We start from the raw sequence: 72089 nt of genomic DNA on the forward strand, positions 1-72089 counted from the left end.
CTCCACCCCACTGCCAGGCAGATATAGTACCCCTCTACCAGCCCTAGCACCCCTCCACCCCACTGCCAGGCAGATATAGTACCCCTCTACCAGCCCTAGCACCCCCTCCACCCCACTGCCAGGCAGATATAGTACCCCTCTACCAGCCCTAGCACCCCTCCACCCCCACTGCCAGGCAGATATAGTACCCCTCTACCAGCCCTAGCACCCCTCCACCCCACTGCCAGGCAGATATAGTACCCCTCTACCAGCCCTAGCACCCCTCCACCCCACTGCCAGGCAGATATAGTACCCCTCTACCAGCCCTAGCACCCCTCCACCCCACTGCCAGGCAGATATAGTACCCCTCTACCAGCCCTAGCACCCCTCCACCCCACTGCCAGGCAGATATAGTACCCCTCTACCAGCCCTAGCACCCCTCCACCCCACTGCCAGGCAGATATAGTACCCCTCTACCAGCCCTAGCACCCCTCCACCCCACTGCCAGGCAGATATAGTACCCCTCTACCAGCCCTAGCACCCCTCCACCCCACTGCCAGGCAGATATAGTACCCCTCTACCAGCCCTAGCACCCCTCCACCCCACTGCCAGGCAGATATAGTACCCCTCTACCAGCCCTAGCACCCCTCCACCCCACTGCCAGGCAGATATAGTACCCCTCTACCAGCCCTAGCACCCCTCCACCCCACTGCCAGGCAGATATAGTACCCCTCTACCAGCCCTAGCACCCCTCCACCCCACTGCCAGGCAGATATAGTACCCCTCTACCAGCCCTAGCACCCCTCCACCCCACTGCCAGGCAGATATAGTACCCCTCTACCAGCCCTAGCACCCCTCCACCCCACTGCCAGGCAGATATAGTACCCCTCTACCAGCCCTAGCACCCCTCCACCCCACTGCCAGGCAGATATAGTACCCCTCTACCAGCCCTAGCACCCCTCCACCCCACTGCCAGGCAGATATAGTACCCCTCTACCAGCCCTAGCACCCCTCCACCCCACTGCCAGGCAGATATAGTACCCCTCTACCAGCCCTAGCACCCCTCCACCCCACTGCCAGGCAGATATAGTACCCCTCTACCAGCCCTAGCACCCCTCCACCCCACTGCCAGGCAGATATAGTACCCCTCTACCAGCCCTAGCACCCCTCCACCCCACTGCCAGGCAGATATAGTACCCCTCTACCAGCCCTAGCACCCCTCCACCCCACTGCCAGGCAGATATAGTACCCCTCTACCAGCCCTAGCACCCCTCCACCCCACTGCCAGGCAGATATAGTACCCCTCTACCAGCCCTAGCACCCCTCCACCCCACTGCCAGGCAGATATAGTACCCCTCTACCAGCCCTAGCACCCCTCCACCCCACTGCCAGGCAGATATAGTACCCCTCTACCAGCCCTAGCACCCCTCCACCCCACTGCCAGGCAGATATAGTACCCCTCTACCAGCCCTAGCACCCCTCCACCCCACTGCCAGGCAGATATAGTACCCCTCTACCAGCCCTAGCACCCCTCCACCCCACTGCCAGGCAGATATAGTACCCCTCTACCAGCCCTAGCACCCCTCCACCCCACTGCCAGGCAGATATAGTACCCCTCTACCAGCCCTAGCACCCCTCCACCCCACTGCCAGGCAGATATAGTACCCCTCTACCAGCCCTAGCACCCCTCCACCCCACTGCCAGGCAGATATAGTACCCCTCTACCAGCCCTAGCACCCCTCCACCCCACTGCCAGGCAGATATAGTACCCCTCTACCAGCCCTAGCACCCCTCCACCCCACTGCCAGGCAGATATAGTACCCCTCTACCAGCCCTAGCACCCCTCCACCCCACTGCCAGGCAGATATAGTACCCCTCTACCAGCCCTAGCACCCCTCCACCCCACTGCCAGGCAGATATAGTACCCCTCTACCAGCCCTAGCACCCCTCCACCCCACTGCCAGGCAGATATAGTACCCCTCTACCAGCCCTAGCACCCCTCCACCCCACTGCCAGGCAGATATAGTACCCCTCTACCAGCCCTAGCACCCCTCCACCCCACTGCCAGGCAGATATAGTACCCCTCTACCAGCCCTAGCACCCCTCCACCCCACTGCCAGGCAGATATAGTACCCCTCTACCAGCCCTAGCACCCCTCCACCCCACTGCCAGGCAGATATAGTACCCCTCTACCAGCCCTAGCACCCCTCCACCCCACTGCCAGGCAGATATAGTACCCCTCTACCAGCCCTAGCACCCCTCCACCCCACTGCCAGGCAGATATAGTACCCCTCTACCAGCCCTAGCACCCCTCCACCCCACTGCCAGGCAGATATAGTACCCCTCTACCAGCCCTAGCACCCCTCCACCCCACTGCCAGGCAGATATAGTACCCCTCTACCAGCCCTAGCACCCCTCCACCCCACTGCCAGGCAGATATAGTACCCCTCTACCAGCCCTAGCACCCCTCCACCCCACTGCCAGGCAGATATAGTACCCCTCTACCAGCCCTAGCACCCCTCCACCCCACTGCCAGGCAGATATAGTACCCCTCTACCAGCCCTAGCACCCCTCCACCCCACTGCCAGGCAGATATAGTACCCCTCTACCAGCCCTAGCACCCCTCCACCCCACTGCCAGGCAGATATAGTACCCCTCTACCAGCCCTAGCACCCCTCCACCCCACTGCCAGGCAGATATAGTACCCCTCTACCAGCCCTAGCACCCCTCCACCCCACTGCCAGGCAGATATAGTACCCCTCTACCAGCCCTAGCACCCCTCCACCCCACTGCCAGGCAGATATAGTACCCCTCTACCAGCCCTAGCACCCCTCCACCCCACTGCCAGGCAGATATAGTACCCCTCTACCAGCCCTAGCACCCCTCCACCCCACTGCCAGGCAGATATAGTACCCCTCTACCAGCCCTAGCACCCCTCCACCCCACTGCCAGGCAGATATAGTACCCCTCTACCAGCCCTAGCACCCCTCCACCCCACTGCCAGGCAGATATAGTACCCCTCTACCAGCCCTAGCACCCCTCCACCCCACTGCCAGGCAGATATAGTACCCCTCTACCAGCCCTAGCACCCCTCCACCCCACTGCCAGGCAGATATAGTACCCCTCTACCAGCCCTAGCACCCCTCCACCCCACTGCCAGGCAGATATAGTACCCCTCTACCAGCCCTAGCACCCCTCCACCCCACTGCCAGGCAGATATAGTACCCCTCTACCAGCCCTAGCACCCCTCCACCCCACTGCCAGGCAGATATAGTACCCCTCTACCAGCCCTAGCACCCCTCCACCCCACTGCCAGGCAGATATAGTACCCCTCTACCAGCCCTAGCACCCCTCCACCCCACTGCCAGGCAGATATAGTACCCCTCTACCAGCCCTAGCACCCCTCCACCCCACTGCCAGGCAGATATAGTACCCCTCTACCAGCCCTAGCACCCCTCCACCCCACTGCCAGGCAGATATAGTACCCCTCTACCAGCCCTAGCACCCCTCCACCCCACTGCCAGGCAGATATAGTACCCCTCTACCAGCCCTAGCACCCCTCCACCCCACTGCCAGGCAGATATAGTACCCCTCTACCAGCCCTAGCACCCCTCCACCCCACTGCCAGGCAGATATAGTACCCCTCTACCAGCCCTAGCACCCCTCCACCCCACTGCCAGGCAGATATAGTACCCCTCTACCAGCCCTAGCACCCCTCCACCCCACTGCCAGGCAGATATAGTACCCCTCTACCAGCCCTAGCACCCCTCCACCCCACTGCCAGGCAGATATAGTACCCCTCTACCAGCCCTAGCACCCCTCCACCCCACTGCCAGGCAGATATAGTACCCCTCTACCAGCCCTAGCACCCCTCCACCCCACTGCCAGGCAGATATAGTACCCCTCTACCAGCCCTAGCACCCCTCCACCCCACTGCCAGGCAGATATAGTACCCCTCTACCAGCCCTAGCACCCCTCCACCCCACTGCCAGGCAGATATAGTACCCCTCTACCAGCCCTAGCACCCCTCCACCCCACTGCCAGGCAGATATAGTACCCCTCTACCAGCCCTAGCACCCCTCCACCCCACTGCCAGGCAGATATAGTACCCCTCTACCAGCCCTAGCACCCCTCCACCCCACTGCCAGGCAGATATAGTACCCCTCTACCAGCCCTAGCACCCCTCCACCCCACTGCCAGGCAGATATAGTACCCCTCTACCAGCCCTAGCACCCCTCCACCCCACTGCCAGGCAGATATAGTACCCCTCTACCAGCCCTAGCACCCCTCCACCCCACTGCCAGGCAGATATAGTACCCCTCTACCAGCCCTAGCACCCCTCCACCCCACTGCCAGGCAGATATAGTACCCCTCTACCAGCCCTAGCACCCCTCCACCCCACTGCCAGGCAGATATAGTACCCCTCTACCAGCCCTAGCACCCCTCCACCCCACTGCCAGGCAGATATAGTACCCCTCTACCAGCCCTAGCACCCCTCCACCCCACTGCCAGGCAGATATAGTACCCCTCTACCAGCCCTAGCACCCCTCCACCCCACTGCCAGGCAGATATAGTACCCCTCTACCAGCCCTAGCACCCCTCCACCCCACTGCCAGGCAGATATAGTACCCCTCTACCAGCCCTAGCACCCCTCCACCCCACTGCCAGGCAGATATAGTACCCCTCTACCAGCCCTAGCACCCCTCCACCCCACTGCCAGGCAGATATAGTACCCCTCTACCAGCCCTAGCACCCCTCCACCCCACTGCCAGGCAGATATAGTACCCCTCTACCAGCCCTAGCACCCCTCCACCCCACTGCCAGGCAGATATAGTACCCCTCTACCAGCCCTAGCACCCCTCCACCCCACTGCCAGGCAGATATAGTACCCCTCTACCAGCCCTAGCACCCCTCCACCCCACTGCCAGGCAGATATAGTACCCCTCTACCAGCCCTAGCACCCCTCCACCCCACTGCCAGGCAGATATAGTACCCCTCTACCAGCCCTAGCACCCCTCCACCCCACTGCCAGGCAGATATAGTACCCCTCTACCAGCCCTAGCACCCCTCCACCCCACTGCCAGGCAGATATAGTACCCCTCTACCAGCCCTAGCACCCCTCCACCCCACTGCCAGGCAGATATAGTACCCCTCTACCAGCCCTAGCACCCCTCCACCCCACTGCCAGGCAGATATAGTACCCCTCTACCAGCCCTAGCACCCCTCCACCCCACTGCCAGGCAGATATAGTACCCCTCTACCAGCCCTAGCACCCCTCCACCCCACTGCCAGGCAGATATAGTACCCCTCTACCAGCCCTAGCACCCCTCCACCCCACTGCCAGGCAGATATAGTACCCCTCTACCAGCCCTAGCACCCCTCCACCCCACTGCCAGGCAGATATAGTACCCCTCTACCAGCCCTAGCACCCCTCCACCCCACTGCCAGGCAGATATAGTACCCCTCTACCAGCCCTAGCACCCCTCCACCCCACTGCCAGGCAGATATAGTACCCCTCTACCAGCCCTAGCACCCCTCCACCCCACTGCCAGGCAGATATAGTACCCCTCTACCAGCCCTAGCACCCCTCCACCCCACTGCCAGGCAGATATAGTACCCCTCTACCAGCCCTAGCACCCCTCCACCCCACTGCCAGGCAGATATAGTACCCCTCTACCAGCCCTAGCACCCCTCCACCCCACTGCCAGGCAGATATAGTACCCCTCTACCAGCCCTAGCACCCCTCCACCCCACTGCCAGGCAGATATAGTACCCCTCTACCAGCCCTAGCACCCCTCCACCCCACTGCCAGGCAGATATAGTACCCCTCTACCAGCCCTAGCACCCCTCCACCCCACTGCCAGGCAGATATAGTACCCCTCTACCAGCCCTAGCACCCCTCCACCCCACTGCCAGGCAGATATAGTACCCCTCTACCAGCCCTAGCACCCCTCCACCCCACTGCCAGGCAGATATAGTACCCCTCTACCAGCCCTAGCACCCCTCCACCCCACTGCCAGGCAGATATAGTACCCCTCTACCAGCCCTAGCACCCCTCCACCCCACTGCCAGGCAGATATAGTACCCCTCTACCAGCCCTAGCACCCCTCCACCCCACTGCCAGGCAGATATAGTACCCCTCTACCAGCCCTAGCACCCCTCCACCCCACTGCCAGGCAGATATAGTACCCCTCTACCAGCCCTAGCACCCCTCCACCCCACTGCCAGGCAGATATAGTACCCCTCTACCAGCCCTAGCACCCCTCCACCCCACTGCCAGGCAGATATAGTACCCCTCTACCAGCCCTAGCACCCCTCCACCCCACTGCCAGGCAGATATAGTACCCCTCTACCAGCCCTAGCACCCCTCCACCCCACTGCCAGGCAGATATAGTACCCCTCTACCAGCCCTAGCACCCCTCCACCCCACTGCCAGGCAGATATAGTACCCCTCTACCAGCCCTAGCACCCCTCCACCCCACTGCCAGGCAGATATAGTACCCCTCTACCAGCCCTAGCACCCCTCCACCCCACTGCCAGGCAGATATAGTACCCCTCTACCAGCCCTAGCACCCCTCCACCCCACTGCCAGGCAGATATAGTACCCCTCTACCAGCCCTAGCACCCCTCCACCCCACTGCCAGGCAGATATAGTACCCCTCTACCAGCCCTAGCACCCCTCCACCCCACTGCCAGGCAGATATAGTACCCCTCTACCAGCCCTAGCACCCCTCCACCCCACTGCCAGGCAGATATAGTACCCCTCTACCAGCCCTAGCACCCCTCCACCCCACTGCCAGGCAGATATAGTACCCCTCTACCAGCCCTAGCACCCCTCCACCCCACTGCCAGGCAGATATAGTACCCCTCTACCAGCCCTAGCACCCCTCCACCCCACTGCCAGGCAGATATAGTACCCCTCTACCAGCCCTAGCACCCCTCCACCCCACTGCCAGGCAGATATAGTACCCCTCTACCAGCCCTAGCACCCCTCCACCCCACTGCCAGGCAGATATAGTACCCCTCTACCAGCCCTAGCACCCCTCCACCCCACTGCCAGGCAGATATAGTACCCCTCTACCAGCCCTAGCACCCCTCCACCCCACTGCCAGGCAGATATAGTACCCCTCTACCAGCCCTAGCACCCCTCCACCCCACTGCCAGGCAGATATAGCACCCCTCCACCCCACAGCCCGGACCCGGCCGCCAGATCTGTCACTAATGTGACTCCCGCCTCGGGCCCCGCCCACCGCCTGACGTCAGGAAGGTCCTTCCGCTGAAGGGGATCCATGTCGGAGCAGCGGGGAGGGTGCAGTGACGCAGTAGCGGGGAGGGTGCAGTGACGCAGTGCGGAGCATGCCCGGCTGTGCTGCCCGGGGTGAGTGGAGGGGGGGGGAGAGGAAGTGGAAGAGGTGGAGCAGGAGCAGAAGAAGCTACAAAAACGGTGAGAAATTCAGTATATAGCGTTCTGCGTCCTGCGCTGCACATACACATAGCGTCACCCTACTGTGCTCTGCAGCCCGGAGATCCCCTCCCTGTACTGTATGTGCTGCATACCTGGGGCCCCCTGTACTGTGTGTGTGCTGCATTCCTGGGGGCCCCTGTACTGTGTGTGTGCTGCATCCCTGGGGCCCCCTGTACCGTGTGTGTGCTGCATTCCTGGGGCCCCCTGTACCGTGTGTGTGCTGCATCCCTGGGGCCCCCTGTACCGTGTGTGTGCTGCATTCCTGGGGCCCCCTGTACCGTGTGTGTGCTGCATCCCTGGGGCCCCCTGTACCGTGTGTGTGCTGCATCCCTGGGGCCCCCTGTACTGTGTGTGTGTGCTGCATTCCTGGGGCCCCCTGTACCGTGTGTGTGCTGCATCCCTGGGGCCCCCTGTACCGTGTGTGTGTGCTGCACCCCTGGGGCCCCCTGTACTGTGTGTGCGCTGCATCCCTGGGGCCCCCTGTATTGAGTGTGCGCTGCATCCCTGGGGCCCCCTGTACTGTGTGTGCTGCACCCCTGGGGCCCCCTGTACCGTGTGTGTGCTGCATACCTGGGGCCCCCTGTACTGTGTGTGTGCTGCATACCTGGGGCCCCCTGTACCGTGTGTGTGCTGCATACCTGGGGCCCCCTGTACCGTGTGTGTGCTGCATACCTGGGGCCCCCTGTACCGTGTGTGTGCTGCATACCTGGGGCCCCCTGTACCGTGTGTGTGCTGCATACCTGGGGCCCCCTGTACCGTGTGTGTGCTGCATCCCTGGGGCCCCCTGTACCGTGTGTGTGCTGCATACCTGGGGCCCCTGTACTGTGTGTGTGTGCTGCATTCCTGGGGCCCCGTGTACTGTGTGTGTGTGCTGCATTCCTGGGGCCCCCTGTACCGTGTGTGTGCTGCATCCCTGGGGCCGCCTGTACTGTGTGTGTGTGCTGCATCCCTGGGGCCCCCGGTACCGTGTGTGTGCTGCATCCCTGGGGCCTCCTGTGCTGTGTGTGCTGCATCCCTGGGGCCCCCTGTACCGTGTGTGTGCTGCATCCCTGGGGCCCCCTGTATTGTGTGTGTGTGTGTGCTGCATCCCTGGGGCCCCCTGTACCGTGTGTGTGTCCTGCATCCCTGGGGCCCCCTGTGCTGGGTATGTTGCACACTTGGGGCCCCCTGTGCTGTGTGTGCTGCATCCCTGGGGCCCCCTGTACCGTGTATGTGCTGCATCCCTGGGGCCCCCTGTGCTGTGTGTGTGCTGCATCCCTGGGGCCCCCTGTACTGTATGTGCTGCATCCCTGGGGCCCCCTGTGCTGTGTGTGTGCTGCATCCCTGGGGCCCCCTGTGCTGTGTGTGTGCTGCATCCCTGGGGCCCCCTGTACATGCAGCTTTCTTGTAGCCCCCTGTACAGCGCAGACTGTAATTTCCCTCCATTTACTGCGTACAGTGCGCTTTTCTGAACCTTATACACAGTGTAAACCGTAAAAACAATATAATAAATGAGACTCAATAAATGAATTCACTTTCAATTATTCTATTAATGTACACACGCCGGACGATGTGCCTGAGCCGCGCGCACGCCGGACGATGTGCCTGAGCCGCGCGCACGCCGGACGATGTGCCTGAGCCGCGCGCACGCCGGACGATGTGCCTGAGCCGCGCGCACGCCGGACGATGTGCCTGAGCCGCGCGCACGCCGGACGATGTGCCTGAGCCGCGCGCACACACTGGATGATCTATTTAGCAATCGATATCGCTGAACGATCTCCCGTGAATTTCCCGCTGTGTTGGATGAATGATATCGTTCCTCCATACACCAACAATCTCACCCACGACCAACGACCATTGCCTCCTGCGGGCACGGATAGATATCGTTATCGTCCATGCGGGAATGCGCATCGTTTGTCCATCGCTGGCCGCAGCGTTAGAATAGGTGACAGTGAGCAGATATGGGGATTGTCTCTACTCCCCATAGTTACCCCGTATTTCCCATTCACCCATCCACACTGAGCGCAAAGCGTTCTCCATTATATTGTGCTCATTCAGCGCACACAGCGCCCTACAGCCGGCACTTCTGGCGCTAAGATGGTACAGATCGCCCCGATGCTGTGTAACCCATAGCAACGAGTCAGCCAGTAACTCCCACTGAACTGGTTGGTTGCAGATAGCACCACAGAGGCAGCTCAGGTGTCGGCATTCATCCATGTAGTGCCGACCTACTCTGCATTACACCCAGCGTCCTGCAGCTGCCTCTTCCCTAAGTACATTGTTATAATAACCCCAATGAGAAGCCGGATGGCAGCTGTGATTTTATATATATATTATACGGTAACAAATGCCCTCACTGTGCGCAAAATCCAAATCTAGACTATACCAGAAAACACAATATATAGCTGCAGCTTTCCCTACATATCTCTGTCAGACAGATATACAATATATAGTAACACAAGAAAAGGACGCTCACAGATACAGACTTAGGGGTATATGTGACATAAGCTTGATGTCAGATATATATCACCAACCAATCCGCTTGTAACGTGCATTTTGCATTAAGAAATGATGGTTTGGAGCTGATTGGTTGGTGATATCTATGTCACAATTTTATCTCACATCAAGCTTTGATACATAGGCCCCGTAATGTGAATACTGTACAAATAGTAACAGTATAATAAGTACAGATATCAGTCTAAGGGCTCAGATGGAGAGATCGATGGTAGATACTTCTCAGGGGAATTCTACTGTTAAGTTCTTGGTGATCTTTGTAGTTTGGAGAAGACTTTAGGGGTGGTGGCCGCACCGTTCTCATATGAAGTATGTATTTGTGAGCGCGCGTTTTCTCCTTCTGTTGTGTTAATAAAATATATATATATAAAATTAGTGCTAATATAATACATATAATATATGTATATAATTAGTGCTCAGACACATTATTTATAAAGCTTTGAGTCCCCTTATGTTTCCCAGTATATTCTGTGTACAATAGTCGCCATCTTACTGCGTACAGGACACACATGTAACATGTAATCTAGGATTCAGAAATGCACAAACAATGTTCCTTTTATATACACGCGCCATATACACACAGGACATATATACACGCTCCATATACACACAGGACATTTATACACAGGACATATATACACGCGCCATATATACACAGGACATATATACACGCTCCATATACACACAGGACATATATACACAGGCCATATATACACAGGACATATATACACGCTCCATATACACAGGACATATATACACAGGACATATATACATGCTCCATATACACAGGACATATATACATGCTCCATACACACAGGACATATATACATGCTCCATACACACAGGACATATATACATGCTCCATACACACAGGACATATATACACGCTCCATATACACATAGGACATATATACACAGGACATATATACACGCGCCATATATACACAGGACATATATACACGCTCCATATACACAGGACATATATACACAGGACATATATACATGCTCCATATACACAGGACATATATACACGCTCCATATACAAATGCCATATATACACAGGACATATATACACGCGCCATATACATGCTCACACACATTTTCTTTGTATGTACACAAACACCTTTTCCTTGTATGTAGACACGCACAAGCTTTTTCCTTGCATATGTACAAGCATACACCTGTTCTTTGTATATACACGCACACTCCTTTTATATGCACACACTTTTCTTTGTATGAACACACGCCTTTTTCCTTGTATGTGCACACACTTTTCCTTGTATGTGCACTCCACTTTCCTTGTATGTGCACAAGCCTTTTCCTTGTATGTGCACACGCCTTTTCCTTGTATGTGCACCACTTTCCTTGTATGTGCACACGCCTTTTCCTTGTATATGTACTCCACTTTCCTTGTATGTGCACACGCCTTTACCTTGTATGTGCACCACTTTCCTTGTATGTGCACACGCCTTTTCCTTGTATGTGCACACGCCTATTCCTTGTATGTGCACACGCACAAGCTTTTTCCTTGCATATGTACAAGCATACACCTGTTCTTTGTATATACACGCACATTCCTTTTATATGCACACACTTTTCCTTGTATGTGCACACGCCTTTTTCCTTGTATGTGCACACACTTTTACTTGTATGTGCACTCCACTTTCCTTGCATGTGCACTCCACTTTCCTTGTATGTGCACAAGCCTTTTCCTTGTATGTGCACACGCCTTTTCCTTGTATGTGCACCACTTTCCTTGTATGTGCTCACGCCTTTTCCTTGTATATGTACTCCACTTTCCTTGTATGTGTACACGCTTTTTCCTTGTATGTGCACCACTTTCCTTGTATGTGCACACGCCTTTTCCTTGTATGTGCACACGCCTTTTCCTTGCATATATACTCCACTTTCCTTGTATGTGTACACGCCTTTACCTTGTATATGTGCACCATTTTCCTTGTATGTGCACACGCCTTTTCCTTGTATCTGTCAGTCTATAGGGTTTGGTAAGGCGCACATTGCCGTACTGTCAGTCTATAGGGTTTGGTGAGGCGCACATTGCCGTACTGTCAGTCTATAGGGTTTGGTGAGGCGCACATTGCCGTACTGTCAGTCTATAGGGTTTGGTAAGGCGCACATTGCCGTACTGTCAGTCTATAGGGTTTGGTGAGGCGCACATTGCCGTACTGTCAGTCTATAGGGTTTGGTGAGGCGCACATTGCCGTACTGTCAGTCTATAGGGTTTGGTGAGGCGCACATTGCCGTACTGTCAGTCTATAGGGTTTGGTGAGGCGCACATTGCGGTACTGTCAGTCTATAGGGTTTGGTAAGGCGCACATTGCCGTACTGTCAGTCTATAGGGTTTGGTGAGGCGCACATTGCGGTACTGTCAGTCTATAGGGTTTGGTGAGGCGCACATTGCCGTACTGTCAGTCTATAGGGTTTGGTGAGGCGCACATTGCCGTACTGTCAGTCTATAGGGTTTGGTGAGGCGCACATTGCCGTACTGTCAGTCTATAGGGTTTGGTGAGGCGCACATTGCCGTACTGTCAGTTTATAGGGTTTGGTGAGGCGCACATTGCCGTACTGTCAGTCTATAGGGTTTGGTGAGGCGCACATTGCCGTACTGTCAGTCTATAGGGTTTGGTGAGGCGCACATTGCCGTACTGTCAGTCTATAGGGTTTGGTGAGGCGCACATTGCCGTACTGTCAGTCTATAGGGTTTGGTGAGGCGCACATTGCCGTACTGTCAGTCTATAGGGTTTGGTGAGGCGCACATTGCCGTACTGTCAGTCTATAGGGTTTGGTGAGGCGCACATTGCCGTACTGTCAGTCTATAGGGTTTGGTGAGGCGCACATTGCCGTACTGTCAGTCTATAGGGTTTGGTGAGGCGCACATTGCCGTACTGTCAGTCTATAGGGTTTGGTGAGGCGCACATTGCCGTACTGTCAGTCTATAGGGTTTGGTGAGGCGCACATTGCCGTACTGTCAGTCTATAGGGTTTGGTGAGGCGCATATTGCCGTACTGTCAGTCTATAGGGTTTGGTGAGGCGCACATTGCCGTACTGTCAGTCTATAGGGTTTGGTGAGGCGCACATTGCCGTACTGTCAGTCTATAGGGTTTGGTGAGGCGCACATTGCCGTACTGTCAGTCTATAGGGTTTGGTGAGGCGCACATTGCCGTACTGTCAGTCTATAGGGTTTGGTGAGGCGCACATTGCCGTACTGTCAGTCTATAGGGTTTGGTGAGGCGCACATTGCCGTACTGTCAGTCTATAGGGTTTGGTGAGGCGCACATTGCCGTACTGTCAGTCTATAGGGTTTTTTGTATCCCCGTTTACTTACGGCTGGAGAGCTGGTAGAGAGGCAGGAACGCATGCGTCACACTAACGGCGTGCCCACATATCAGTGATTCGCCATTTAGTCGGAGTGTCTCTTGGGTAGCGGAGAGCTGCTGCAGCAATACACTGTCATGTTAATGATTTTCGGTTGCGCTATGCGGCTACTTCTGATTGGTCGAGTGTAAACCCTTCCATAGCGCCAACATTTCCCCTTGATGAAGTATGAATCTTTATGCAGTGGTGGTCGTCTTAGCTGTGCGGCTCCGTTTCCCGGACACTGCACTTAGTGATACAGGGTCTTATACAGATGTGGTCGCAGCAGCAGTCATATGCAAATACTGGTTTCATCCCTCCCCTTGTGTACTCATGTGCACCGCAATGTGCCAGCCCTGAGACGCCCAATGTCCGTGCCTGGGGACAGTGCAGAGCCGACGGTGCTCGCAAACACTCCACCATGGACACTTGTACCTGCCTGCGGCTCTTGTAGTGTCTCCTTCTCTACTCTGGCGGAACATGGCCTCTAGCTACGGCTCTGCGTTGGGTAACACAGCTTCCACATAGAAGGTGGTTAGTGACAGCTGAGATAGCGGGACCACATAGAAGGCGGTTAGTGACAGCTGAGATAGCTGGACCATATAGAAGGCGGTTAGTGACAGCTGAGATAGCGGGACCACATAGAAGGTGGTTAGTGACAGCTGAGATAGCTGGACCATATAGAAGGCGGTTAGTGACAGCTGAGATAGCGGGACCACATAGAAGGCGGCTAGTGACAGCTGAGATAGCGGGACCTTATAGAAGGCAGTTAGTGACAGCTGAGATAGCGGGACCTTATAGAAGGCAGTTAGTGACAGCTGAGATAGCGGGACCTTATAGAAGGCGGTTAGTAACAGCTGAGATAGTGGGACCACATAGAAGGCAGTTAGTGACAGCTGAGATAGCGGGACCTTATAGAAGGTGGTTAGTGACAGCTGAGATAGCGGGACCTTATAGAAGGCAGTTAGTGACAGCTGAGATAGCGGGACCTTATAGAAGGCGGTTAGTGACAGCTGAGATAGCGGGACCTTATAGAAGGCGGTTAGTGACAGCTGAGATAGCTGGACCACATAGAAGGCGGTTAGTGACAGCTGAGTTAGCTGGACCACATAGAAGGCGGTTAGTGACAGCTGAGATAGCTGGACCACATAGAAGGCGGTTAGTGACAGCTGAGTTAGCTGGACCACATAGAAGGCGGTCAGTGACAGCTGGACCATATAGAGGTGGTTAGTGACAGCTGGACCATATAGAGGCGGTTAGTGACAGCTGAGATAGCGGGACCATATAGAAGGCGGTTAGTGACAGCTGAGATAGCTGGACCACATAGAAGGTGGTTAGTGACAGCTGAGATAGCTGGACCACATAGAAGGTGGTTAGTGATAGCTGGACCATATAGAAGGCGGTTAGTGACAGCTGAGATAGCTGGACCACATAAAAGGCGGTTAGTGACAGCTGAGATAGCGGGACAATATAGAAGGCGGTTAGTGACAGCTGAGATAGCGGGACCATATAGAAGGCAGTTAGTGACAGCTGAGATAGCGGGATCTTATAGAAGGCTGTTAGTGACAGCTGAGATAGCGGGACCATATAGAAGGCGGTTAGTGACAGCTGAGATAGCTGGACCACATAGAAGGCGGTTAGTGACAGCTGAGATAGCTGGACCACATCGAAGGCGGTTAGTGACAGCTGAGTTAGCTGGACCACATAGAAGGCGGTTAGTGACAGCTGAGTTAGCTGGACCACATAGAAGGCGGTTAGTGACAGCTGAGTTAGCTGGACCACATAGAAGGCGGTTAGTGACAGCTGAGATAGCTGGACCACATAGAAGGCGGTCAGTGACAGCTGGACCATATAGAGGTGGTTAGTGACAGCTGGACCATATAGAGGCGGTTAGTGACAGCTGAGATAGCGGGACCATATAGAAGGCGGTTAGTGACAGCTGAGATAGCTGGACCACATAGAAGGTGGTTAGTGACAGCTGAGATAGCTGGACCACATAGAAGGTGGTTAGTGACAGCTGAGATAGCTGGACCATATAGAAGGCGGTTAGTGACAGCTGAGATAGCTGGACCACATAAAAGGCGGTTAGTGACAGCTGAGATAGCGGGACCTTATAGAAAGCAGTTAGTGACAGCTGAGATAGCGGGACCTTATAGAAGGCAGTTAGTGACAGCTGAGATAGCGGGACCTTATAGAAGGCGGTTAGTAGCTGAGATAGTGGGACCACATAGAAGGCAGTTAGTGACAGCTGAGATAGCGGGACCTTATAGAAGGCAGTTAGTGACAGCTGAGATAGCGGGATCTTATAGAAGGCAGTAAGTGACAGCTGAGATAGCGGGACCTTATAGAAGGCGGTTAGTGACAGCTGAGATAGCTGGACCACATAGAAGGCGGTTAGTGACAGCTGAGTTAGCTGGACCACATAGAAGGCGGTTAGTGACAGCTGAGATAGCTGGACCACATAGAAGGCGGTTAGTGACAGCTGAGTTAGCTGGACCACATAGAAGGCGGTTAGTGACAGCTGAGTTAGCTGGACCACATAGAAGGCGGTTAGTGACAGCTGAGATAGCTGGACCACATAGAAGGCGGTCAGTGACAGCTGGACCATATAGAGGTGGTTAGTGACAGCTGGACCATATAGAGGCGGTTAGTGACAGCTGAGATAGCTGGACTATATAGAAGGCGGTTAGTGACAGCTGAGATAGCTGGACCACATAGAAGGTGGTTAGTGACAGCTGAGATAGCTGGACCACATAGAAGGTGGTTAGTGACAGCTGAGATAGCTGGACCATATAGAAGGCGGTTAGTGACAGCTGAGATAGCTGGACCACATAAAAGGCGGTTAGTGACAGCTGAGATAGCGGGACCATATAGAAGGCGGTTAGTGACAGCTGAGATAGCGGGACCATATAGAAGGCAGTTAGTGACAGCTGAGATAGCGGGACCTTATAGAAGGCGGTTAGTGACAGCTGAGATAGCGGGACCTTATAGAAGGCGGTTAGTGACAGCTGAGATAGCGGGACCATATAGAAGGCGGTTAGTGACAGCTGAGATAGCTGGACCACATAGAAGGCGGTTAGTGACAGCTGAGATAGCTGGACTACATCGAAGGCGGTTAGTGACAGCTGAGATAGCTTGACCACATAGAAGGCGGTCAGTGACAGCTGGACCATATAGAGGTGGTTAGTGACAGCTGGACCATATAGAGGCGGTTAGTGACAGCTGAGATAGCTGGACCATATAGAAGGCGGTTAGTGACAGCTGAGATAGCTGGACCACATAAAAGGCGGTTAGTGACAGCTGAGATAGCGGGACCATATAGAAGGCGGTTAGTGACAGCTGAGATAGCGGGACCATATAGAAGGCAGTTAGTGACAGCTGAGATAGCGGGACCATATAGAAGGCGGTTAGTGACAGCTGAGATAGCGGGACCATATAGTAGGAAGTTAGAGATAGCTGGACCACATAGAAGGCAGTTAGTGACAGCTGAGATAGCGGGACTATATAGAAGGCGGTTAGTGACAGCTGAGATAGCGGGACCTTATAGAAGGCGGTTAGTGACAGTTGAGATAGCGGGACCACATAGAAGGCGGTTAGTGACAGCTGAGATAGCGGGACCTTATAGAAGGCAGTTAGTGACAGCTGAGATAGCTGGACCACATAGAAGGTGGTTAGTGACAGCTGAGATAGCTGGACCATATAGAAGGCGGTTAGTGACAGCTGAGATAGCTGGACCACATAAAAGGCGGTTAGTGACAGCTGAGATAGCGGGACCTTATAGAAAGCAGTTAGTGACAGCTGAGATAGCGGGACCTTATAGAAGGCAGTTAGTGACAGCTGAGATAGCGGGACCTTATAGAAGGCGGTTAGTAGCTGAGATAGTGGGACCACATAGAAGGCAGTTAGTGACAGCTGAGATAGCGGGACCTTATAGAAGGCAGTTAGTGACAGCTGAGATAGCGGGATCTTATAGAAGGCAGTAAGTGACAGCTGAGATAGCGGGACCTTGTAGAAGGCGGTTAGTGACAGCTGAGATAGCTGGACCACATAGAAGGCGGTTAGTGACAGCTGAGTTAGCTGGACCACATAGAAGGCGGTTAGTGACAGCTGAGATAGCTGGACCACATAGAAGGCGGTTAGTGACAGCTGAGTTAGCTGGACCACATAGAAGGCGGTTAGTGACAGCTGAGTTAGCTGGACCACATAGAAGGCGGTTAGTGACAGCTGAGATAGCTGGACCACATAGAAGGCGGTCAGTGACAGCTGGACCATATAGAGGTGGTTAGTGACAGCTGGACCATATAGAGGCGGTTAGTGACAGCTGAGATAGCTGGACTATATAGAAGGCGGTTAGTGACAGCTGAGATAGCTGGACCACATAGAAGGTGGTTAGTGACAGCTGAGATAGCTGGACCACATAGAAGGTGGTTAGTGACAGCTGAGATAGCTGGACCATATAGAAGGCGGTTAGTGACAGCTGAGATAGCTGGACCACATAAAAGGCGGTTAGTGACAGCTGAGATAGCGGGACCATATAGAAGGCGGTTAGTGACAGCTGAGATAGCGGGACCTTATAGAAGGTGGTTAGTGACAGCTGAGATAGCGGGACCTTATAGAAGGCAGTTAGTGACAGCTGAGATAGCGGGACCTTATAGAAGGCGGTTAGTGACAGCTGAGATAGCGGGACCTTATAGAAGGCGGTTAGTGACAGCTGAGATAGCTGGACCACATAGAAGGCGGTTAGTGACAGCTGAGATAGCGGGACCTTATAGAAGGCGGTTAGTGACAGCTGAGATAGCTGGACCACATAGAAGGCGGTTAGTGACAGCTGAGTTAGCTGGACCACATAGAAGGCGGTTAGTGACAGCTGAGATAGCTGGACCACATAGAAGGCGGTTAGTGACAGCTGAGTTAGCTGGACCACATAGAAGGCGGTCAGTGACAGCTGGACCATATAGAGGTGGTTAGTGACAGCTGGACCATATAGAGGCGGTTAGTGACAGCTGAGATAGCGGGACCATATAGAAGGCGGTTAGTGACAGCTGAGATAGCTGGACCACATAGAAGGTGGTTAGTGACAGCTGAGATAGCTGGACCACATAGAAGGTGGTTAGTGATAGCTGGACCATATAGAAGGCGGTTAGTGACAGCTGAGATAGCTGGACCACATAAAAGGCGGTTAGTGACAGCTGAGATAGCGGGACAATATAGAAGGCGGTTAGTGACAGCTGAGATAGCGGGACCATATAGAAGGCAGTTAGTGACAGCTGAGATAGCGGGATCTTATAGAAGGCTGTTAGTGACAGCTGAGATAGCGGGACCATATAGAAGGCGGTTAGTGACAGCTGAGATAGCTGGACCACATAGAAGGCGGTTAGTGACAGCTGAGATAGCTGGACCACATCGAAGGCGGTTAGTGACAGCTGAGTTAGCTGGACCACATAGAAGGCGGTTAGTGACAGCTGAGTTAGCTGGACCACATAGAAGGCGGTTAGTGACAGCTGAGTTAGCTGGACCACATAGAAGGCGGTTAGTGACAGCTGAGATAGCTGGACCACATAGAAGGCGGTCAGTGACAGCTGGACCATATAGAGGTGGTTAGTGACAGCTGGACCATATAGAGGCGGTTAGTGACAGCTGAGATAGCGGGACCATATAGAAGGCGGTTAGTGACAGCTGAGATAGCTGGACCACATAGAAGGTGGTTAGTGACAGCTGAGATAGCTGGACCACATAGAAGGTGGTTAGTGACAGCTGAGATAGCTGGACCATATAGAAGGCGGTTAGTGACAGCTGAGATAGCTGGACCACATAAAAGGCGGTTAGTGACAGCTGAGATAGCGGGACCTTATAGAAAGCAGTTAGTGACAGCTGAGATAGCGGGACCTTATAGAAGGCAGTTAGTGACAGCTGAGATAGCGGGACCTTATAGAAGGCGGTTAGTAGCTGAGATAGTGGGACCACATAGAAGGCAGTTAGTGACAGCTGAGATAGCGGGACCTTATAGAAGGCAGTTAGTGACAGCTGAGATAGCGGGATCTTATAGAAGGCAGTAAGTGACAGCTGAGATAGCGGGACCTTATAGAAGGCGGTTAGTGACAGCTGAGATAGCTGGACCACATAGAAGGCGGTTAGTGACAGCTGAGTTAGCTGGACCACATAGAAGGCGGTTAGTGACAGCTGAGATAGCTGGACCACATAGAAGGCGGTTAGTGACAGCTGAGTTAGCTGGACCACATAGAAGGCGGTTAGTGACAGCTGAGTTAGCTGGACCACATAGAAGGCGGTTAGTGACAGCTGAGATAGCTGGACCACATAGAAGGCGGTCAGTGACAGCTGGACCATATAGAGGTGGTTAGTGACAGCTGGACCATATAGAGGCGGTTAGTGACAGCTGAGATAGCTGGACTATATAGAAGGCGGTTAGTGACAGCTGAGATAGCTGGACCACATAGAAGGTGGTTAGTGACAGCTGAGATAGCTGGACCACATAGAAGGTGGTTAGTGACAGCTGAGATAGCTGGACCATATAGAAGGCGGTTAGTGACAGCTGAGATAGCTGGACCACATAAAAGGCGGTTAGTGACAGCTGAGATAGCGGGACCATATAGAAGGCGGTTAGTGACAGCTGAGATAGCGGGACCATATAGAAGGCAGTTAGTGACAGCTGAGATAGCGGGACCTTATAGAAGGCGGTTAGTGACAGCTGAGATAGCGGGACCTTATAGAAGGCGGTTAGTGACAGCTGAGATAGCGGGACCATATAGAAGGCGGTTAGTGACAGCTGAGATAGCTGGACCACATAGAAGGCGGTTAGTGACAGCTGAGATAGCTGGACTACATCGAAGGCGGTTAGTGACAGCTGAGATAGCTTGACCACATAGAAGGCGGTCAGTGACAGCTGGACCATATAGAGGTGGTTAGTGACAGCTGGACCATATAGAGGCGGTTAGTGACAGCTGAGATAGCTGGACCATATAGAATGCGGTTAGTGACAGCTGAGATAGCTGGACCACATAAAAGGCGGTTAGTGACAGCTGAGATAGCGGGACCATATAGAAGGCGGTTAGTGACAGCTGAGATAGCGGGACCATATAGAAGGCAGTTAGTGACAGCTGAGATAGCGGGACCATATAGAAGGCGGTTAGTGACAGCTGAGATAGCGGGACCATATAGTAGGAAGTTAGAGATAGCTGGACCACATAGAAGGCAGTTAGTGACAGCTGAGATAGCGGGACTATATAGAAGGCGGTTAGTGACAGCTGAGATAGCGGGACCTTATAGAAGGCGGTTAGTGACAGTTGAGATAGCGGGACCACATAGAAGGCGGTTAGTGACAGCTGAGATAGCGGGACCTTATAGAAGGCAGTTAGTGACAGCTGAGATAGCTGGACCACATAGAAGGCGGTTAGTGATAGCTGAGATAGATGGACCATATAGAAGGCGGTTAGTGACAGCTGAGATAGCTGGACCACATAGAAGGCGGTTAGTGACAGCTGGACCATATAGAGGTGGTTAGTGACAGCTGAGATAGCGGGACCATATAGAAGGCGGTTAGTGACAGCTGAGATAGCTGGACCACATAGAAGGTGGTTAGTGACAGCTGAGATAGCTGGACCATATAGTAGGAGGTTAGAGATAGCTGGACCACATAGAAGGCGGTTAGTGACAGCTGAGATAGCTGGACCACATAGAAGGCGGTTAGTGACAGCTGAGATAGCTGTACCATATAGAAGGCGGTTAGTGACAGCTGAGATAGCTGTACCACATAGAAGGCGGTTAGTGACAGCTGAGATAGCGGGACCATTTAGAAGGCGGTTAGTGACAGCTGAGATAGCTGGACCACATAGAAGGCGGTTAGTGACAGCTGAGATAGCTGGACTACATCGAAGGCGGCTAGTGACAGCTGAGATAGCTTGACCACATAGAAGGCGGTCAGTGACAGCTGGACCATATAGAGGTGGTTAGTGACAGCTGGACCATATAGAGGCGGTTAGTGACAGCTGAGATAGCTGGACCATATAGAAGGCGGTTAGTGACAGCTGAGATAGCTGGACCACATAAAAGGCGGTTAATGACAGCTGAGATAGCGGGACCATATAGAAGGCGGTTAGTGACAGCTGAGATAGCGGGACCATATAGAAGGCAGTTAGTGACAGCTGAGATAGCGGGACCATATAGAAGGCGGTTAGTGACAGCTGAGATAGCGGGACCATATAGTAGGAAGTTAGAGATAGCTGGACCACATAGAAGGCAGTTAGTGACAGCTGAGATAGCGGGACTATATAGAAGGCGGTTAGTGACAGCTGAGATAGCGGGACCTTATAGAAGGCGGTTAGTGACAGCTGAGATAGCGGGACCACATAGAAGGCGGTTAGTGACAGCTGAGATAGCGGGACCTTATAGAAGGCAGTTAGTGACAGCTGAGATAGCTGGACCACATAGAAGGCGGTTAGTGATAGCTGAGATAGATGGACCATATAGAAGGCGGTTAGTGACAGCTGAGATAGCTGGACCACATAGAAGGCGGTTAGTGACAGCTGGACCATATAGAGGTGGTTAGTGACAGCTGAGATAGCGGGACCATATAGAAGGCGGTTAGTGACAGCTGAGATAGCTGGACCACATAGAAGGTGGTTAGTGACAGCTGAGATAGCTGGACCATATAGTAGGAGGTTAGAGATAGCTGGACCACATAGAAGGCGGTTAGTGACAGCTGAGATAGCTGGACCACATAGAAGGCGGTTAGTGACAGCTGAGATAGCTGGACCATATAGAAGGCGGTTAGTGACAGCTGAGATAGCTGTACCACATAGAAGGCGGTTAGTGACAGCTGAGATAGCGGGACCATTTAGAAGGCGGTTAGTGACAGCTGAGATAGCTGGACCACATAGAAGGTGGTTAGTGACAGTTGAGATAGCTGGACCATATAGAAGGCGGTTAGTGACAGCTGAGATAGCTGTACCACATAGAAGGCGGTTAGTGACAGCTGAGATAGCGGGACCATATAGAAGGCAGTTAGTGACAGCTGAGATAGCGGGACCATATAGAAGGCGGTTAGTGACAGCTGAGATAGCGGGACCAAATAGAAGGCGGTTAGTGACAGCTGAGATAGCTGGACCACATAGAAGGCGGTTAGTGACAGCTGAGATAGCGGGACCTTATAGAAGGCGGCTAGTGACAGCTGAGATAGCGGGACCTTATAGAAGGCGGCTAGTGACAGCTGAGATAGCGGGACCATATGGAAGGCGGTTAGTGACAGCTGAGATAGCTGGACCACATAGAAGGCGGTTAGTGACAGCTGAGATAGCTGGACCATACAGAAGGCGGTTAGTGACAGCTGAGATAGCTGGACCACATAGAAGGCGGTTAGTGACAGCTGAGTTAGCGGGACCTTATAGAAGGCGGTTAGTGACAGCTGAGATAGCGGGACCTTATAGAAGGCGGTTAGTGACAGCTGAGATAGCTGGACCACATAGAAGGCGGTCAGTGACAGCTGGACCATATAGAGGTGGTTAGTGACAGCTGGACCATATAGAGGCGGTTAGTGACAGCTGAGATAGCGGGACCATATAGAAGGCGGTTTGTGACAGCTGAGATAGCGGGACCATATAGTAGGAAGTTAGAGATAGCTGGACCACATAGAAGGCAGTTAGTGACAGCTGAGATAGCGGGACTATATAGAAGGCGGTTAGTGACAGCTGAGATAGCGGGACCTTATAGAAGGCGGTTAGTGACAGCTGAGATAGCGGGACCACATAGGCGGTTAGTGACAGCTGAGATAGCGGGACCTTATAGAAGGCAGTTAGTGACAGCTGAGATAGCTGGACCACATAGAAGGCGGTTAGTGATAGCTGAGATAGCTGGACCATGTAGAAGGCGGTTAGTGACAGCTGAGATAGCTGGACCACACAGAAGGCGGTTAGTGATAGCTGGACCACATAGAAGGCGGTTAGTGACAGCTGAGATAGCTGGACCACATAGATGGCGGTTAGTGATAGCTGGACCACATAGAAGGCGGTTAGTGACAGCTGAGATAGCTGGACCACATAGAAGGCGATTAGTGACAGCTGAGATAGTGGGACCTTATAGAAGGCGGTTAGTGACAGCTGAGATAGCTGGACCACATAGAAGGCGGTTAGTGACAGCTGAGATAGCTGGACCACATAGAAGGCGGTTAGTGACAGCTGAGATAGCTGGACCACATAGAAGGCGGTTAGTGACAGCTGAGATAGCGGGACCATATAGAAGGCGGTTAGTGATAGCGGGACCATATAGAAGGCAGTTAGTGACAGCTGAGATAGCATGACCATATAGAAGGCAGTTAGTGACAGCTGAGATAGCTGGACCATATAGAAGGCGGTTAGTGACAGCTGAGATAGCTGGACCATATAGAAGGCGGTTAGTGACAGCTGAGATAGCTGGACCATATAGGAGGAGGTTAGTGACAGCTGAGATAGCGGGACCTTATAGAAGGCGGTTAGTGACAGCTGAGATAGCTGGACCATATAGGAGGAGGTTAGTGACAGCTGAGATAGCGGGACCTTATAGAAGGCGGTTAGTGACAGCTGAGATAGCTGGACCATATAGAAGGCGGTTAGTGGCAGCTGAGATAGCAGGACCATATAGAAGGCGGTTAGTGACAGCTGAGATAGCGGGACCATATAGAAGGCGGTTAGTGACAGCTGAGATAGCGAGACCATATAGAAGGCGGTTAGTGGAAAGTACTGGAGGTTTTTAAATTGTGTCATATGTATGATTTTTGCACTTTTTATTAATGATTGCAGATTTTTAGCAAGAAAGTGGTTTACCGCCATTTTGTCGAACAGAAAAATGTCTTTATAGTAATTTTACAGTGTTGTCATACCTCTCCCCCATCATTTACACCACCCTGTACCTGGCCCACATCCTTTATACCCCTACATACCTGTCCCACAATATTTACACCTCCACATACCTGTCCCCCATCATTTACACCTCCACATACCTGTCCCCCATCATTTATACCTCCACATACCTGTCCCCCATCATTTACACCTCCACATACCTGTCCCCCATCATTTACACCTCCACATACCTGTCCCACATCATTTACACCTCCACATACCTGTCCCACATCATTTACACCTCCACATACCTGTCCCCCATCATTTACACCTCCACATACTTGTCCCACATCATTTACACCTCCACATACTTGTCCCACATCATTTACACCTCCACATACTTGTCCCCCATCATTTACACCTCCACATACCTGTCCCCCATCATTTACACCTCCACATACTTGTCCCACATCATTTACACCTCCACATACTTGTCCCACATCATTTACACCTCCAAATACCTGTCCCTCATCATTTACACCCCCACATACCTGTCCCCCATCATTTACACCTCCACATACCTGTCCCACATCATTTATACCTCTACATACCTGTCCCACATCATTTACACCTCCAACTACCTATTCTACATCATTTACACACCCACATTCCTGTCCGACATCCTTTACACCTCCACATACCGGTCCCCCATCATATAAACCTCCCCATACCTGTCCTACATCATATACACCTACAAATACCTATTCCACATCATTTACACACCCACATCATTTACACCTCCACATACCTGTCCCACATCATGTACACCTCCACATACCTGTCCCCCATCATTTACACCTCCACATACCTGTCCCCCATTATTTACACCTCCACATAGTGGTCCCCCATCATTTACACCTCCACATACCTGTCCCCCATCATTTACACCCCCACATACCTGTCCCCCATCATTTACACCTCCACATACCTGTCCCCCATCATTTACACCTCCACATACCTGTCCCCCATTATTTACACCTCCACATAGTGGTCCCCCATCATTTACACCTCCACATACCTGTCCCCCATCATTTACACCCCCACATACCTGTCCCCCATTATTTACACCTCCACATACCGGTCCCCCATCATTTACACCTCCACATACCTGTCCCCCATCATTTACACCTCCACATACCTGTCCTACATCATTTACACCTCCCCATACCTGTCCCCCATCACTTACACCTCCACATACCTGTCCCCCATCATTTACACCTCCCCATACCTGTCCTACATCATTTACACCTCCCCATACCTGTCCCCCATCACTTACACCTCCCCATACCTGTCCCACATCATTTACACCTCCAAATACCTGTCCCTCATCATTTACACCCCCACATACCTGTCCCCCATCATTTACACCTCCACATACCTGTCCCACATCATTTATACCTCTACATACCTGTCCCACATCATTTACACCTCCAAATACCTATTCTACATCATTTACACACCCACATTCCTGTCCGACATCCTTTACACCTCCACATACCGGTCCCCCATCATATAAACCTCCCCATACCTGTCCTACATCATATACACCTACAAATACCTATTCCACATCATTTACACACCCACATCATTTACACCTCCACATACCTGTCCCACATCATGTACACCTCCACATACCTGTCCCCCATCATTTACACCCCCACATACCTGTCCCCCATTATTTACACCTCCACATACCGGTCCCCCATCATTTACACCTCCACATACCTGTCCCCCATCACTTACACCTCCACATACCTGTCCCCCATCATTTACACCTCCCCATACCTGTCCTACATCATTTACACCTCCCCATACCTGTCCCCCATCACTTACACCTCCCCATACCTGTCCCACATCATTTACACCCCCACATACCTGTCCCCCATCATGTACACCCCCACATACCTGTCCCCATCATTTACACCCCCACATACCTGTCCCCCATCATTTACACCTCCACATACCTGTCCCACATCATTTATACCTCTACATACCTGTCCCACATCATTTACACCTCCAAATACCTATTCTACATCATTTACACACCCACATTCCTGTCCGACATCCTTTACACCTCCACATACCGGTCCCCCATCATATAAACCTCCCCATACCTGTCCTACATCATATACACCTACAAATACCTATTCCACATCATTTACACACCCACATCATTTACACCTCCACATACCTGTCCCCCATCATTTACACCCCCACATACCTGTCCCCCATTATTTACACCTCCACATATCGGTCCCCCATCATTTACACCTCCACATACCTGTCCCCCATCACTTACACCTCCACATACCTGTCCCCCATCATTTACACCTCCACATACCTGTCCCCCATCATTTATACCTCCACATACCTGTCCCCCATCATTTACACCTCCCCATACCTGTCCCCCATCACTTACACCTCCACATACCTGTCCTACATCATTTACACCTCCACATACCTGTCCTACATCACTTACACCTCCCCATACCTGTCCCCCATCATTTACACCTCCACATACCTGTCCTACATCATTTACACCTCCCCATACCTGTCCCCCATTACACCTCCCCATACCTGTCCCACATCATTTACACCCCCACATACCTGTCCCACATCATTTACACCTCCCCATACCTGTCCCCATCATTTACACCCCCACATACCTGTCCCCCATCATTTACACCCCACATACCTGTCCCCCATCATTTACACCCCCACATACCTGTCCCCCATCATTTACACCCCCACATACCTGTCCCCCATCATTTACACCCCCACATACCTGTCCCCCATCATTTACACCCCCACATACCTGTCCTACATCATTTACACCTCTACATACCTGTCCTACATCATTTACACCTCCCCATACCTGTCCCCCATCACTTACACCCCCACATACCTGTCCCACATAATTTACACCTCCCCATACCTGTCCTACATCATTTAACTCATTATTGAGCTATTACTTTAGAGATATTCACCTGAAAACTGACATGTCTTTATTGGTCAAATGATACTATGTTAACCCCGCCAAGTGTGTGATTATTCATTGTGAGCCGTATACCAGAGGTTCTACCTTGTGTCCCAATATCTGTACCTTAAAAGTAAAGATTCTCCCTACCATTTTACCTGCTCAGGGGGTGGGCAAAAACATGTGAATTCATCTAGAAAAGTAATGCAAATGTTTCCAGTGGGAGTTTGCAGTGAACATGGCTCGCAGGACCCAACTCGCCCCTAATTGGATTAACCCCAATGTTTAGGGAGGTCTTAAGTAACATCCACATGAATGCTAGGACCCAAAGTTTCCCAGCAGAACATTGCCCAGACCATCACACTGCCCCCGCCGACTGCCTTCTTCCCATAGTGCCTCCTGGTACCATCTCTTCCCCAGGTAAATGACGCACACTCACTCAGCCATCTACATAAGGTAAAAGAAAACGTGATTCATCAGACCAGGCCACATCCTTCCATTTTCCAGTTCTGATGCTCACGTGCCCAATATAGGCCCTTATAGTACATGGACAGGAGTCAGCATGGGCACTGTGACCAGTCTGTGGAGAGCTGCGATGCACAATGGGCACTCTGCCCAGTCTGTGGAGAGCTGCGATGCACAGTGGGCACTGTGACCAGTCTGCGGAGAGCTGCGATGCACAGTGGGCACTGTGACCAGTCTGCGGAGAGCTTTGATGCACAGTGGGCACTGTGACCAGTCTGCGGAGAGCTGCGATGCACAGTGGGCACTGTGACCAGTCTGCGGAAAGCTGTGATGCACTGTGACCAGTCTGCGGAGAGCTGCTATGCATAGTGGGCACTGTGATCAGTCTGCGGAGAGCTGCGATGCATAGTGGGCACTGTGACCAGTCTGCGGAGAGCTGCGATGCACAGTGGGCACTGTGACCAGTCTGCGGTGAGCTGCGATGCACAGTGGGCACTGTGACCAGTCTGCGGAGAGCTGCGATGCACAGTGGGCACTGTGACCAGTCTGTGGAGAGCTTTGATGCACAATGGGCACTCTGACCAGTCTGCGGAGAGCTGCGATGCACAGTGGGCACTGTGACCAGTCTGCGGAGAGCTGCGATGCACAGTGGGCACTGTGACCAGTCTGCGGAAAGCTGTGATGCACAATGGGCACTCTGACCAGTCTGCGGAGAGCTGCGATGCACAGTGGGCACTGTGACCAGTCTGCGGAGAGCTGCGATGCATAGTGGGCACTGTGACCAGTCTGCGGAGAGCTGTGATGCACAGTAGGCACTGTGACCAGTCTGCGGTGAGCTGCGATGCATAGTGGGCACTGTGACCAGTCTGCGGAGAGCTGCGATGCATAGTGGGCACTGTGACCAGTCTGCGGAGAGCTGCGATGCATAGTGGGCACTGTGACCAGTCTGCGGAGAGCTGCGATGCATAGTGGGCACTGTGACCAGTCTGCGGAGAGCTGCGATGCACAGTGGGCACTGTGACCAGTCTGCGGAGAGCTGCGATGCATAGCGGGCCTGTTTCAGAGATAGACGCTAATGACTGACAAACCTCAGCCGCCATAAAGACGCCCACTGCTGCCTTCTCACACACGTACCACGTCGCTTACCTGTGTAAATATCGGTAACATCGCGCACATTGAGCGGCAATCAGGTCTGACCACCCACAGAGTCGGCAGCTCTCCCACGCAGAGGGCTCTCATGCTGCGGGGAGATAGCGGCGGCGAATTTATGCACCCATGTAACAGCGTTTAAACGGTCAGACACGTCTTTGTTTTTCTAACCAGCCCCAAACACTGACAACCTGTCACTCACTTTGCAATGGCTTCCTCTGCATCCGTAATCTCATTCTTGCTTACGCGCAATGGCAAACAGTCGCTCGATCTGTGTAAGAATTGCGTTAGGGTCCGTCTCTAATTCAGGCCCTGTGTGTTCTGACAGCTTTCTGTCATATAAACTGTTTCAGCAGTTTGTGCTGCTATAGCTCCTCTGTGGCATAGGACCGGAAGGGCATCAATTAGCCTTGGGTGCCTATGACCCTGCTGCCGGTTCACCAGTTGTCCTTCCTTGGACCACTTTTGGTAGGTTCTAACCACAGCGTACCTGGAACATCCCACACCACGGTGGTCTAGCCATCACAATTTTGCCCTTGTCTAAAGGCCCCCATACATCAGAGATTGATTGCAGCAATCGTGCAATTTGCAATTGATTGTGTATAAAAATCTTCCCCTTATTCAATGGATTGTGGCAATTCTTCAAAGAATTTTATACACAATCGATTGCAAATTGCACAATTGCTGCAATCAATCTCTGATGTATGGGGGCCTTTAGTCTCTCAGTTCCTGGTGCTTGTCCAGTTTTCCTGCTTCCAACACATCGACAACTGACTGTTCACTTGCTGCCCAATATATGCCAGCCAAAAAAAAAAAAAAAGACAGGACGAAAAAGGTGTGTGGTTTCATGACACAGTAATGCCCCTTACAACGCATTGTGCCACACAGTAATGCCCCTTTCGCATTATGCCACAGTAAGGCCCCTTACGCATTATGCCACATTAAGGCCCCTTACACATTATGCCACACTAAGGCCCCTTATACATTATGCCACAGTAATGCCCCTTACGCATTATGCCACAGTAAAGCCCGTTACAACACATTATGCCACACTGTAATGCCCCTTACACATTATGCCACACACAGTAATGCCCCTTACAACACAATGGGCTTGATTAAATTCAACGCAAATTGAATAGCACCAGGAAGGAGCTCCCGGAGCTATTCAATTCAGCGCGCAGTTTTGTTGGAGTATGCCAGTTCTCGCGCCTTAAGGTGTTTAGTCGCGAGAACCGGCATTCTCCAACTAAACTGCCCTGCACTATGCTTTTTGTGTGGCACTAAGGGCAGAAAACCGCATCGCGTCTGTAGTTTTGATGGATTTCTGCTCGCACCCCAGGAGAGATGCGAGAAGAAATCCTTAGTCGGGGTTAACAGCGCGCTTAATTGAATAACTTCGGGAGCTCCTTCCCGGCGTTATTCAATTTGCGTTGAATTGAGCCAATTATGCCATACAGTAATGCCCCTTACACATTGTGCCACAGTAAGGCCCCATACACATTATGCCACACAGTAATGCCCCTTACACATTAAGCCACACAGTAAAGCCCCTTACACATTATGCCACAGTAATACCCCTTATACATTGTCACACAATAATGCGCCTTACAATACATTATGCCACACAGTAATGCCCCTTACAATACATTAAGTGACGCACAGTAATGCCCCTTACACAATATGCCACAATAATGCCCCTTACACATTAAGCCACACAGTAATGCCCCTAACACATTAAGACACATGGTAATGTCCCTTACAATACATTATGCCACACAGCAATGCCCTTACAACAAATTATGCCCCACAGTAAGGCCCCTTGCACATTATGCCAGAGCAAAGCCCCTTACAATACATTATTCCACACAGTAATGCCCCTTACAATACATTAAGCGACTCACAGTAATGCCCCTTACACATTATGCCACACAGTAATGCCCCTTACACATTATGCCACACAGTAATGCCCCTTACACATTAAGCCACACAGTAATGCCCCTTACAATAAATTAAGCGACTCACAGTAATGCCCCTTACACATTATGCCACACAGTAATGCCCCTTACACATTAAGCCACACAGTAATGCCCCTTACACCTTGTGCCACACAGTAATGTCCCTTACACATTATGCCACACACAGTAGTACCCATTACAATATATAATGCCACACACAGTAGTGTCCCTTTACAATACATTATGCCAAACACAGTAATGCCCCCCGGTGACAGCAGCCCCTTCAGAACTGACAGATGTGACACACAGGATTGGGGGGGGCAGCTTCTCCTCTGCACCCCCTCAAGTCCTGCGCCCCGGGCACATGCCCCCTTAGCGGCCCACTATTTGCGGCCCTGCTGTGAGTGGTGCTGGTAAATCTTTTTAAGGAGAGGAAATGTCACATATAAGAGGAAAGACTGGGTCATTGTACCCATGTTATTTAGTATAATGTAAAGACTGTGCTTCAAACCAATCCTGTGCATGTTGAAGTCGTGCGTGCCTGAAAAGGACGCATGTTTTCCCGCCACTCATGTTTTCATGACTCTGGGGGTGTGCCCAGCAGGCTCTTCTCGCTCTGCGAGTGAGATGGCGGGACAGCTGGGAGGTGTGGTCATTTCACCTCTTGTGTAAGGACCAACCAATCCACACCGTTCTTTTGTGAATGGCAAGTCTTCCAGGTTGTAAGTCACTGTATATCTGCTCAGTTAGAGAAACACCTCGCTGCTGTGGATGGGAGAATCGCCCCTTCCCCTCCGTATGTCGGAGCCGACCATGAGACCTCGGCGGTTATCCTCGAGCTCTGTCATGACCTTCATACCTGTCACTTTCATCTCATCGCTTTGTTTTACGCTTTTTCACACATTTAATGATCTAAAATATCCCCCGAATTGGTCATTTATTAGCAAAATGTTGAAATGTTTGCTAGACTTATCTCTCACTGTCTCCCTTATCCCGCAGCCAGAACCCTGGAGGCCATAGTGAATGCCCTCGCCATGTCCGGCGACACAGAGGAAGTGACTCGACTGCGGAAACCCAGGTTTTCCTATGAGGAGAACCAAATCCTCATCAGAGAAGTGCGGGCGCACTATTCTATGCTGTACGGTGCACAGAGCCGGCGCCTCAGTGTGGCAGAGCGACGCCGGGTCTGGGAGGGCATAGCCTCCAAGATCAACGCAATAACCAACTGGAAGCGCACTGCGCAGGAAGTCCAGAAACGCTGGAATGATTTTAAGAGACGGACCAAGGAGAAGCTGGCGCGGGTTCCTCACTCCACCCAGAACGGTTCCGCAGAGGAGGTGCTGACCGCAGAGGAGGAGACCATCTTTGCCATCCTGGGACCTGGGGTGGTACCTGGAAGGGAACCCTATATTCCTGGGACACGACTGGGCCATATGGGTGAGTACATGGCATGCGCTAGCTGTCCCTAATCTGTGGTGGCTGCTGGTCCCATTTGTGATGCTGGAAACAACCCTTTTTAGACTGGGAAAAATTGGGGTGTTCTCTGAGGGTTACAGTATTAACATGGTGCAAAGGAGCTGGGAAATGATTCCAGGTGCTGAGCAGTATTGCCTGGCATACGTGTGTGTGTAATATTCTACATACATGGCAAACGTGTGTGTACTATTCTACATACATGGCATACGTGTGTACTATTCTACATACATGGCATACATGTGTGTGTAATATTCTACATACATGGCATATGTGTGTGTACTATTCTACATACATGGCATACGTGTGTACTATTCTACATACATGGCATACATGTGTGTGTAATATTCTACATACATGGCATATGTGTGTGTGTAATATTCTACATACATGGCAAACGTGTGTATTATTCTACATACATGGCATACATGTGTGTGTAATATTCTACATACATGGCATATGTGTGTGTGTGTAATCTACATACATGGCATACGTGTGTGTGTAATATTCTACATACATGGCATACGTGTGTGTGTAATATTCTACGTACATGGCATACGTGTGTGTGTGTAATATTCTACGTACATGGCATACGTGTGTGTAATATTCTACATACATGGCATACATGTGTGTGTAATATTCTACATTCATGGCATACGTGTGTGTGTAAACTACATACATGGCAAACGTGTGTGTACTATTCTACATATGTGTGTACTATTCTACATACATGGCATACGTGTGTGTGTAATATTCTACATACATGGCACACGTGTGTGTAATATTCTACATAAATGGCAGACGTGTGTGTAATATTCTACATACATGGCATACGTGTATGTACTATTCTACATACATGGCATATGTGTGTACTATTCTACATACATGGCATACGTGTGTGTGTAATCTACATACATGGCATATGTGTGTACTATTCTACATACATGGCATACGTGTGTGTGTAATCTACATACATGGCATATGTGTGTACTATTCTACATACATGGCATACATGTGTGTGTAATATTCTACGTACATGGCATATGTGTGTGTAATCTACATACATGGCATACGTGTGTGTGTAATATTCTACATACATGGCATACGTGTGTGTAATATTCTACGTACATGGCATACGTGTGTGTGTAATATTCTACGTACATGGCATACGTGTGTGTAATATTCTACATACATGGCATACGTGTGTGTAATATTCTACATACATGGCATACGTGTGTGTGTGTAATATTCTACATACATGGCATATGTGTGTACTATTCTACATACATGACATACGTGTGTGTAATATTCTACATACATGGCATGTGTGTGTGTGTAATCTACATACATGGCATACGTGTGCGTGTAATATTCTACATACATGGCATACGTGTGTGTAATATTCTACATACATGGCATACGTGTGTGTGTAATATTCTACATACAAGGCATATGTGTGTGCGTGTAATATTCTACATACATGGCATACGTGTGTGCGTGTAATATTCTACATACATGGCATACGTGTGTGCGTATAATATTCTACATACATGGCATACGTGTGTGCGTGTAATATTCTACATACATGGCATACGTGTGTGTGTAATATTCTACATACATGGCATACGTGTGTGTGCGTGTGTAATATTCTACATACATGGCATATGTGTGTACTATTCTACATACATGGCATATGTGTGTACTATTCTACATACATGGCATACGTGTGTGTGTACTATTCTACATACATGGCATACGTGTGTGTGTGTGATATTCTACATACATGGCATACGTGTTTGTGTAATCTACATACAAGGCATATGTGTGCGCGTGTAATATTCTACATACATGGCATACGTATGTGCGTATAATATTCTACATACATGGCATACGTGTGCGTGTAGTATTCTACATACATGGCATACGTGTGTGTAATCTACATACATGGCATACGTGTGTGTGTAATATTCTACATACATGGCATATGTGCGTACTATTCTACATACATGGCATATGTGTGTGTGTAATATTCTACATGGCATACGTGTGTGTGTAATCTACATACATGGCATACGTGTGTGTAATATTCTACATACATGGCATACGTGTGTGTGTAATCTACATACGTGGCATACGTGTGTGTACTATTCTACATACATGGCATACTTGTGTGTGTGTAATATTCTACATACGTGGCATACGTGTGTGTGTGTAATATTCTACATACAAGGCATACGTGTGTGTGTGTAATATTCTACATACATGGCATACATGTGCGTGTAATCTACATATGTGTGCATGTAATATTCTACATACATGGCATACGTGTGCATGTATTATTCTACATACATGGCATATGTGTGTCGAATATTCTACATACATGGCATACGTGTGTGTAATAGTCTACATACGTGTGCGTGTAATATTCTACATACATGGCATACGTGTGCATGTACTATTCTACATGCATGGCATATGTGTGTACTATTCTACATACATGGCATACGTGTGTGTAATATACTACATACATGGCATATGTGTGTACTATTCTACATACATGGCATACGTGTGTGTGTAATATTCTACATACATGGCATATGTGTGTGCGAGTAAATATTCTGCATACATGGCATACGTGTGTGTGTAATATTCTACATACATGGCATACGTGTGTGTGCGTGTGTAATATTCTACATACATGGCATATGTGTGTACTATTCTACATACATGGCATATGTGTGTACTATTCTACATACATGGCATACGTGTGTGTGTACTATTCTACATACATGGCATACGTGTGTGTGTGTGATATTCTACATACATGGCATACGTGTTTGTGTAATCTACATACAAGGCATATGTGTGCGCGTGTAATATTCTACATACATGGCATACGTATGTGCGTATAATCTACATACATGGCATACGTGTGCGTGTAGTATTCTACATACATGGCATACGTGTGTGTAATCTACATACATGGCATACGTGTGTGTGTAATATTCTACATACATGGCATATGTGTGTGCGTGTAATATTCTACATACATGGCATACGTGTGTGCGTGTAATATTCTACATGGCATACGTGTGTGTGTAATCTACATACATGGCATACGTGTGTGTAATATTCTACATACATGGCATAAGTGTGTGTGTAATCTACATACGTGGCATATGTGTGTGTACTATTCTACATACATGGCATACTTGTGTGTGTGTAATATTCTACATACGTGGCATACGTGTGTGTGTGTTATATTCTACATACAAGGCATACGTGTGTGTGTGTAATATTCTACATACATGGCATACATGTGCGTGTAATCTACATATGTGTGCATGTAATATTCTACATACATGGCATACGTGTGCATGTATTATTCTACATACATGGCATATGTGTGTCGAATATTCTACATACATGGCATACGTGTGTGTAATAGTCTACATACGTGTGCGTGTAATATTCTACATACATGGCATACGTGTGCATGTACTATTCTACATGCATGGCATATGTGTGTACTATTCTACATACATGGCATACGTGTGTGTAATATACTACATACATGGCATATGTGTGTACTATTCTACATACATGGCATACGTGTGTGTGTAATATTCTACATACATGGCATATGTGTGTGCGAGTAAATATTCTACATACATGGCATACGTGTGTGTGTAATATTCTACATACATGCACATACTGCACCGCTACACAGTGTTACAGTCCTGGGCTTAGCGCTTCTTTTAGGGAGACAAATGACTACTCATTTTTATATATATATATATACACATATATATACACACACACACTCTATATAGAGTCAGGTGCATAAATATTGGAACATTGACAGAATTATCATATTTTGGCCTCTATTCACCACCACAATGGCTGTGAAATGAAACAAACAAGATGTGATTTACCTGCAGACTTTCAGATTTAATTTGAGGGTAATTACATCCAAATCAGGTGAACGGTGTAGGAATTACAATGGTTTCTATATGTGCCTCCCACTTTTTATGGGGCCAAAAGTAATGGGACTATCAACTCAAAAGCTATTATATATATTCCAGAGACAGATCGCACACACTCCAAGTAGATTATATGTGTGGGTGCCAGGTCCATTTAATCATATAACATGCTCCGAGAATTATCCATGTAGGACTTTCTCAGATGACCAACACACCACCATGCAGAGTTTTATGCAGAAAAAATGGTTTTAATGTAGTATCAAAAAAGCACCATCATATAAAAAATCCATCATGGGTATAGTTACTCATCACAGAGCTTGTGAACAAAATGTCATAGCCATCCCTGGGATCAGCCACCTTGATGAAGGTGGTAACACCGAAACAGCTGTCGGGGCTGGGAGCTAGCATTATGCTTGACACTGCACTATTCTGATAAGTATTAAACCATTAAACATCTTGAAATGCAGCTAGATTGCTTTTTTTCTACTTTAAAATAAATGTATTGATTTTTGCTACAAGGCTGGTGTGCTGGTTTACTTTGACTGTTCCTATGGATGCAGCCAAGTGTTTATATATATAAGCCCAGGACCAAGAAGGCCTTGACCACCAGACGCCCTGCTTCAAAATCCGAGGACAAGCCCTCAGCCTGATGGGACGGGCCTCCCCCTGGGGGACCCCAGAGTAGAAGGCAGACTTCTTCAGTTTGCCCAGTGCTGGTGTCAAACCACAACGGATGCTTGGGTAAGAGGTGGTTACTCACGGGTATGCCCTCTCAATTTTAAGACTGCCATCCCACCAATTTTTCTACACAGGCCCTCTTTTAGGCCCAAACAAGGTTATTATTCTACTCTTTCTGGTTCAGAGGCCAAATGGGTCTAATTGGCAAATCCTCAACCTCGAGTCCCTGAACAAATTCCACAGGGTACCCAAGTTCAGGATGGAAAGCCTACGCTCTATCATCCTAGCTATGGAGCCTGGTGACTTTATGGTATCTCTGGATATTCAGGATGTTTACGTACATGTAGCTATTGCGTCCTCTCATCAGCGATATCTCCGGTTTGCTATACTACAGCAACAGTTTCAATTTCAGGCTCTGCCCTTTGGACTATCCACAGCTCCACGGGTATTTGCAAAATTATGGCTATCATGACGGCCCACCTACGTGGTCAGGGTGTCCAAATGTTACCAAATCTGGACGACCTCCTGCTCTTAGCAGGATCCTCAGAGATGACTCAACGCCATCTGCGACTAACCATCGCTTTCCTTCAAAAGAACAGAAGGTTAATCAACTGGAAAGAGTCCTCCCTGAACCCCTCACAAAGAATGGTTCATCTGGGAGCTCTGCTGGATTCTCAGGATCAGAGAATCTTTCTGACATCATACAAGATTTTCACACTTCAACTATGAGTGCACAGATTCCTCCACAGTCGCCGAATATCAGTCCACTCGGCAATGCAGATTCTGGGATCCATGGTATCCACCTTCAACATGGTGGAGTCTGCTCAGTTCCACTCCAGGCCTCTGCAAAGGCTAATCCTCTCCAGGTGGATCAGGTTGCCCCATCGGATCACGGCTCATACGATGGTGCTCTCTCCAAAGGTTCGTCTGTCCCTATCTTGGTGGCTACAGACATCTCAGCTAACCAAGGGTCGCCCCTTTTGGATCCCGTACTGGGTAATCCTAACAACGGACGCCCGTCTCCAGGGCTGGAATGCAGTGACCAGTTAACATTCCTTCCAGGGCCGTTGAACATCGGTCGAATCAACCATGCCAATCAACATATTGGAACTTTGAGCTGTCAACAGGGCCCTCATACTGGCCCAGGACATACTTCAAGGAATACCTGTACAGGTTCAGTCCGACGATGCCACAACAGTGGCTTACATTAACCATCAAGGAGGCACTTGAAGTCGTGGAGCTATGACAGAGGTGTCATGTATTCTGACGGTCACCTCCCGACCATCTCCGCTGTGTTCATTCTGGGAGTTTTCAATTGGGGAATGGACTCTTCACCCAGAGGTTTTTCAACTCCTAGGGAACAGATGGGCCTACCAGAAGTGGACCTCATGGCCTCCCGACACAATCACAAACTGCCAGTGTACGGATCCAAAACAAGGGATGCCGAGGCAACCTTCGTAGACGCATTGTCAGTGAAGTGGACCTTCCAGTTTGCGTACCTATTTCCTCCGGTCTCCCTTCTTCCTCGAGTTCTTCGGGCGTTCAAACGATGGAGGCACTGTTCTGCTGGTGGCTACAGCTTGGCCCAGACAACATTGGTATTCAGATCTTTGGAGTCTCTCCATCAACACTCCGTTCCTGCTGCCTCAACGTCCGGGCCTGTTGTCTCAGGGTCCTTGACTTTACCCGAACAGGGGTCGTCTGTCTTTGACGGCATGGCTCTTGAGACATCCCTCCTGAGGTCCAAAGGGTTCTCTAGCTCTGTGGTCCAGATTATGCTTAGAGCATGTAAGCCAGCCTCTGCTCGGATCTACCACAGAGTATGTGTCACGGCTGCCGACACTTGAGACTCCTGGAAGGAGTCAGGCCTACTGGGCACTATAAACTGAGCTGGTTTTAGGAATGACCTGTTCATGGAATCTCAGTAACACGGTGTGGCCGGAGGCAGGCCACACGGGGTTAATGGCTGCCACGGCACTGAAGGGGTTAACCCCCGTGCTGTGCTGCTATTTTTAAAAGGACAAAAGGCGCCCATTGTAAATGTATACTCTGCACTACGCGCTGAGTGTTAATTAGTGTGTTTTTTAATGTTTTACATGTCGCGGCCAGGACCCACTGCACTGCGGGAGTGTAGGTAGAGTGTGGCTGCACGCTGGGAGCCACTGCATCCAGCGCTGAAACAGTTACGGTCCCAGTGAGGACACAGTGTAAAGGCACACTGCACATGGTTTATAATAAACTATATTAAAGTATAAATGTATTGCTGTAATGCACTGCAGCTGATCTGCAGTGCATGAAGCAACGTATATTTAATAGGCTATGCACTATATGGTTTAAATGTATATTTTGTAGAGAAAATGCACTTCTTGAATATATGTCTGTATATGACATGACCAGCCTCTGTGGCTGCAGGAAACTAGATGCTGATTGTGATTCCCTTAGCAGGAGGTTTGATGAATAGGAATGACTGGAACTTCTCTGTGTGAAGGTGTGACTGGTGTCATATAGCCAAACCCTTCATGTACAGAACTTCCTTTGAAAAGACAATTTGTTGTTAAGAACCTTTTGGATGTCACTGAATGTGTTAAGGTTGGAAATGCCAAACTGATTGATGAATGTCATTTACTATTTCCTGGGAAATGTTATATCAACATGTCATACAGTTATACTGTATGATAAATCAGTTTTGTTTAGGTGACTCCTTTGAAATGTAATATGTGGTTAAATTATATTTTCAGAGGAATCATGATTGGTTGAGTGGAACACAGGGCGGATTTGCCCCCTGTGATGTGTGTAAGAATGACATAAAAAGAGGGACTGTGAGCCCTGTATGTGTACATCTCTGACAATCCTGTGTGGAGGAGACCTGCTGTATGATTCCTGTAACATCTTGTAATGTATGCTGATATTCCCCTTCAATCTGAAGGGAGGGTCTTTTTTAAGACTGAGAGCAATAAACACCTTTTTCCTTTAAATTCTACTACATCTGTACCCTGCCACCAACAGAATTGCGTAAAACGCTATTCCGTTCTCCTGCTGCTCTGGGTAAGAGCTCAGCGTCTCCAAGTTCAAGCCCTCTGCCAAGCTACTGTGCAGACCTGGTCCATTGCGAGGGTTCAGGTGGGAACAGCCGACACCAAACAGGAGGTGTGTCCGCAGTTAATCAAACGCATACGCAGCAGAAGCGGTTCCAGGTGCCGAGGTAGGAGCCTGAGGGTAACTAAGAAGCTGTTCCAAACGCTGATGGTAGAGTTTGGTGGTGGCAGCATCGTTACACGCCCACAGCACAGTGGGCGGAGTCAGTGACAGGCGGTCACTGACTGAGTGTGAGTCCAAAACCGCTAACCAGTGACCAGGGCCGGCCTAGACTAAAGGCGTCCGGTCACACACGGAATAAAAGTAAATAGAATTTATTCGCAGGCAAAATATATAGCAATGTTTCACATAAAGTCTCAACAACACAGAAGTTCAGATATGCAGTAGTCAATATAGGAGTAAGCCCCCATATGTAAATAAAGTCTCTGATACAAATGTGTCCAATATGAGACTAAGACCTGAGGATGGTATAAAGGACGTTACTAGGGTTGAGCCCTGTAGTGTGATGAAAATCCCGAACAGGGTTGAGCCCTGCAATGTAGTGAAGATCCGGAACAGGGTTGAGCCCTGGTGAAAATCCGAGACAGGATTGAGCCCTGTGATGTGAAGTAGGGTTGAGCCCTGTGATGTGAAGTAGGGTTGAGCCCTGTGATGTAGTGATGATCCGGGACAGGGTTGAGCCCTGTGATGTAGTGATGATCCGGGACAGGGTTGAGCCCTGCGATGCGGCGAAGGTCCAGAACAAGGTTGAGCCCTGCAGCGTGACGGGGATCCGGAGCGGGGTTGAACCCCGTGATGCACGAAGGGTCCGGCGACGATAACTGGAACTGTGCAGTTGATAACTGTAGTAGAGGTGAATTCAATGTCTACGGAAGTAGAAGACAACAGTCGGAGTAAATAATCCAGCAGGGGATGCAACCACAGCGATGGAGCAGGATAACAATACTTAGGCAATGGCAATGCTGAGCTCTGTAGTGCGGCTGGTAACCAGTATCAGAAGTTTAACCGGAACATGGGCAGAGATATAGCAAAGTCCACAGCGAACCACAGGCACAGCGGGGATCTGGCAGGGATCCAAGAAAGACCTGAAAGTAATGTTGCACAGACACTGAGACACAGTTAGTAACATGCTTTATACTAGAGGTCTGTGATCCATAGAAGTTCAGAACATGTGACCCAAATGGAATCAGATTTGAAATAATAAGCAATTAGAAATCCCACAACCTGACAACACCTTTGAGACAGATGATCATTTTAACTCTCTATCCCCTGTATGTGGGGAACGCCAGCAACCAGGATAGCTCCTCCAACGACCACAATGGAACTTTGGCAAATGTAGTTCATCTTTACGTACTGAAATAGTCAGTCCTGACAGTACCCCCCTTTTTGGGTGGTCTCCGAACACCCACCAGGTTTTAAAGGGAATTTAGCATGAAAATTACGTATCAATTTAGGAGCATGGACATCAGTCTTTAATCCAAGATCTCTCCTCCGGGCCATAACCCTTCCAGTCTACGAGATATTGCAATTGATTTTGATGCTTACGTGAATCCAGAATCTTATCGATCTCAAATTCCACACCTCGAGAAGTTATAGGAGGTACTTTAGGAAAGCTGTCGTGAAATCGATTACGAATCAATGGTCTAAGCAAGGAGACATGAAAGGAGTAAGGTACACGCATGGTTGGAGGTAACTGTAACTTACATGCCACTGGGTTGATAATTTGTACAATAGGAAAAGGCCCAATATGCCGGGGAGCAAAGATTTCTAGTAGACAACCAGACACGATCCCCAACAGAATATTTAGGAACAGCCGAACGTTTTATATCAGCAAAAATGTTATAATTATGAGAGGCTTTCCTAAGACCTGTCTCCAAACTCCAGAAAAATGTTGGAGAGTGACTTTAGCTGCTGGAACGTCCACTGTGGGAATTGATTGAAGCTCAGGAACTCGAGGATGCCGACCAGAGTTGGCGAAAAAGGGACTTACACCTGTAGCAGATGAATAATGAAAGTTATGGGCAAACTCAGCCCAAGGCAAAAAATCTATCCAATCATCTTGAGAAGAGGAAATATACATTCTCAAGAAGGTCTCCAACTCCTGGTTCACTCTTTCAGTTTGTCCATTTGACTGAGGATGATATGCAGAAGAAAACTAATTTAATTTGCAATGATGAACATAAGGCCCTCCAAAAATGAGCAACAAACTGGACACCCCGATCAGACACTATCTCAGAAGGAAGTCCATGAAGACGGAATATCTCTTTAATAAATATTTGTGCTAACTTGGGGGCTGATGGAATTCGAGCCAAAGGACAAAAATGGGCAATCTTGGTAAAACGATCCACTACTACCCAAATAACTGTACACCCCCTAGACTCAGGAAGATCTGTGATAAAATCCATGGAAAGATGGATCCATGGTTGGGTAGGAATGGGTAGTGGATGGAGAGGACCCACAGGAGACTGCCGGGAGGATTTATGTTGTACACACTTGGAACAAGAACGTATAAACTCTTGGACCAATAAGAACGTTGCAAAAATTAGTACATTTTATGAACCCCTGGGTGTCCAGAGAAACGAGAATTATGAGCCCAAGAAAGAAGTTTACCTCGTAACTCAGGTGCCACAAATATCTTCCCAGGAGGAGGATCCGGAGAGATGGAGGTTGAAGAAAAGGCCAGAGGGTTTATTATAGGGTACCTTTGATCCTCATTTTGTTCTTTCTCTTCCAACATTGAGCGAGAAAGTGCATCTGCCTTTTTATCTGCCTGGATGATACCTGAGGACAAAATTAAAACGAGAAAAGAGTACCCAATGAGCCTGTCGTGGGTTCAAACAATGGACAGTCTTCAAATACAGCAAATTATTATGATCTGTAAAAATAGTAATGGGGTACTTTGCGCCTTCTAATAAATATCTTCATTCCCCCAACACTAACTTATTAGCTAATAATTCTTGGTCCCCAATGGAGTAATTACTATCAGCACTGGAAAACTTTTGTGAAAATAATCCACAAGATACTGTTCTCCCATCTGTTGCCACTTGGGACAAAATAGTCCCAACTCCATTAGTGGAGGCATCCACTTCTAGCATAAATGGTTTCTCAACATCAGGTTGAACTAGAATAAGGGCCATAGAAAATGCATCTTTAAGAGTCTGGAAGGCATCCAACACCTCTGTGGACCACACTTTGGGATGAGCCCCTTTTTTTGTCATAGCAGTGATTGGAGCCACAATCGTTGAAAACGCTTTGATAAACTTTCTGTAATAATTGGCAAAGCCTAAAAATCTCTGAATAGACCTCAATGAAGTGGGCAAACCCAATCTTAAATAGCCTTTAACTTCTCGGGGTCCATCTGAAGTTCGGAACCAGATATAATATACCCCAAAAAGGGTATAACTGGAACTTCAAAAACGCACTTGGACATCTTACCATAAAGCTTATTAGCTCGAAGGCGGCTTAATACCTCTTTGACATGGGTACGATGATCAGAAAGATTCCTGGAAAAAATCAAAATATCATCAAGATAAACAATAACAAACTGATAAAGTATATCTCGGAAAATTTCATTCACAAACTCCTGGAACACAGCGGGAGCATTACATAAACCAAAAGGCATGACGAGGTTCTCATAATGGCCATCTCGCGTATTAAACGCAGTTTTCCACTCATCTCCTTCTTTAACTCTGATCAAGTTGTAAGCTCCCCTTAAATCAAGTTTAGTAAACAGTCGAGACCCCTTAACTCTGTCAAACAATTCTGTAATAAGTGGCAAAGGATATTTTGTTTTTTACCGTGATCTTATTTAGATCTCTAAAGTTGATACATGGACGAAGACCACCATCTTTTTCTTTACAAAAAAGAAGCCCGCTCCAGCGGGAGACAAAGAAGGCCTGATAAACCCCTTTAGTAGGTTATCTTGCACATACTCCGACATGGCTAGCGTCTCAGGAAAGAGAGAGCGGGTATACTCGACCTTTGGGTGGCATTTTACCAGGAATAAGTTCAAAAGGACAATCCCAGGGACGATGCGGTAGAAGTTTGTCTGCCGCCTGCTCAGAAAAGACATCAGCAAATTCATGATAAGGCTGTGGGAGAGCAGGTGGAACATCTACTTTCACTTCAGCCAATCGTACCACATGAATCAAACAATTTAATTTGCATTTAGGACTCCAAGAAAGAATTTGAGAGCAAGTCCAGTCAATATGAGGGTTATGAAGAGTTAACCATGGTAAACCAAGAACTATATCATACATAGAAATGAGTAATACCAGAAACTCTAAAATTTCTTCATGAAAAGCTCCTACCCTCAACTTCATAGACTTTGTTTGATGCGTAACATATCCATTAGAAATTCTAGTCCCATTTACTGCAGAAAGGGAAAGAGAATGAGTTAACTTGACAACAGGAATTTGCAATTTTTTGAACCAATGACAGCAAAATAAAATTGCCCGCTGCTCCAGAATCTAGCAATGCAGAAAACTCTTGACACGGAGACCCATAATCAGGAATACCCACAGAGGTTAAACAATCCTTTTTGGGGAGAACTTTTGAAAGCACCCCTAGGTTGACTTCCCCTCCATCAACTAGGGACGATAGTTTCCCGGCCTTGTTGGACATTTAGCCAAAAAATGTTCTGAGGATGCACAATACAAGCACAGATTAGAACGCCTCCTACGTTGCTTCTCCACTTCAGACAACTTAGCTTTATTAATTTGCATATGCTCATCAGATGTACCATGAAGGGAGCGAGACTGAGGAAAAGAACTTTTAGAACACTCAGTGCAATTCCTCTGAACCCCTCGTTCTCGCATACGCAAATCAATTTTAATAGTCAATGAAATTAACTCATCCAAATTCTCAGGAAGATCCCGAGTCACTAACTCATCTTTAAGTCTCTCAGAGAGACCATTCCAATATGCTGCTCTTAATGCCTCATAGTTCCACTTAAGTTCTGCCGCTATAGATTGAAAGCGAACCACATACTGACCAACTGGAGCTGTTCCTTGTTTTACTCGTAAAATGTCCACAGACACGGCCACTGATCTTCCAGGTTCATCAAATATCCTTTTTAAAAGTCGAAACAAAAGCTTGGTAATTAGACATTAAGGCATCATTTCTCTCCCATAAAGGAGAGGCCCACTCGAGAGCAGCACCAGACAATAATGACACAATATAAGCCACTTTAACACGAGAGGTGGTAAAACTTTGGGGTAATAATTCAAAATGAATCTCACATTGGTTGAGAAATCCTCTACATGTTTTTGGATTACCATCATAAGAGGTAGGAGTCGGTAAACGTAGATGAGAAACAGAAGCCCCTGATGTACTTGTAACAGGAATCTTAAGTTTATCAAGACGTGTGGAAAGATCCTGTAGACATTACAAAACTTGAACTTGAGTATTTTCCTGTACTTCCAGACGGGCGGTCACACCCTGAAGCACCTGTACCCCAGTAGCCTGTTCCAGATCCGGATTCATTTTTAGGTCTGTGCAAATTGTCACGGCTGCCGACACTTGAGACTCCTGGAAGGAGTCAGGCCTACTGGGCACTATAAACTGAGGTGGTTTTAGGAATGACCTTTTCATGGAATCTCAGTAACAAGGAATAAAAGTAAATAGAATTTATTCACAGGCAAAATAAATAGCAACGTTTCACATAAAGTCTCAACAACACAGAAGTTCAGATATGCAGTAGTCAATATAGGAGTAAGTCCCCATATGTAAATAAAGTCTGATACTAATGTGGTGGGGAACCCCAAGTCTAATATGAGACTAAGACCTCAGGATGGTATAAAGGACGTTACTAGGGTTGAACCCTGTAGTGTGATGAAAATCCGGAACAGGGTTGAGCCCTGGTGAAAATCCGAGACAGGGTTGAGCCCTGTGATGTGAAGCAGGGTTGAGCCCTGTGATGCAGTGAAGATCCATGACAGGGTTGAGCCCTGTGATGCAGTGAAGATCCGTGCCAGGGTTGAGCCCTGTGATGTAGTGAAGATCCGGGACAGGGCTGAGCCCTGCGATGCAGTGAATGTCCTGAGCAGGGTTGGCCCTGCAGCGTGGCGAGGATCCGAAGCGGGGTTGAGCCCCGCGATGTAGTGAGGGTCTGGAGCAGGGTTGAGCCCTGCGGCGTGACGGGGATCCGGAGCGGGGTTGAGCCCCGAGATGCATGAAGGGTCCAGCGACGATAACTGTAACGGTGCAGTTGCCAACTAGTAGAGGTGAGTTCAATGTCCACGGAAGTAGAAGAAAACAGGCAGAGTAAATGATTCAACAGGGGATGCAACCACAGCGATGGAGCAGGATAACAATACTTGGGCAATGGCAATGCTGAGCTCTGTAGTGCGGTTGGTAACCAGTATCAGAAGTTTAACCGGAACACGGGCAGAGATATAGCAAAGTCCACAGCAAACCACAGGCACAGCGGGGATCTGGCAGGAGTCCAAGAAAGACCTGAAAGTAACGTTGCACAGACACTGAGACACAGTTAGTAACAGGCTTTATACTAGAGGTCTGTGATCCATAGGAAGTTCAGAACATGTGAGCCAAATGGAATCAGGTTTGAAATGAGCAATCTAGGAATCCCACAACCTGACACCACCTTGGAAACAGATGATCACTTTAACTCTCTATCCCCTGTATGTGGGGAACGCCAGCAATGAGGATAGCTCCTCCAATGACCACAATGGAACTTTGGCAAATGTAGTTTATCTTTACGTACTGGATAGTCACAGTCCTGACAGTATGGCATACATACAGTGCCTTGCTAAAGTATTCACCCCCTTGGCTTTTTACCCTTTTTGTTACATTACAACCTGTAATTTTTTTTATCAGAATTTTATGTGATGGATCTGCACAAAATAGTCTAATTTGGTGAATTGAAATGAGAAAAATATATATAAAAAAATAATCTTTATAAATAAAAAATCTGAAAATTTGCATGTGCATCTGTAATCACCCCCTTTGCTATGAAGCCGCTCAAAAGTTCTGGTGCAACCAATTACCTTCAGAAGTCACATAATTAGTGAAATGAAGTCCACCTGTGTGACATCTAAGTGTCACATGATCGGTCAGTATAAACACACCTTTTCTGAAAGGCCCCAGAGGCTGCAACACCACTAAGCAAGAGGCATCACACCATGAAGACCAAGGAGCTCTCCAAACAAGTCAGGGACAAAGTTGTTGAGAAGTACAATTCTGGGTTGGGTTATAAAAAAATATCCAAATCTTTGATGATCCATCCGGAGCACCATCAAATCCATCATCATAAAATGGAAAGAACATGGTACCACAAAAAACCTGCAAGAGAGGGCCGCCCACCAAAACTCACAGACTGGGCAAGGAGGGCTTAATCAGAGAGGCAACACAGAGATCAAAGGTAACCCTGATGGAGCTGCAGAGTTCCACAGCAGAGACTGGTGTATCTGTGTATGTGACCACAATAAGCCGTACACTCCATAGAGCTGGGCTTTATTGAAGAGTGGCCAGAAAAAAGCCATTACTTATTTTTATCACTAAGAAGACACGATTTGAGTTTGCCAAAAGGCATGTGGGCGTCTCCCCAAATGTATGGAGGAAGGTGCTCTGGTCAGATGAAACTAAAATAACTTTTCGGCCATCAAGGAAAATGCTATGTCTGGCGCAAACCCAACACATTCCATCACCCCAAGACCACCATCCCGACAGTGAAACATGGCGGTGGCAGCATCATGCTGTGGGGATGTTTTTCAGCAGCAGGGACTGGGAAACTGATTTGAGTCGAAGGAAAGATGGATGGTGCTAAATAGAGAGATATTCTTGAGCAAAACGTGTTTCAGTCTGCCTGTGATTTGAGACTGGGACGGAGGTTTACCTTCCAGCAGGACAATGATCCGAAGCTTACTGCTAAAGCAACACTCGAATGGTTTAAGGGGAAACATTTAAATGTGTTGGAATGGCCTAGTCAAAGCCCAGATCTCAATAAAATTGAGAATTTGTGGTCAGACTTGAAGATTGCTGTTCACAAGTGGAAACCATCCAACATGAAGGAGCTGGAGCAGTTTTGCTTTGAGGAATGGGCAAAAATCCCAGGGGCAAGATGTGGCAAGGTCATAGAGACTTATCCAAAGCGACTTGCAGCTGTAATTGCCGCAAAAGGTGGCTCGACAAAATACTGACTTTAGGGGGGTAAATAGTTATGCACGCTGAAGTTTTCTGTTATGTTGTCCTAAATGTTGTTTGATTCACAATATAAAAAAACACAACTTCACAGTTGTAGGCATGTTCTGTGAATGAAATGATGCACACCTTCATACAAGCCATTTTAATTCCAGGTTGTGAGGCAACAAAACATGAAAAATGCAAAGGGGGCGAATACTTTTGCAAGGCACTGTATTTCCACCAGAAGCTGCGACCCTCAAGTGTTTAGGGTTTTCAGAGTCCTGGCCTTCCTTCAAGCTCGATTGAACCTTGGACTCCGCCTTGCCTCGCTGAAAGTGCATGTCTCTGCTCTATCCATTTGGTTCCAGCATAGACTTGCTCCACTAATGGATGTCCACACCTTCCTCCAGGGTGTCCTCCGTATATAACCTCCCTTTGTCCCTCCAGTGGCTCCATGGGATTTGTCAGTAGTTCTCTGTGCCCCTCAGGGTCCTCCGTTTGAACCCCTGGAATCTGTGGATCTCAAGTGGCTCACAGCGAAGACTATTTCTTCTGGCTATGGCGTCCACCAGAAGGGTGTCAGATTTAGGGACGCTGTCCTTGTCGCTCCTCATTTCTGATATTCCATCAGGACAGGGCTTTGCTTTGGACTCACCCGGGTTTCCTTCTAAAAGTTTTTACTCTTTTCCACATTAATGAGGAACTTGTAGTCCCAGCCTTCCAATCACCAAACCAATAGGCAGGTGAGGCCTCCTTAGCTGTGGTCAGTTCTCTTCAGAAATCAGACTCCTTATTTGTGCTCTATGGATTTCACAAGAAGGGATCCCCGTCCTGGGCTGACTAGCGGTCAGGGGTAATGCTTATGCCGGGGGACCCGGTGAAAGGGTTCTCCTGGTCGTGGCAATACTCCACCGCTAGAACGAGTACGGTTCTGCTTATGGATAATACAGGGGACCCTTACTCTGTTTGTCCCCTGTATTTCCAAAACCAGGACCAGCTCGGCCGAGCCCAGTGCTGGTGTGCTAAATACAGGGGACCCCTAAGTATTTTGCCCCCTGTATTTCGACAACCAGGATTGGCTATGAAAAGCCCGGTGCCTCTTTGTGCTAAATACAGGGGATGCTTTTTATCTCCTGCATTTTCACAACCAGGACCGGCAGTGAAAAGCCCGGAGCTGGTTGTGTTTTGGGGGGGGGGTCCAAAGTAGACCTCTGTTGCTTCTACTCCTCCGCACCCCTGCTGCTGCCATGCCCCGTACACTTTCAGCTGTCCCATAGCCGTCTCTCCCTCTGCACCCCCAAAACACTTCCTGTGTGCTGTCCCCTCCTCCACCCGCGCTAGTGTATCATTTTGTTGCCTTTCTCCCCTGCAGGTGGCCCCGTTTGCTCCTCCAAACCCTATTGGTTAATAAATTATAAAAAAACCAATGAAATTCCATAGACAAAAATCCTTACGGGTTCACATGTTCCATTAAGGCTGCTTAGACATGATCTGAAATTTCACAAAACCTACTGAATTTCTGCAAAAAAAAGCAATGAAATTCCAATCATTAAGGCTGATGCCTTAATCATCGTGTTCCTTGCGCAATACAGATATGGTATGCCATCACACTCTGTGGTTAACTGCAGCTTCAGCACTCACAGAGGGAGAATGCTGTCACTCACAAAATGGTGGAGCTGCTAATTCACAGAATTGTGTGCTCATTGCTCATTACACATGCAGTCTATGCAACTGAGGTCTGAGCAGTTATGTTTGCTGAATTTGCAGTTAACCATAGGGTGTGATGGCATACCATATCTGTGTAGCGCCATGTACACACAATACAGTACTTGTCAAAAGTCAGAGCACACAAGTATATTTGAAGGAATTTTCAATTTAACTGCACAGTAACTAAATAAAACCTGGTTTTATTGGCTTTGGACGACCAGTTCGTTTTCTTGTAACATTTTGACCAGTTTTTGACTTTGGTTCAATAGCCCGATGCACGGCCCCAACAGATACCTTCAACCGTTTGTGGATTTGCTGCAAAGAATAACTTTCTTCCCTCGAAACAATGATTTCAGCACGTTTCCACACTTAACTCACAGTTCTTTTTGGCCATTTTTGACTAACTGGAGCTTTCAGGAAACTTGCTGCCAATTTGGAACGTAAGAAAGCAGCACAATCACACGCTGATAATGTTCGATTATTTCCGATCACTTCGCACTCACACCAGGGCCGGATTAGCAATGGACGGATGGAGCTGCAGCTCCAGGGTTTTCCTGTGACAGACTGCCAGCAGCCACCCGTCCTCCGGCTCCAGCGCTCACCTGAGTCCTGAGCTCCCGGCAGATCCGTGCAGGCAGTGTGGTGGCCGCCCCTCCCTTCAGCTCTCTCCATATTCGGGGTCCTGACTGAGCCTGACACTCACAAGCTCCGCCCCCAGACAACATGAGGCGCTGCTGCTGCTGCCTCATACAGCCGGGTACGGTGTAATGTGTACTTGCATCGATTGTATACTGTACTGATTTCAGGGGGTGTGCTCAGACTTTTGACAAGTACTGTATGTACACACAACATACAGCACACACAGCATATACACAGCGTACATACACACAATATGCACATACAACATACACACAATATTTACACAGAACATACACACAATATGTACAAACAACATACAGCGTATACACAGAAAACATACACAGCGTACACCGTGTACACAACATATACACAGAACATACATGCAGTCTATACACACTATGTATATACAGAATATAACAGCATACACACATTATGTGCACAAAACATACACATCCAATACACTACAATATAAGGACCATTCATCCAGGAACCAACAGGGTAATTCACAGCGCCTCAGCTGTCCCGAGGCCACGGACAGTGCCACCTGTATCTGATGCTTGGGCTGGGTACACACTAGACCACTGGTTCTCAAACTCGGTCCTCAGGACCCCACACAGTTCACTTTTTCCAGGTCACCCAGCAGGAGCAGAGATGTATTCATTACTCACTGACCCATTTCCCAGGTCACCCGGCAGGTGCACAGGTGTAATCATTACTCACAGACACATTTCCCAGGTCACCCAGCAGGTGCACAGGTGTAGTCATTACTCACTGACACATTTCCCAGGTCACCCAGTAGGAGCACAGGTGTATTCATTACTCACTGACCCATTTCCCAGGTCACCCAGCAGGAGCACAGGTGTACTCATTACTCACTGATCCATTTCCTAGGTCACCCAGCAGGTGCACAGGTGTACTCATTACTCACTGACACATTTCCCAGGTCACCCAGTAGGAGCACAGGTGTATTCATTACTCACTGACCCATTTCCCAGGTCACCCAGCAGGTGCACAGGTGTAATCATTACTCACAGACACATTTCCCAGGTCACCCAGCAGGTGCACAGGTGTACTCATTACTCACTGACACATTTCCCAGGTCACCCAGCAGGAGCACAGGTGTATTCATTACTCACTGACACATTTCCCAGGTCACCCAGCAGGTGCACAGGTGTATTCATTACTCACTGACACATTTCCCAGGTCACCCAGCAGGAGCACAGATGTATTCATTACTCACTGACACATTTCCCAGGTCACCCAGCAGGAGCACAGGTGTAATCATTACTCACAGACACATTTCCCAGGTCACCCAGCAGGTGCACAGGTGTACTCATTACTCACTGACACATTTCCCAGGTCACCCAGCAGGTGCACAGGTGTACTCATTACTCACTGACCAATTTCCCAGGTCACCCAGCAGGTGTAATCATTACTCACAGACACATTTCCCAGGTCACCTAGCAGGTGCACAGGTGTATGCATTACTCACTGGCACATTTCCCAGGTCACCAGCAGGAGCACAGGTGTAATCATTACTCACTAACACATTTCCCAGGTCACCCGGCAGGTGCACAGGTGTATTCATTACTCACTGACACATTTCCCAGGTCACCCAGCAGGTGCACAGGTGTAATCATTACTCACTGGCACATTTCCCAGGTCACCCAGCAGGAGCACAGGTGTACTCATTACTCACGGACACATTTCCCAGGTCACCCAGCAGGACCACAGGTGTAATCATTACTCATTAACACATTTCCCAGATCACCCGGCAGGTGCACAGGTGTAATCATTACTCACTGACACATTTCCCAGGTCACCCAGCAGGTGCACAGGTGTAATCATTACTCACTGGCACATTTCCCAGGTCACCCAGCAGGAGCACAGGTGTACTCATTACTCACGGACACATTTCCCAGGTCACCCAGCAGGAGCACAGGTGTAATCATTACTCATTAACACATTTCCCAGATCACCCGGCAGGTGCACAGGTGTAATCATTACTCATTAACACATTTCCCAGATCACCCAGCAGGTGCACAGGTGTAATCATTTCTCACTGGCACATTTCCCAGGTCACCCAGCAGGAGCACAGGTGTAATCATTAGTCACTGACACATTTCCCAGGTCACCCAGCAGGTGCACAGGTGTAATCATTACTCATTAACACATTTCCCAGATCACCCGGCAGGTACACAGGTGTATTCATTACTCACTGACACATTTCCCAGGTCACCCAGCAGCTGCACAGGTGTAATCATTACTCACTGACACATTTCCCAGGTCACCCAGCAGGTGCACAGGTGTAATCATTACTCACTAACACATTTCCCAGGTCACCCAGCAGGTGCACAGGTCTAATCATTACTCACTGACCCATTTCCCAGGTCACCCAGCAGGAGCACAGGTGTAATCATTACTCACTGACACATTTCCCAGGTCACCCAGCAGGAGCACAGGTGTATTCTTAACTGACTGACACATTACCCAGGTCACCCAGCATGTGCACAGGTGTATTCATTACTCACTGACACAGTTCCCAGGTCACCCAGCAGGTGCACAGGTGTATTCTTTACTCACTGACACATTACCCAGGTCACCCAGCAAGTGCACAGGTGTACTCATTACTCACTGACACATTTCTAGGGTCACCCAGCAGGAGCACAGGTGTAATCATTACTCACTGACACATTTCCCAGGTCACCCAGCAGGTGCACAGGTGTAATCATTACTCACTGACCCATTTCCTAGGTCAAACAGCAGGTGCACAGGTGTACTCATTACTCACTGACACATTTCCCAGGTCACCCAGCAAGTGCACAGGTGTATTCTTTACTCACTGACACATTACCCAGGTCACCCAGCAGGAGCACAGATGTAATCATTATTCACTGACACATTTTAAAAGAACCACAGGTGGAGCTAATTGTTTCACTTGTGATTCTGTGAGGAGACCTGGAAAACATGCACTGTTTGGGGTCCTGAGGACCAAGTTTGAGAACCTGTGCACTAGACAATATACTGGATGATTTGTTGTTCTGAGGAGAATTGGAATGACACATCGTCTGTGTGCGCACAATCGCGCGGTGACATGCGTCAGTCATTGCATCTTCTCTGCTGTGCTGCACGTCAGGTGGGACAATGTCATGATGGATGTGGTGTGATAGATCGGGCCGTGGTCTGTACACTATATTGTTTGCTCTGGGATGAAGGGAAATCTGAAGGACCATTGCGTCATTTACACGTCGTCCTAGTGTGCACCCAGCATTAGAAGCCGCCAGTATTGTGCCTATCTGTTGTACTGATAGTGAATCTGCTGTGAGGAACTTTGTTCTTACCTGAAGCCTCTCTTCTCATCCCTCAGACCTACATATCTCAGGACCGGGCTCCTCCAGCGCAGAAAACTCTCTGAGTGGCCCCTGCTGCCCCCCTGATCCTCCACTGCTTCTCCAGCCCAAGGAGTCTCATTCGCCAACTCCCCAAATTCATATTGTACAGTTACCCCAGCTCAGCCCTTCCCCGGATCCCTCAGACGGGGGTTCCCCACCGCCACTGCCTCCAGGCTCTTGTTCGCCAATGCTTGCTCCTGGCGCGGTCAGCCAGCACTATGACCCAACCGTGGCCATGCTGAGAGCCCAGCAGGAAACTGCGGAAGCTATACGACATCTGACATACACGTTACGTCAGAGCATGGACCGTCTCACCAATGTCCTGGCAGCCATTTTACCTCTTATACCTCCCCAGCCGGTATCCCCCACCCCCTCCACCCTCATTGATCCCGTTTACTATCCCACAAAGACAGAGCCAGAATCGGAACCGTGTTCTGTGAGTTACGAGGTGGAAGACAATGCTGAGGTGCATGAAGACGGGGACACATTGGATGTGACCGAGGAGCCGGCGAGCTCGCCGTCCTCCTCTCCTCCTCCTCCTCCTCCGAACAAGAGAAAGAGATTTGCATACCTGACGCCGCGGAAGCGCAGAGGTCGCTGGAAAAACGTGTAAATAACTACAGCTGTCTTTTTATTTTACTGCATCACAGAGTATAAAGGGGAACTGCTGTCTGTACAACGATTACCCCAAATTCAGGACTGTACTCCCCCCACCCACCAGAGAATATACACAGCTATAATACCAGAGTAGGCCTCCGCTACTTGTCTATCATTAGTGGAGAACTGTTAAAATAAGACATTTGTGGAACAGAGATGCTCCAGCGCCCCTGACCTCCAGCTATGTTCCCTTAATGCAATTCCCCTATCTAATGGTAGCGGAAGGCGGGGAACTTTATGGGGATGGTAGAGGAAGGCGGGGAATGTAATGGGGGATGGTAGCGGAAGGCGGGGAATGTAATGGGGGATGGTAGCGGAAGGCGGGGAATGTAATGGGGGATGGTAGCGGAAGGCGGGGAATGTAATGGGGGATGGTAGAGGAAGGCGGGGAATGTAATGGGGGATGGTAGCGGAAGGCGGGGAATGTAATGGGGGATGGTAGAGGAAGGCGGGGAATGTAATGGGGGATGGTAGAGGAAGGCGGGGAATGTAATGGGGGATGGTAGCGGAAGGCGGGGAATGTAATGGGGGATGGTAGCGGAAGGCGGGGAATGTAATGGGGGTATGGTAGAGGAAGGCGGGGAATGTAATGGGGGATGGTAGAGGAAGGCGGGGAATGTAATGGGGGATGGTAGCGGATGGTGGGGAATGTAATGGGGGATAGTAGTGGACGGTGGGGAACGTAATGGGGATGGTAGCGGAAGGCGGGGAATGTAATGGGGGATGGTAGCGTATGGTGGGGAATGTAATGGGGGATGGTAATGGAAGGTGGGGAACGTAATGGGGATGGTAGAGGAAGGCGGGGAATGTAATGGGGGATGGTAGCGGATGGTGGGGAACGTAATGGGGGATGGTAGTGGATGGTGGGGAACGTAATGGGGGATGGTAGTGGATGGTGGGGAACGTAATGGGGATGGTAGCGGAAGGCGGGGAATGTAATGGGGGATGGTAGCGGAAGGCGGGGAACGTAATGGGGGATGGTAGAGGAAGGCGGGGAACGTAATGGGGGATGGTAGCGGAAGGCGGGGAATGTAATGGGGGATGGTAGCGGAAGGCGGAGAATGTAATGGGGGATGGTAGAGGAAGGCAGGGAATGTGATGGGGGATGGTAGCGGAAGGCGGGGAATGTAATGGGGGATGGTAGCAGAATGTGGGGATCGTAGTGTACTGGTCGCATGGATATAAGATGCTCTGGACCCAATCACTGCAGTTACTCTGGTTTTCCCTAGAAGAAGATTATAAGGTCACTGCAGCTGTTTGCACCCTCCCCGGATGACGTATGAAAGGAAACACGTGTTATAAATCTCTTGCTGCACATTACAATGTGGGTACTCTCAGTAATTCTTCTAGTTTACTTATTATAGTCTGTTATATGATATGTAGAACATCTGCCCTGGGAGGATGGCTCTGTGCTGGGCATACACTATACATTTATCTGTCACATCTGGCTGGTTAGTGTCCGGGAACCGACGACAATTACTCACAAATGCTGGAAAACAGACACAAATCGTCCTTCAAAGAAATTGGTTAAATCAGAAGGAATGTGAGCAATCATTTGTGTCCTTTGCTCCCATACGGCGGACTGTCCTTTGCTCCCATACGGCGGACTGTCCTTTGCTCCCATACGGCGGACTGTCCTTTGCTCCCATACGGCGGACTGTCCTTTGCTCCCATACGCGGACTGTCATTTGCTCCCATACGACGGACTGTCCTTTGCTCCCATACGGCGGACTGTCCTTTGCTCCCATACGGCGGACTGTCCTTTGCTCCCATACGGCGGACTGTCCTTTGCTCCCATACGGCGGACTGTCCTTTGCTCCCATACGGCGGACTGTCCTTTGCTCCCATACGGCGGACTGTCCTTTGCTCCCATACGGCGGACTGTCCTTTGCTCCCATACGGCGGACTGTCCTTTGCTCCCATACGGCGGACTGTCCTTTGCTCCCATTCGGTGGACTGTCCTTTGCTCCCATACGGCGGACTGTCCTTTGCTCCCATACGGCGGACTGTCATTTGCTCCCATACGGTGGACTGTCCTTTGCTCCCATACGGCGGACTGTCATTTTCTCCCATACGGTGGACTGTCCTTTGCTCCCATACGTACATTACCAGGTTTTCATCCCAAGCAGCCAGATTGGAGAGATAACTGTATAGTGTATGCCCAGCATTGGGAGTACCCCATTAGTATCAGCAAGGCCTGTCTTATGTCAGATCAGTTCTATCCAATTACATTCCACATGGTTCCTGTCTGCCGGCGGCCTCCGTTCCTGTACTACGTGTTACAGGTGTGACGCTAGGCGAGGGGCGGGGAATGTGGGGCCTTTCCGTCCAGCTGGCTGTTCCTGCTGCGCTCAGGTGATTCCTTTTGCTATTTTTATAAGTGTAATTTGCATATTGTTCCTCTCACATCCTGTTCTCCTCTAGACACAGAGCCCAGAAAGCAATATATCTGTATATAAATATGCGTACTCAATGTAGATAGTATCGGCCCCCTCGTTAAGATGATTAGCCAGATAGTAATTTACGTGGGAGAATTATGTATGTAAATACGTATTAAAAGATTCTGATTTGTAAAATGTCTTCATTAAATTGTGTTCCTGAGTGCGCACGGGCGGGATAATACACGTCACTATTGCGCGGTCTCCAGCTGCTGAATCATCCTTCAGTATATTAAAGGCAGGAAGTCTGCTGTGCATAGGAAAATATCAGCTCACCATAGGTCTCTTAGCACTTTTACATATATAATTCACACATGGCGATATTTTACCCGATCTGCCCGATTCCAACGCATCAGAACGACAGATCGTGTAAAATATGCCCAAATCGTGAGTTGTCGCACATCGCATCTTCAGTTCTCCCGTGCTATAGGGCAGATCTGACAATCTCCAGTCATGAGACACTGGATAGTTTAGGAGGCACGAGGTACTGGATAGTTTAGGAGGCATGAGACACTGGATAGTTTAGGAGGCACGAGGTACTGGATAGTTTAGGAGGCATGAGACACTGGATAGTTTAGGAGGCACGAGGCACTAGATAGTTTAGGAGGCACGATAGATTGTGTGTCACATTGGCAACTTTTTCAGACCAAATCGTGCCCACGACTGCCGTGGAGAGTTCAGGGGGAAATCGTACACATCGTGGGATTGTGAGCACATCGCTGTGTGTGTAGGCACCATTAGTTACTGTTGTCACCACCTATTATAAAGGGACAAGAACCCTAAACTGAGGGATAGATTTACTAAACTTTGGTTTGTCAAAGCCACCGATAAACCTATTGGGCCTATGGGATGATTTAGGATTTATTTCTGTTATTGATCCATCGGTCAGAGTCTCTGGTGATTGGCAGCTTTGGCAAACTGCGGGTTAGTAACTACCTGCTCCAGAATATAACTCAATCTTGTTGCATAACCATATTACCACCGTTGTCCTCACATCATCCATAAGTTCATTAAAAACTGCGGATGTGGAGAAATTTGTTGGAATCATTCTACGAAAACTGAACACAAACATTTTTCTCTGAAATATCTTGAAACTGACAAAAGTAATTATCATCCACTGTTTTTTGTTTCATATTTAATAGAAATCAGACTTTGCATCTGATTTGTGACTCAATATAATATTTAAAATAATAAAGCAAATGTATATGAGCTGGACGGAAATGATGGGACCGTGACCTCCTTACACCACCTATGTGTCACTCTTCCCCAGAAATATGCTCCAGCTGTCTCCATAGATGATCCATAGGAATCCGATCAGGACTCAGAGAGACCACATCACAATAGTCCAGTGGTTCTCAAACTCGGTCCTCAGGTCACAGGTCACGTTTTCAAGGTCACCCAGCAGGTGCACAGGTGTGTTCATTACTGACACATTTTAAAAGATCCACAGGTGGAGCTAATTTTACTTGTGATTCTGTCAGGAGACCTGGAAAACATGCACCGTTTGGGGTCCCGAGGACCAAGTTTGAGAACCTATGCAATAGTCCAATGTTTTCTTCTGATCCATTTTAGCTGTAGTGTACCAGTGTGAGTAGTATAGGTAGGAGTAGGGTAGGTGTGAGGGTGTACCAGTGTGAGTAGTATAGGTGGGAGTAGGGGAGGTGTGAGGGTGTACCAGTGTGAGTAGTATAGGTGGGGAGTAGGGGAGGTGTGAAGGTGTACCAGTGTGAGTAGTATAGGTAGGAGTAGGGGAGGTGTGAAGGTGTACCAGTGTGAGTAGTATATGTGGGAGTAGGGTAGATGTGAGGGTGTACCAGTGTGAGTAGTATAGGTAGGAGTAGGGGAGGTGTGAGGGTGTACCAGTGTGAGTAGTATAGGTAGGAGTAGGGTAGATGTGAGGGTGTACCAGTGTGAGTAGTATAGGTAGGAGTAGGGGAAGTGTGAGGGTGTACCAGTGTGAGTAGTATAGGTGGGGAGTAGGGGAGGTGTGAGGGTGTACCAGTGTGAGTAGTATAGGTGGGAGTAGGGTAGGTGTGAGGGTGTACCAGTGTGAGTAGTATAGGTAGGAGTAGGGGAGGTGTGAGGGTGTACCAGTGTGAGTAGTATAGGTAGGAGTAGGGGAGGTGTGAGGGTGTACAAGTGTGAGTAGTATAGGTAGGAGTAGGGTAGATGTGAGGGTGTACCAACCAGTGTGAGTAGTATAGGTAGGAGTAGGGAAGGTGTGAAGGTGTACCAGTGTGAGTAGTATAGGTGGGGAGTAGGGGAGGTGTGAGGGTGTACCAGTGTGAGTAGTATAGGTGGGAGTAGGGGAGGTGTGAGGGTGTACCAGTGTGAGTAGTATAGGTAGGGGAGGTGTGAGGGTGTACCAGTGTGAGTAGTATAGGTGGGAGTAGGGGAGGTGTGAGGGTGTACCAGTGTGAGTAGTATAGGTGGGAGTAGGGGAGGTGTGAGGGTGTACCAGTGTGAGTAGTATAGGTAGGAGTAGTGGAGGTGTGAGGGTGTACCAGTGTGAGTAGTATAGGTAGGAGTAGGGGAGGTGTGAGGGTGTACCAGTGTGAGTAGTATAGGTGGGGAGTAGGGGAGGTGTGAGGGTGTACCAGTGTGAGAAGTATAGGTGGGGAGTAGGGGAGGTGTGAGGGTGTACCAGTGTGAGTAGTATAGGTAGGAGTAGGGGAGGTGTGAGGGTGTACCAGTGTGAGTAGTATAGGTGGTAGTAGGGGAGGTGTGAGGGTGTACCAGTGTGAGTAGGGTAGGTGTGAGGGTGTACCAGTGTGAGTAGTATAGGTAGGAGTAGGGGAGGTGTGAGGGTGTACCAGTGTGAGTATTATAGGTGGGAGTAGGGGAGGTGTGAGGGTGTACCAGTGTGACTAGTATAGGTGGGGAGTAGGGGAGGTGTGAGGGTGTACCAGTGTGAGTAGTATAGGTAGGAGTAGGGGAGGTGTGAGGGTGTACCAGTGTGAGTAGTATAGGTAGGAGTAGGGGAGGTGTGAGGGTGTACCAGTGTGAGTAGTATAGGTAGGAGTAGGGTAGATTTGAGGGTGTACCAGTGTGAGTAGTATAGGTAGGAGTAGGGGAGGTGTGAGGGTGTACCAGTGTGAGTAGTATAGGTAGGAGTAGGGGAGGTGTGAGGGTGTACCAGTGTGAGTAGTATAGGTAGGAGTAGGGGAGGTGTGAGGGTGTACCAGTGTGACTAGTATAGGTAGGAGTAGGGGAGGTGTGAAGGTGTACCAGTGTGAGTAGTATAGGTGGGAGTAGGGTAGGTGTGAGGGTGTACCAGTGTGAGTAGTATAGGTGGGAGTAGGGGAGGTGTGAAGGTGTACCAGTGTGACTAGTATAGGTGGGAGTAGGGGAGGTGTGAGGGTGTACCAGTGTGAGTAGTATAGGTGGGGAGTAGGGGAGGTGTGAGGGTGTACCAGTGTGAGTAGTATAGGTAGGAGTAGGGGAGGTGTGAGGGTGTACCAGTGTGAGTAGTATAGGTGGGAGTAGGGGAGGTGTGAGGGTGTACCAGTGTGAGTAGTATAGGTAGGAGTAGGGGAGGTGTGGGGGTGTACTAGTGTGAGTAGTATAGGTGGGAGTAGGGGAGGTGTGAGGGTGTACCAGTGTGAGTAGTATAGGTAGGAGTAGGGGAGGTGTGAGGGTGTACCAGTGTGAATAGTATAGGTGGGAGTAGGGGAGGTGTGAGGGTGTACCAGTGTGAGTAGTATAGGTAGGAGTAGGGGAGGTGTGGGGGTGTACCAGTGTGAGTAGTATAGGTGGGAGTAGGGGAGGTGTGAGGGTGTACCAGTGTGAGTAGTATAGGTAGGAGTAGGTGAGGTGTGAAGGTGTACCAGTGTGAGTAGTATAGGTAGGAGTAGGGGAGGTGTGAGGGTGTACCAGTGTGACTAGTATAGGTGGGGAGTAGGGGAGGTGTGAGGGTGTACCAGTGTGAGTAGTATAGGTAGGAGTAGGGGAGGTGTGAGGGTGTACCAGTGTGAGTAGTATAGGTAGGAGTAGGGGAGGTGTGAGGGTGTACCAGTGTGAGTAGTATAGGTAGGAGTAGGGGAGGTGTGAGGGTGTACCAGTGTGAGTAGTATAGGTAGGAGTAGGGTAGGTGTGAGGGTGTACCAGTGTGAGTAGTATAGGTAGGAGTAGGGGAGGTGTGAGGGTGTACCAGTGTGAGTAGTATAGGTAGGAGTAGGGGAGGTGTGAGGGTGTACCAGTGTGAGTAGTATAGGTAGGAGTAGGGGAGGTGTGAAGGTGTACCAGTGTGAGTAGTATAGGTAGGAGTAGGGGAGGTGTGAAGGTGTACCAGTGTGAGTAGTATAGGTAGGAGTAGGGTAGGTGTGAGGGTGTACCAGTGTGAGTAGTATAGGTGGGAGTAGGGTAGGTGTGAGGGTGTACCAGTGTGACTAGTATAGGTGGGAGTAGGGGAGGTGTGAGGGTGTACCAATGTGACTAGTATAGGTGGGAGTAGGGGAGGTGTGAGGGTGTACCAGTGTGAGTAGTATAGGTGGGGAGTAGGGGAGGTGTGAGGGTGTACCAGTGTGAGTAGTATAGGTAGGAGTAGGGGAGGTGTGAGGGTGTACCAGTGTGAGTAGTATAGGTAGGGGAGGTGTGAGGGTGTACCAGTGTGAGTAGTATAGGTGGGAGTAGGGGAGGTGTGAGGGTGTACCAGTGTGAGTAGTATAGGTGGGAGTAGGGAGGTGTGAGGGTGTACCAGTGTGAGTAGTATAGGTGGGAGTAGGGGAGGTGTGAGGGTGTACCAGTGTGAGTAGTATAGGTAGGAGTAGGGGAGGTGTGAGGGTGTACCAGTGTGAGCAGTATAGGTGGGGAGTAGGGGAGGTGTGAGGGTGTACCAGTGTGAGTAGTATAGGTGGGGAGTAGGGGAGGTGTGAGGGTGTACCAGTGTGAGTAGTATAGGTAGGAGTAGGGGAGGTGTGAGGGTGTACCAGTGTGAGTAGTATAGGTGGTAGTAGGGGAGGTGTGAGGGTGTACCAGTGTGAGTAGGGTAGGTGTGAGGGTGTACCAGTGTGAGTAGTATAGGTAGGAGTAGGGGAGGTGTGAGGGTGTACCAGTGTGAGTATTTAAGGTGGGAGTAGGGGAGGTGTGAGGGTGTACCAGTGTGAGTAGTATAGGTGGGACTAGGGGAGGTGTGAGGGTGTACCAGTGTGAGTAGAATAGGTAGGAGTAGGGGAAGTGTGAGGATGTACCAGTGTGAGTAGTATAGGTAGGAGTAGGGGAGGTGTGAGGGTGTACCAGTGTGAGTAGTATAGGTAGGAGTAGGGGAGGTGTGAAGGTGTACCAGTGTGAGTAGTATAGGTAGGAGTAGGGGAGGTGTGAGGGTGTACCAGTGTGACTAGTATAGGTGGGGAGTAGGGGAGGTGTGAGGGTGTACCAGTGTGAGTAGTATAGGTAGGAGTAGGGGAGGTGTGAGGGTGTACCAGTGTGAGTAGTATAGGTAGGAGTAGGGGAGGTGTGAGGGTGTACCAGTGTGAGTAGTATAGCTAGGAGTAGGGGAGGTGTGAGGGTGTACCAGTGTGAGTAGTATAGGTAGGAGTAGGGGAGGTGTGAGGGTGTACCAGTGTGAGTAGTATAGGTAGGAGTAGGGGAGGTGTGAGGGTGTACCAGTGTGAGTAGTATAGGTGGGAGTAGGGTAGGTGTGAGGGTGTACCAGTGTGAGTAGTATAGGTGGGAGTAGGGGAGGTGTGAGGGTGTACCAGTGTGACTAGTATAGGTGGGAGTAGGGGAGGTGTGAGGGTGTACCAGTGTGAGTAGTATAGGTGGGGAGTAGGGGAGGTGTGAGGGTGTACCAGTGTGAGTAGTATAGGTAGGAGTAGGGGAGGTGTGAGGGTGTACCAGTGTGAGTAGTATAGGTAGGAGTAGGGGAGGTGTGAGGGTGTACCAGTGTGAGTAGTATAGGTGGGAGTAGGGGAGGTGTGAGGGTGTACCAGTGTGAGTAGTATAGGTAGGAGTAGGGGAGGTGTGAGGGTGTACCAGTGTGAGTAGTATAGGTGGGAGTAGGGGAGGTGTGAGGGTGTACCAGTGTGAGTAGTATAGGTGGGAGTAGGGGAGGTGTGAAGGTGTTCCAGTGTGAGTAGTATAGGTGGGGAGTAGGGGAGGTGTGAGGGTGTACCAGTGTGAGTAGTATAGGTGGGGAGTAGGGGAGGTGTGAGGGTGTACCAGTGTGAGTAGTATAGGTAGGAGTAGGGGAGGTGTGAGGGTGTACCAGTGTGACTAGTATAGGTGGGGAGTAGGGGAGGTGTGAGGGTGTACCAGTGTGAGTAGTATAGGTAGGAGTAGGGGAGGTGTGAAGGTGTAGCAGTGTGAGTAGTATAGGTGGGGAGTAGGGGAGGTGTGAGGGTGTACCAGTGTGACTAGTATAGGTGGGGAGTAGGGGAGGTGTGAGGGTGTAGCAGTGTGAGTAGTATAGGTGGGGAGTAGGGGAGGTGTGAGGGTGTACCAGTGTGAGTAGTATAGGTAGGAGTAGGGAAGGTGTGAGGGTGTACCAGTGTGAGTAGTATAGGTAGGAGTAGGGGAGGTGTGAAGGTGTACCAGTGTGAGTAGTATAGGTAGGAGTAGGGGAGGTGTGAAGGTGTACCAGTGTGACTAGTATAGGTGGGGAGTAGGGGAGGTGTGAGGGTGTACCAGTGTGACTAGTATAGGTGGGGAGTAGGGGAGGTGTGAGGGTGTACCAGTGTGACTAGTATAGGTGGGGAGTAGGGGAGGTGTGAGGGTGTACCAGTGTGAGTAGTATAGGTAGGAGTAGGGGAGGTGTGAAGGTGTACCAGTGTGACTAGTAAAGGTGGGGAGTAGGGTGGTGTGAGGGTGTACCAGTGTGAGTAGTATAGGTGGGGAGTAGCGGAGGTGTGAGGGTGTACCAGTGTGACTAGTATAGGTGGGGAGTAGGGGAGGTGTGAGGGTGTACCAGTGTGAGTATTATAGGTGGGAGTAGGGTAGATGTGAGGGTGTACCAGTGTGAGTATTATAGGTGGGAGTAGGGTAGGTGTACCAGTGTGAGTAGTATAGGTAGGAGTAGGGAAGGTGTGAGGGTGTACCAGTGTGAGTAGTATAGGTAGGAGTAGGGGAGGTGTGAAGGTGTACCAGTGTGAGTAGTATAGGTAGGAGTAGGGGAGGTGTGAGGGTGTACCAGTGTGACTAGCATAGGTGGGGAGTAGGGGAGGTGTGAGGGTGTACCAGTGTGAGTAGTATAGGTAGGAGTAGGGGAGGTATGAGGGTGTACCAGTGTGAGTAGTATAGGTAGGAGTAGGGGAGGTGTGAGGCTGTACCAGTGTGAGTAGTATAGGTAGGAGTAGGGGAGGTGTGAGGGTGTACCAGTGTGAGTAGTATAGGTAGGAGTAGGGGAGGTGTGAAGGTGTACCAGTGTGAGTAGTATAGGTAGGAGTAGGGGAGGTGTGAGGGTGTACCAGTGTGACTAGTATAGGTGGGGAGTAGGGGAGGTGTGAGGGTGTACCAGTGTGAGTAGTATAGGTAGGAGTAGGGGAGGTGTGAGGGTGTACCAGTGTGAGTAGTATAGGTAGGAGTAGGGGAGGTGTGAGGGTGTACCAATGTGAGTAGTATAGGTAGGAGTAGGGTAGATTTGAGGGTGTACCAATGTGAGTAGTATAGGTAGGAGTAGGGTAGATTTGAGGGTGTACCAGTGTGAGTAGTATAGGTAGGAGTAGGGGAGGTGTGAGGGTGTACCAGTGTGAGTAGTATAGGTAGGAGTAGGGGAGGTGTGAGGGTGTACCAGTGTGACTAGTATAGGTAGGAGTAGGGGAGGTGTGAAGGTGTACCAGTGTGAGTAGTATAGGTAGGAGTAGGGGAGGTGTGAAGGTGTACCAGTGTGAGTAGTATAGGTGGGAGTAGGGTAGGTGTGAGGGTGTACCAGTGTGAGTAGTATAGGTGGGAGTAGGGTAGGTGTGAGGGTGTACCAGTGTGACTAGTATAGGTGGGAGTAGGGGAGGTGTGAGGGTGTACCAGTGTGAGTAGTATAGGTGGGGAGTAGGGGAGGTGTGAGGGTGTACCAGTGTGAGTAGTATAGGTAGGAGTAGGGGAGGTGTGAGGGTGTACCAGTGTGAGTAGTATAGGTAGGAGTAGGGGAGGTGTGAGGGTGTACCAGTGTGAGTAGTATAGGTGGGAGTAGGGGAGGTGTGAGGGTGTACCAGTGTGAGTAGTATAGGTAGGAGTAGGGGAGGTGTGAGGGTGTACCAGTGTGAGTAGTATAGGTGGGAGTAGGGGAGGTGTGAGGGTGTACCAGTGTGAGTAGTATAGGTGGGAGTAGGGGAGGTGTGAAGGTGTTCCAGTGTGAGTAGTATAGGTGGGGAGTAGGGGAGGTGTGAGGGTGTACCAGTGTGAGTAGTATAGGTGGGGAGTAGGGGAGGTGTGAGGGTGTACCAGTGTGAGTAGTATAGGTAGGAGTAGGGGAGGTGTGAGGGTGTACCAGTGTGACTAGTATAGGTGGGGAGTAGGGGAGGTGTGAGGGTGTACCAGTGTGAGTAGTATAGGTAGGAGTAGGGGAGGTGTGAAGGTGTAGCAGTGTGAGTAGTATAGGTGGGGAGTAGGGGAGGTGTGAGGGTGTACCAGTGTGACTAGTATAGGTGGGGAGTAGGGGAGGTGTGAGGGTGTAGCAGTGTGAGTAGTATAGGTGGGGAGTAGGGGAGGTGTGAGGGTGTACCAGTGTGAGTAGTATAGGTAGGAGTAGGGAAGGTGTGAGGGTGTACCAGTGTGAGTAGTATAGGTAGGAGTAGGGGAGGTGTGAAGGTGTACCAGTGTGAGTAGTATAGGTAGGAGTAGGGGAGGTGTGAAGGTGTACCAGTGTGACTAGTATAGGTGGGGAGTAGGGGAGGTGTGAGGGTGTACCAGTGTGACTAGTATAGGTGGGGAGTAGGGGAGGTGTGAGGGTGTACCAGTGTGACTAGTATAGGTGGGGAGTAGGGGAGGTGTGAGGGTGTACCAGTGTGAGTAGTATAGGTAGGAGTAGGGGAGGTGTGAAGGTGTACCAGTGTGACTAGTAAAGGTGGGGAGTAGGGTGGTGTGAGGGTGTACCAGTGTGAGTAGTATAGGTGGGGAGTAGCGGAGGTGTGAGGGTGTACCAGTGTGACTAGTATAGGTGGGGAGTAGGGGAGGTGTGAGGGTGTACCAGTGTGAGTATTATAGGTGGGAGTAGGGTAGATGTGAGGGTGTACCAGTGTGAGTATTATAGGTGGGAGTAGGGTAGGTGTACCAGTGTGAGTAGTATAGGTAGGAGTAGGGAAGGTGTGAGGGTGTACCAGTGTGAGTAGTATAGGTAGGAGTAGGGGAGGTGTGAAGGTGTACCAGTGTGAGTAGTATAGGTAGGAGTAGGGGAGGTGTGAGGGTGTACCAGTGTGACTAGCATAGGTGGGGAGTAGGGGAGGTGTGAGGGTGTACCAGTGTGAGTAGTATAGGTAGGAGTAGGGGAGGTATGAGGGTGTACCAGTGTGAGTAGTATAGGTAGGAGTAGGGGAGGTGTGAGGCTGTACCAGTGTGAGTAGTATAGGTAGGAGTAGGGGAGGTGTGAGGGTGTACCAGTGTGAGTAGTATAGGTAGGAGTAGGGGAGGTGTGAAGGTGTACCAGTGTGAGTAGTATAGGTAGGAGTAGGGGAGGTGTGAGGGTGTACCAGTGTGACTAGTATAGGTGGGGAGTAGGGGAGGTGTGAGGGTGTACCAGTGTGAGTAGTATAGGTAGGAGTAGGGGAGGTGTGAGGGTGTACCAGTGTGAGTAGTATAGGTAGGAGTAGGGGAGGTGTGAGGGTGTACCAATGTGAGTAGTATAGGTAGGAGTAGGGTAGATTTGAGGGTGTACCAATGTGAGTAGTATAGGTAGGAGTAGGGTAGATTTGAGGGTGTACCAGTGTGAGTAGTATAGGTAGGAGTAGGGGAGGTGTGAGGGTGTACCAGTGTGAGTAGTATAGGTAGGAGTAGGGGAGGTGTGAGGGTGTACCAGTGTGACTAGTATAGGTAGGAGTAGGGGAGGTGTGAAGGTGTACCAGTGTGAGTAGTATAGGTAGGAGTAGGGGAGGTGTGAAGGTGTACCAGTGTGAGTAGTATAGGTGGGAGTAGGGTAGGTGTGAGGGTGTACCAGTGTGAGTAGTATAGGTGGGAGTAGGGTAGGTGTGAGGGTGTACCAGTGTGACTAGTATAGGTGGGAGTAGGGGAGGTGTGAGGGTGTACCAGTGTGACTAGTATAGGTGGGAGTAGGGGAGGTGTGAGGGTGTACCAGTGTGAGTAGTATAGGTGGGGAGTAGGGGAGGTGTGAGGGTGTACCAGTGTGAGTAGTATAGGTAGGAGTAGGGGAGGTGTGAGGGTGTACCAGTGTGAATAGTATAGGTGGGATTAGGGGAGGTGTGAGGGTGTACCAGTGTGAGTAGTATAGGTAGGAGTAGGGGAGGTGTGAGGGTGTACCAGTGTGAGTATTATAGGTGGGAGTAGGGGAGGTGTGAGGGTGTACCAGTGTGAGTAGTATAGGTAGGAGTAGGGGAGGTGTGAAGGTGTACCAGTGTGAGTAGTATAGGTAGGAGTAGGGGAGGTGTGAGGGTGTACCAGTGTGAGTAGTATAGGTGGGGAGTAGGGGAGGTGTGAGGGTGTACCAGTGTGAGTAGTATAGGTAGGAGTAGGGGAGGTGTGAGGGTGTACCAGTGTGAGTAGTATAGGTAGGAGTAGGGGAGGTGTGAGGGTGTACCAGTGTGAGTAGTATAGGTAGGAGTAGGGGAGGTGTGAGGGTGTACCAGTGTGAGTAGTATAGGTAGGAGTAGGGGAGGTGTGGGGGTGTACCAGTGTGAGTAGTATAGGTAGGAGTAGGGGAGGTGTGAAGGTGTACCAGTGTGAGTAGTATAGGTAGGAGTAGGGGAGGTGTGAGGGTGTACCAGTGTGACTAGTATAGGTGGGGAGTAGGGGAGGTGTGAGGGTGTACCAGTGTGAGTAGTATAGGTAGGAGTAGGGGAGGTGTGAGGGTGTACCAGTGTGAGTAGTATAGGTAGGAGTAGGGGAGGTGTGAGGGTGTACCAGTGTGAGTAGTATAGGTAGGAGTAGGGGAGGTGTGAGGGTGTACCAGTGTGAGTAGTATAGGTAGGAGTAGGGGAGGTGTGAAGGTGTACCAGTGTGAGTAGTATAGGTAGGAGTAGGGGAGGTGTGAAGGTGTACCAGTGTGAGTAGTATAGGTAGGAGTAGGGTAGGTGTGAGGGTGTACCAGTGTGAGTAGTATAGGTGGGAGTAGGGTAGGTGTGAGGGTGTACCAGTGTGACTAGTATAGGTGGGAGTAGGGGAGGTGTGAGGGTGTACCAGTGTGACTAGTATAGGTGGGAGTAGGGGAGGTGTGAGGGTGTACCAGTGTGAGTAGTATAGGTGGGGAGTAGGGGAGGTGTGAGGGTGTACCAGTGTGAGTAGTATAGGTAGGAGTAGGGGAGGTGTGAGGGTGTACCAGTGTGAGTAGTATAGGTAGGAGTAGGGGAGGTGTGAGGGTGTACCAGTGTGAGTAGTATAGGTAGGAGTAGGGTAGATGTGAGGGTGTACCAGTGTGAGTAGTATAGGTAGGAGTAGGGGAGGTGTGAGGGTGTACCAGTGTGAGTAGTATAGGTAGGAGTAGGGGAGGTGTGAGGGTGTACCAGTGTGAGTAGTATAGGTGGGAGTAGGGGAGGTGTGAGGGTGTACCAGTGTGAGTAGTATAGGTGGGAGTAGGGTAGATGTGAGGGTGTACCAGTGTGACTAGTATAGGTGGGAGTAGGGGAGGTGTGAGGGTGTACCAGTGTGACTAGTATAGGTGGGAGTAGGGGAGGTGTGAGGGTGTACCAGTGTGAGTAGTATAGGTGGGGAGTAGGGGAGGTGTGAGGGTGTACCAGTGTGAGTAGTATAGGTAGGAGTAGGGGAGGTGTGAGGGTGTACCAGTGTGAGTAGTATAGGTAGGAGTAGGGGAGGTGTGAGGGTGTACCAGTGTGAGTAGTATAGGTGGGAGTAGGGGAGGTGTGAGGGTGTACCAGTGTGAGTAGTATAGGTAGGAGTAGGGGAGGTGTGAGGGTGTGCCAGTGTGAGTAGTATAGGTGGGAGTAGGGGAGGTGTGAGGGTGTACCAGTGTGAGTAGTATAGGTGGGAGTAGGGGAGGTGTGAAGGTGTACCAGTGTGAGTAGTATAGGTAGGAGTAGGGGAGGTGTGAGGGTGTACCAGTGTGAGTAGTATAGGTGGGGAGTAGGGGAGGTGTGAGGGTGTACCAGTGTGAGTAGTATAGGTAGGAGTAGGGGAGGTGTGAGGGTGTACCAGTGTGAGTAGTATAGGTGGGAGTAGGGGAGGTGTGAGGGTGTACCAGTGTGAGTAGTATAGGTGGGAGTAGGGGAGGTGTGAGGGTGTACCAGTGTGAGTAGTATAGGTAGGAGTAGGGGAGGTGTGAGGGTGTACCAGTGTGAGTAGTATAGGTGGGAGTAGGGGAGGTGTGAGGGTGTACCAGTGTGAGTAGTATAGGTGGGAGTAGGGGAGGTGTGAAGGTGTACCAGTGTGAGTAGTATAGGTAGGAGTAGGGGAGGTGTGAGGGTGTACCAGTATAAGTAGTATAGGTAGGAGTAGGGGAGGTGTGAGGGTGTACCAGTGTGAGTAGTATAGGTAGGAGTAGGGGAGGTGTGAGGGTATAGCAGTGTGAGTAGTATAGGTAGGAGTAGGGGAGGTGTGAGGGTGTAACAGTGTGAGTAGTATAGGTGGAGAGTAGGGGAGGTGTGAGGGTGTACCAGTGTGAGTAGTATAGGTGGGAGTAGGGGAGGTGTGAAGGTGTACCAGTGTGAGTAGTATAGGTAGGAGTAGGGGAGGTGTGAGGGTGTACCAGTGTGAGTAGTATAGGTAGGAGTAGGGGAGGTGTGAGGGTGTACCAGTGTGAGTAGTATAGGTAGGAGTAGGGGAGGTGTGAGGGTGTACCAGTGTGAGTAGTATAGGTAGGAGTAGGGTAGATGTGAGGGTGTACCAGTGTGAGTAGTATAGGTAGGAGTTGGGGAGGTGTGAAGGTGTACCAGTGTGAGTAGTATAGGTGGGGAGTAGGGGAGGTGTGAGGGTGTACCAGTGTGAGTAGTATAGGTGGGGAGTAGGGGAGGTGTGAGGGTGTACCAGTGTGAGTAGTATAGGTGGGGAGTAGGGGAGGTGTGAGGGTGTACCAGTGTGAGTAGTATAGGTAGGAGTAGGGGAGGTGTGAGGGTGTACCAGTGTGACTAGTATAGGTGGGGAGTAGGGGAGGTGTGAGGGTGTACCAGTGTGACTAGTATAGGTGGGGAGTAGGGGAGGTGTGAAGGTGTACCAGTGTGAGTAGTATAGGTAGGAGTAGGGGAGGTGTGAAGGTGTAGCAGTGTGAGTAGTATAGGTGGGGAGTAGGGGAGGTGTGATGGTGTACCAGTGTGACTAGTATAGGTGGGGAGTAGGGGAGGTGTGAGGGTGTAGTAGTGTGAGTAGTATAGGTAGGAGTAGGGGAGGTGTGAGGGTGTACCAGTGTGAGTAGTATAGGTAGGAGTAGGGGAGGTGTGAAGGTGTACCAGTGTGAGTAGTATAGGTAGGAGTAGGGGAGGTGTGAAGGTGTAGCAGTGTGAGTAGTATAGGTAGGAGTAGGGGAGGTGTGAGGGTGTACCAGTATGACTAATATAGGTGGGGAGTAGGGGAGGTGTGAGGGTGTACCAGTGTGACTAGTATAGGTGGGGAGTAGGGGAGGTGTGAGGGTGTACCAGTGTGACTAGTATAGGTGGGGAGTAGGGGAGGTGTGAGGGTTTACCAGTGTGAGTAGTATAGGTAGGAGTAGGGGAGGTGTGAAGGTGTACCAGTGTGACTAGTATAGGTGGGGAGTAGGGGAGGTGTGAGGGTGTACCAGTGTGAGTAGTATAGGTGGGGAGTAGCGGAGGTGTGAGGGTGTACCAGTGTGACTTGTATAGGTGGGGAGTAGGGGAGGTGTGAGGGTGTACCAGTGTGAGTATTATAGGTGGGAGTAGGGTAGATGTGAGGGTGTACCAGTGTGAGTATTATAGGTGGGAGTAGGGTAGGTGTACCAGTGTGAGTAGTATTGGTCATGCTTCGTTTTATTAAAACTTGCAACAAGTATAATAATAATAAATACATAAAATGTAAATAAATAATTGCATAAAATCAAAAACTTTATAAAAAAGGCAAAAAAAAATACATAATAATATTACTTCATATTATACTTTTCCTAACCTAATACAAACACTTATCTACCCTACTACCTATATACAATCCACCACCTGCAAGGGAAAACTAAGCAAGGATTTAGAAACCACCTCAAGTAAAAGGAAACTATCTAAATCATACATCAAACCCTAAACTATATTACCCATCACCAACACCTACAGGCAGATGTATGCAAACATTTCCATAAATAAAACAAAATACTTCAAAAAAACCATCTACAAGGGAGTGAAAAAAGAGAAAAGAAAACCCAAATCTGGAATTCAGAGAGACTGTTTGCCACCCACTCAAGGGGGTTTCAACTGGCCCCACCGACGAGACCAGCCGACAGCATCCAACCCCTCCCTATCCAGATCCATCATCCTTCTCACCTCTTGAAGAATCAAACCCACCACATTCCTATAGGGGAGGACCTTTTTCCTTATGGACACCTGACACCGTGCGCTCCACGTGTGAAATCTTAACTGCTAAACTAACTAAATAAATCGTGACTAAATTAAATCCACCGTATCTTCTGACTACCCCATAAACCCACTCAGGGTAACTAAGCCCCGAAAGGCACGGAATACCAATGGCTTTTGACACCTCCTCATAAACCTTTACATTAAAGGGACACTCAAGCAGAAAGTGGTCCATCGTCTCCACCACCCCTGGACTCTCCTCCTGTGGGCAACCACGATCATTGACACTCTTCCACCTGAGATTCTCCCCAACATAGTCTTCCGTGAAAAGAGAGCCAAGCAATGTCTCTAAACTTCTGCGGTATCCTCTGTGAATTTAACAGAGCTAACCCGGCCGAAGCGACATCACTCGGACAGTCCCTCAAGGACAGCTGGTCATGGAATTCTTCTCTCCAACTCCCTTCTAGAGAAGTTTTTGACTTCACTCACCACCATGCCAAAACGCCTCATCACCTTCAAACTCTGGATGACGTAGATCGGGAGGTAACCACACCGAATCCGAAAGCTTTTCACCTGGCCACC

The 72089-nt window shown here is 49.7% G+C and overlaps 1 protein-coding gene across 1 annotated transcript; it reads left to right on the forward strand.

The window, feature by feature from the left end:
* The first annotated feature begins 7359 nt into the window (after positions 1-7359).
* On the forward strand, positions 7360-54790 carry LOC148442324 (myb-related transcription factor, partner of profilin-like). Its single transcript, XM_088464041.1, has 3 exons — positions 7360-7423; positions 31744-32181; positions 53830-54790. Exons 2-3 carry the CDS (start codon positions 31779-31781, stop codon positions 54465-54467), a joined length of 1041 nt encoding a protein of 346 aa, XP_088320167.1. The 5' UTR covers positions 7360-7423; positions 31744-31778; the 3' UTR covers positions 54468-54790.
* Positions 54791-72089: the final 17299 nt, after the last annotated feature.

This window comes from Taudactylus pleione, unplaced genomic scaffold, assembly GCF_031769625.1.
Source record: "Taudactylus pleione unplaced genomic scaffold, aTauple2 ptg001570l, whole genome shotgun sequence".
NCBI lineage: Eukaryota > Metazoa > Chordata > Amphibia > Anura > Myobatrachidae > Taudactylus > Taudactylus pleione.

Excerpts from the sequence above, each read along its gene's own strand:
- LOC148442324 (XM_088464041.1), top strand. The coding sequence starts at position 31,779 with ATGTCCGGCGACACAGAGGAAGTGACTCGACTGCGGAAACCCAGGTTT. Across the intron at positions 32,182-53,829 it reads GACACGACTGGGCCATATGG|ACCTACATATCTCAGGACCG; the intron begins GTGAGTACATGG and ends CTCATCCCTCAG.